The sequence below is a fragment of the Coffea arabica genome, chromosome 11e, assembly GCF_036785885.1.
Source record: "Coffea arabica cultivar ET-39 chromosome 11e, Coffea Arabica ET-39 HiFi, whole genome shotgun sequence".
Classification (NCBI taxonomy): Eukaryota; Viridiplantae; Streptophyta; class Magnoliopsida; order Gentianales; family Rubiaceae; genus Coffea; species Coffea arabica.
Genome location: NC_092331.1, coordinates 28,616,539 through 28,688,627, shown reverse-complemented (window position 1 = coordinate 28,688,627; position 72,089 = coordinate 28,616,539). Strand labels below are relative to the sequence as shown.

General features: G+C 38.6%; 1 protein-coding gene across 1 annotated transcript; it reads left to right on the top strand.

Moving 5' to 3' along the window:
- The first annotated feature begins 19,515 nt into the window (after positions 1–19,515).
- On the top strand, positions 19,516–22,587 carry LOC113719319 (NADP-dependent D-sorbitol-6-phosphate dehydrogenase). Its single transcript, XM_027244530.2, has 6 exons — positions 19,516–19,788; positions 20,197–20,291; positions 20,662–20,779; positions 21,042–21,174; positions 21,630–21,849; positions 22,039–22,587. Exons 1-6 carry the CDS (start codon positions 19,656–19,658, stop codon positions 22,270–22,272), a joined length of 933 nt encoding a protein of 310 aa, XP_027100331.2. The 5' UTR covers positions 19,516–19,655; the 3' UTR covers positions 22,273–22,587.
- Positions 22,588–72,089: the final 49,502 nt, after the last annotated feature.

The following is a 72,089-nucleotide window of genomic DNA, read 5'->3' as shown; positions in this document are numbered from 1 at the left end:
TAATTTTGTATTTGAATAAATGGTGGGGCGAACGACGTTCGACTTGTACGGCTAGGATTGAGATCTGGAATGGTGATTGGCTTCGTGCAAGATGGTGTGATGCAAAGCTGATCATGGACGAGGATCTTTCAATTTCCATTGAAAATTGCTGCATTGCAATTATTCCTGATCTCATAGGATAATGGTGGTTGGCTTCTAGCAAGATGGTGTGATGCAAAGCTGATCATGGACAGAGGATCTTTCAATTTCCATTGAAAATTTCTGCATTGCAATTATTCCTGATCTCATAGGATATGACTGCAAAAAGCTCACAATCTTCAAAGATAAAGATCAAAGAATCTCCTTCACCCAAAGCTCTAAACCTGATTGAGGGCAAAGTATTAATTCGAGAAAAAATCAGCCCAAATTTGAATAGAAGCAGAACAATGGAATAAATTATGAGCTAAGTCCCCAAAAGGTCCTTTGCAAACTGATCAAAGACTTATCAGATCACAAACCACATCTCAAGGGATTATTAATCTGTCTCTTCTATTATTGTAGCTTCGCAGTGTCTGATGTGAACGGCCAGGGAAAAGCACGACACGTGGTTTATCTTTTGCAATCTTTAAAAACTAGCCCGTTGTTCCTTATCTTCACTTTGGAGTTTGGACAATACGAAATTGACATATGAAGCCTGTCTCAGCAAATTATTGTTATGGGCTGCTTAGAAATGATAATAGTTGTCCACGTGGCCTATGAGATGACACTAGCTTTGAGCGTGCTTTCAATACGTATCAAGACTAGTTTCTTGGAGCCGTGGTAAACTTGTAGACTTGTACTTGGATGCATTTCATAAAATTGAAATTTGAAATTTGAAATTTGAATATATTAAATTATTAAATTTTAAATATATTCTGTATTAAATGATAATTAAACAGTTTATTATTTATTTTTTGGAGTAAGTTTTTCTTAAGTAATTTAAAATTATTTAATTAATTATGATGTTTTATTTTTTGATCATCAAACATGTTTAAACATATTAAACTCTGAATTAAGTGATGAATTTAATTATCAAACAGTATCTTGTATCATGATTGGCAATATGTGCCATGACGTTTGCCCTTGTTTTAAACCATCTTTTCCTGTTTGAGGCATTCTGTTAGACTCTGGCTATGAATTTGGGGCAGAGCATGACGCGTTGGCAATCCTGTAGTCGTATGAATATGCACCTTTTAGGAAGAAATAATTATGAATGAAATAGTTTTGTACCGTTTAAGAAAATAACGTACAAATTGGGCACTGAACGTGCCTTACAATTGATGCACAAAATAGATTTCCACCTCTTTGGTTGGCCTTAAAAAATGGATTACAATTGAGTTTTGTTGAGTGTTGTTGACAGGTGTAATTGATATAAGAGTGATCTAGTATACAAAAACAAAATTCAATATTACCACTAGATTTCTTTAAGTTTATACCAAATTTTGTTAAATTACCCCCAAAGAAATTACACCAAAGCTCACAATATTGACAAATTCAATTTGATGTGCCGTGTGTCTCAAGAGGACTAGTTTTCTTCTTCTTCTTCTTCTTTTTTATTTTTTTAACGTGCCTAAGGACACTGATAACAAATTATGTGTCTATTATATACAAAAGAAAATTGTAAAATCATCACTCAGTCCTTTTAAATTTTATTAATTTTTTTTTAGTACGGGTAGAAGTTGTTAAACTCAAAACCTCTCATTTACACTCCCACCCCCGTACCCCTCAACTCACCTCACCCTCCACTCAATTCTTTTAATTGCACATTTTTCTACACAAAAAGATTTAGACGTGTGTGTATGACACTAAACTATCGAAAGATACAGAAAGAGAGAAGGGTGTAATTTGAGGCGAAGCTTTATTTGTTGGTAAGATTGAATGACAAAGGGCGTAATGGTGGCCCTTTTGCGTATTTGAACCGCCAAAAGAAAAAAGAGAAAAAGTGCAAGAAAACAAAGGAAGAAGAAGAAAGATTGTAACAAAATTCTCCTGACAAAGTCACGCAACGCTCGAAACCGCAAGTCCTGAAGAAAAAAAAGGGTCCACAGACAATGTCTACGATTTTCTTAGGGACCTTATCGACTAAAGTGCTTAGTTTCATGTTTACAATTCCCCAGTATTATATTGAAGTCCAAAATTCATCCTGTAAGTTGAAGAAAGTACAATTTCTTCGGATTTCCTCTTGGATTTTAATTCTGATTTCAGTTTTCGAATTGGATCTCACTTTTATAAGTGGTTTTTTCAAATCGGATTTGTTCGTTCCTTTTGTCTTTTTTTCAGTTCTGAGGTCTTTTTTTTTTAATTGGCGAAAATTATTGTGCAATTCGTACAAGTACCACTTTTTGTGGATTAAGTGAATATGGATGCAACAGAGAATTCCGTAGCATTATCTTTTATAAGATTAGGTAATCCACCATTGAGCAATTCATAAACAAATTACAACTTATTCAAATTACAATAAACTAATCACAAGGACAATTTCTCTCTATTTCTTCTTCTCTTTTCAAAAGCCTCCCCTTAAGGAGGGAGATCACACCACAGTCTCCCTCCCATGAATCTCGTTTCATTTTTTTTAATAAAATATCTTCTAATTTTTTTTAGTGAGAGTTTTCTATTTCTTCTGGGGTTTCTTAGTGCGAATTTTCTATTCTCCTAGGAATTCATATGAAAATTTCTGTTTTTTCCTTTTCTTTTTCTTTTTCTTTTGTTGTTAGATTTGAATTTATTTCAAATCTGCTTGTCAGATCTGAAATGTTTTTGGATCTTGGATCTATTTCGATAGATTTCATCATCAATATTGGAGGTTAAAACTATTGATGAATAGATCCGACGATTGCAATTAGAGCTGTTAATCGAGCCGAGTCGAGCCGAGTATTTGGCTACCGAGCTTGACTCGAGTTTAATTCGAGCCGAGCTTGACTCGAGCTCGTTAGGAAAACGAGTTTGAAAATGTGTTCGAACTCGGCTCGTTAAATGTACATGTGGTTCGAGCTCGAGCTCGAGCTCGATTCGTTTATCACAAACGAGTCGAGCTCGTGGAGCTCGTGCAAATTAACCTTAATAAAAACCTATAATTTATAATTTTTATAATTTTGATTTCTAAAATGACAAATATGCCCTTCATTAATGAGCTCTAACGAGCTACTCGAGTATCAAACGAGTCGAGTAAGCTCGGCTCGTTAACTAAACGAGCATGTTTCGAGCTCGAGCTCGACTCGTTAACCAAAATTAACGAGCCGAACTCGAGCCTTAACGAGTCGAGTTCTAACGAGCTTTCGAGCTACTTGATTGACTTAACAGCTCTAATTGCAATAGACACAGGAGGGAGTTGCAGTGATCTATCTGTTAGAGTACAACTTGAAATTTTTTGTACTTTTCAATTATGTTCATAATTTTTCAGATCTATTGTATCTATTAAATTGCAAATCTATAATTTCTAGTGCTTGTTTAATTATCCATTAGAGCAATGATGTACATCAAATTGTGTTAGACGATTTCCAACAATTTGTTAATGAAATTTATTTGTTATCACAAAAAAAAACTAACCACTAGGACAAATACTGACATAAAGTTAGAAAACTTATAAGTTATCACTAGTATTGTTGGGATCCAGATGCGGAATAAACCATTATTGAGATATTAAATACACAACAGTTTAATAATAAAAAGCCACAAGCAAACAACATATAAGATTTAAATTGGTTGGTTCAGTTTCATCATTGAACCTACGTCTATGGGGAGAATCATGTTCTGTATTATGAGAAAAAACCCTCACACAAAAATACAACTTGAATCCCAAGTCCTAATCCTTTATAATCTCTCTCCCAATAACCTTTTCACCCTAAATAAAGGCTACATAATTTCTCTCGTGTATGTCTTTGTAGTATGCTAACTCTTACTTATTTATAAGCAAAATTACTTGACCAACACCCAAGTAATAACAAGAAATAACTTCTAATTTTTAAATTCATTCAAATAGAAAAATTCTAGGTTACTATCTTAAGTAACTAAAACAATTGGGAAACTAATTGGTTCTACATAAAACAAGGAACTTACCTAAACGAAATTGACCAAATTTCCTAACAAATACAACCCATTTTTGCCTTTTATTCTTAAAATACATAAAAAAGAAAGTATTTCATTTTCTCCTAAAGCCCTAGCTCAATTAAGGGAATATTTTTGGTTTAGTTATCAGAAATGTCACAATTGAGGTCTTTAAAGTTGTCTAATTGTCTCAGGACACCTCGTGACAAGCCTCTCAAAATTGTGGACGGCATAGAATTGGCAACCAGGCATTGCCAAATTAAAGAAGGCTGAGAAAGGACAAGCTAATTGATGAAGTCATTTTGATAGAGGACAAATTGTTGATAGAAATTGTTACAATCGATGGTTGGATGCGTGAAAGAACAATATATTATTTTCAATCCAGTCCTCATCAGAAATGTCCCAATTGAGATCTCAAAACATGGCTAATTATCTCAGGACACCTAATGAAATGTCTGCCAAAAGCAGTTAAAGAACGCGGTAGGAATTTGTCAATAGAATATTTCTGCTTTGGTCCTCATCAGAGCCGTCTCAATTGATTTCTCCACACTTGGCTCATCTTAAGACACCTAACGATAGGCCTGTGCCTGTCAAAACAAGTTAATGTTGGAAATGTGAAAGGTAAATAAAATATTTTCGCTTTAGTCCTCCTCAGAAATGTCAATTCAATCCTCTAAACTTGGCTAAATTCAGGACACCTAATGAAAGTTCCTGTCAAAAGAAGTTAACCAGTGTCGTTGAATATGTACAATATCAATATAGTATTTTCGCTTTAGTCTTTATCACAAATGTCCCAATTGATTCCTCGAAACTTGGCTAATCTCAGGACACCTAACCAACTGCCTATCAAAAGAAGTTAACAATTACCGTTGGATATGCAAAAGATCAATTATAATATTTTCGCTTTAGTCCTCATCAGAAATGTCCCAATTCAATTCTCTGAACCTGGCTAGTTCCTGGACACCTAACGAAATACGTGTCAAAATTGATCACAACATATAACGTCCAACCATGTGTTTTCAAGAAAGCCATGAAGAAGCACAAGCAAAGTTGTGAAGTCGGCTTAGTTGCGGGTCAATTATTGGTTCAGAAAGTTCATGGAGGAAGGACATGCTAATTTCTGAAGTCTGTTGAGTCCCCTAAAATTATAAGTTTTGGATTTACATTCCTTTACTCTCCTCTCACTTTTAAGCAGCACCGCTCTTCTATCGGAAATAAATTTTTTTAAAAAAATTGCTGATGTCATTTAGTTGTAGATCAATTATTGGTTTAAAAAATTAATGGCCACGAATACGTAAAAAACTATATGGTTAAACAAAATTACATTGTATACGTAAATGAAAAGAAAAGTGAGCTTATATTGGGTCAATCACAATTTGGCCCCTAAGCGTTGGGGCTAATTATACTCTACCACTCTAAAAGTTGATAATATGTTTGCCCCATGAAAGCTAGTCAAACTTTAAATGTGATGACTTCACACAAGAAATGAGTTATGAGTGTAATGACATTACGCCCATCTACTTTTGTTGGAAAACAAATTTAAGTAGCATTATTATTTAATGTTATACTTTGTCTGAATTACCTATACTCTAAAGTGTTTCAAAAATATTCATACTTATATGTGTTAGTAATAATAACTACTTTAGTATAGGGTAAAAAATTAGCATACTATATGTGGACTGATATTCCTAATTGTGTGAAGATAAGTTCTCTTATTCTTTATTTCTGTGAAGTGTTCTACTTCGACAAACGACATCATGCCCATGACATTTTAATTTAATCAAAACCACGTTATTTTTTTTATTTTCACCATTTTTCCTCTCCCAATCCTCGATTCCTTCCCTAGCCCAAACCTGTAAGCTAGGATTGTACCCTGGTCTATCAGATGGGAGATCAACTCCTTGACCACTAGACTCTACGAGTGGTAGGAAGAACCATGTTGCGTTCGTATCATATTTTATCATCATCTTTTCAAATACTAAATTTATTGATTTTCATACATGGCTCATTTCTTCTTTGAGGTCAAAGATTTTAAGGTCAAACTATAAGTTTAAAAGAAAGTAAGGTGTATGAGGTTAACAATAAAACCTGATAGTTCTATCTCAAACACAAGAATTTAAACAAATAAAAATAGAGAACTTGTTGAAATTAATGTGGAATTATATCAAATATTTTTAAAGAAAGTATATGAGATTTAAGAAAAAATTTAGAATAAATTATATTAGTTTTAGGCATTATGGAATATATTTTAACTTTATCTTCACTTAATATATAGTTAAAATGCAAATTTTTAAGTACAAAAAGAAAAATGGGGTTTTTAGTTTCACCTATAGCCTCTATTCATTACATACTCTTTTAAAGATTAAAAGCATACATTTTGCCGCTAGGGGAATTTTAGTCACAAAAAAATTGACATCGAGTGTCTACGTTAAACAGTATTAACTTTGTTAATTTGGACGAGACAAAGTGCATATATTTGATGCTTAGGTTGGTAAATGTTATTGTGCCAAATGTTTGATCAAAATGAGATTACCCTTATTTTTGTTCTTATTCACATTCTCATGACTTTAAAAAAAAATAATTTCCCAACAGGTGAGCAGTGAAATTTAAAAAGTGAAAACGAAATAGAAGGATTTGAACCTGGAGCCTCTATGTCCTAAGGCCTCATAACTGAATATCCATTTTGGGCAAAATTTATCGTCTGACCGATTGCGCAGATGTTCACATTCTTATCACTAACTGTCCATTGTGTGCAAAATTTATTGTCTGATTGATTGCGTAGATGTTTAGTGGCGCACAAGATCCGAACCATTAGAGCCAGTGAAGTATTGCTTGCAGCAAAGACTATATATGCCTTTCCACGCCCATACTACAATTTTGGTGATTGGCAATATCAGTAAAGAACTCGTCAAGTGAGATGCTAGCATGATTCTGCTGTGCTTAGCCCGCCTAAAAACTATCTAACTTGGCCGACTTAAAATAGATTATGTATAAAAACGAGAGATACAAATTAAAAGATGATGAAATTATGGCAAATCACAGATTGTCCCCTTGAATTTAGGGTAATTACACTTTGTCTTTTTAAACTTTGAAAATATACAGTTTGCACACTCTAGGGATTAGTCAAATTTTAGAAAGGCTAACTCTATTTAAAAAATGGTGTCTATTATTGTGAAGCAAATTGTTCTTTAGGTATTAATTATTTAACATTTTGAACGTAGATAATTGTCTTTCAAGCTGACTATTATCTGTTTCTCCCAATTTTAAGTTTTGCTACTGGATGTTTCTGCAAAAAGGGTGAAGGGCTGAAAATGGACCTGAATGGCCATGTAATATCCTCTTACCGATGAAAAGAAAGAGGAAATATGAATCCAGAATCCTTATCCGCTTTGCAGCATGTGAACCTGGCTGCAATAATAGAGAAATAGGCCTTTTCACTGTAAGAGTGTTGAGCTGGAATTCTTGAGAAAATACAGGCCATCCAGCTGAAATTCTTTCTTGCGTATTTGGTTTAACATGGATTTGGAGGTAGTTTTTTTCTTTTTTTATTTAAATGAACATTGATTTAGGATTTGCCAAAAAGAAAAACTCCACTATGCTTTGGTGATAGTCATTCTTGAATATAGAAATAGCTGTATATATTCTACAATAAAAGGTAAGAAGTAATTTACTTACCAAGTGGTATTGCTAGTTGTTATTAAATATTAAATTCCATAAAAACATATTCACCTTGTTTTTCTTGAACCAAAATTATGAGTCCATCAGTTTATGTTTCATTCATTACCATCTTCCTTTGAAACATAGACGATGTCAAATTTTTTTCATGAACTTTGAATTAGAAAATTTTGTCAATCACAAATTCGTTGATGTCATGCAAGATTCAATTCATTTTCATTCTTTACAGCCTCACAATCAAAGATTAAAAACGAATCTGTTATGAAAAAAATTAACAATAGGAGCTCTAGCTCCATTTTAAGAACATAAACTAGCAAAAAAAAGTTCGAGAATTTTTTTGAATTGCATGAAAGATATGGTACACAATTTTCAAAGAACTATATGATATTGTCAATAATATTTCAGAATACGGTACACTTTGTTGTTCCAACTCTATAACTAGTTTACATGTATTTGTTATGAAATCGTAACTTATTAAAAGCAATAGAAAAAGAACGAGTTGATTACATAACCCAACCATTCTTTGGATATAGGAACATACTATCACAATATGCATGGAGAATGTACCCTTCGTGCCCAAAGATACTTTGGTCACAAAAAAGATGGTGTCATATCTCCCTGTTTAATAGCTCTAACGTGTTACATTGAGGAAGATAAAGTGTTACAGTGTGTTACTTTGAAGGAGATAAAGTGTACCAACTGGGGTTGGGCCAAGTGGTAAGCAGTTTGGTTCCGCTTAAGCAGGTCTCGGGTTCGAAACCTGGCGTATGCAGCTACCCTTGTTGGGAGACTCACCCACCACAGCTAAGTGTGCGATCCGGATCGATCAACGGATTAGTCAGGGCAAAACCCTGAATACCGTGGCAGGCAACAAAAAAAAAAAGGAGATAAAGTGTGTGTATGTGCCCGTGTGTCTTCTGCTATAGCACAAGAACAAGACAAGAGAGACTCTCTCACACGTCGCCCTTTCACCCATCCCTCTGGCCTTTGGTACCCTTCAATTATTAGAGGAATGTCCAGCTAGGTAATTGGAGGGGTGGGTCACCAATAATTCTTCACCACATGCCTGAAGACTAGACGGCCAACAGTTCCAAGTTTTTGAGGGTTATGATTTTGTCGACGATGCAAAATTTTTGAAGTTCTATTATCTTGTTGAATTTGATAATATCAAAAGTTACTGAGAGTGTCGTGAATGAATGAATATTCTGTCACATAAGTAACTTATTATTAAACAGTATTTATTTTGCTTTTTTGAGTTAAATAACACAAAAATTTAAATGTACATTCCGAAACATGTTTCGCAATTTTTGTAACAAAATTATACAAATTAGTTTGACATAAATTTTAACTTGTCCCAAACAACTTGTGGTGCAAATATTCTGCCTTTGTCCTCCGCGGTTCGTGGCAGTTGTTAATTTGGGTTGTCGCAGTATCGTTTTCCAAAAGCAGCACACAGATTAATTGTTTTTATGTGAACTTCAAGCCATTTTGTTTTTATGCTATAATTTAAACCTAAGAGAATAAAAAATCACGGGAGGTTCAACACCTGGCACTCGGTTCTCAATCGGGGTGGGACTGGGACACCATTAATTCTTCTGCACATGTCTGGGGCAGTTGTTTGGACTTTGGAATACAAAATCATGGCATTTATAAATTGCTTTTAGCTCGGTATAAAGCTTTTTGCTTAAAAAAAAAAGAAAGGAAATGTTTATAATTTTTTTCTTTCACAAATAATTGGCTGCAGGCATCAATAAAATCATCTTATCTGTGTGATATAACTCCTTTGCACCTGTGTACTTAAGGGAAAATATTCAAATGATTTTATGATTTTATAGAATTTGGGTGAGATTTAGGTGTCTTCTTAATTCTTTTCTTTGAGTAACTCTTAAATATGGAAAAATTATCACAAGGGTTCATCCTCACAGAAAATGCCAGAAACCTAGATGTCATGGGATTTAAAAGTTTATGAAGTGAAGAACAATATGTCACTTTAATTAGCACCATTTTGGAGAGAATGAATTTTAAAAACCAGAATTTCTATATATATATATATATAATACACACACACTCACACACAATCGAGAGCAAAAATTATCTCGAGTGTCAAGAATTTCCCTGGGTTAGCCCTCCCCAGGACAGATCGACTGGTTTCGTAGTCCCCTCATAAGGGGCAGGTCACTAGTTCGATCCCGGGAAGTTGACGCGCTGTGAACCTTGGGGCGAGGCTCTCACAGTCGCAAGAGATTAGTCGGTCCAATGATTCCGGACATTCCTGTGTCAATAAAAAAATAAAAAAAAAAGTCAAGAATTTCCCTGGCATAACACTCACACACAAGAATTTCCCTGGCATGATTGAAGGTAATTTCTTGGTGGCTCAAAAGTCATGTCAATTTATTGGTACTTTGACGATTCTATTTTTGTGTTGACAAATGGCGACTGGGCAGTGGTCTGCAAATTTTTGTCAAAACAAGAATGATGAAGGACTCATCATGTTGCTTTGAAGTGCGATGTCAAACAAGGCATACTTGGCACTGAGACTAAAGTTCTGCTGATACAATGAATTTGAAGGTAAAGAACACGACAAGAATAGTGAGGTAACGATTACATTTTAGGAAAAGTTTTTTGGTTAAGATGGTCCAAATTCTGAATTCGGAAAAAAAATGTTTAGCTCCAAAAACATCATATTCGTCGTTTTAACCATTATGTACGAGGCCCACGCATCGTAATGATTTTCATTGTTGAATGAATAGTTTAACAACCTGCTCAAAAAAGGCTTAAACTTTGTAATTTACTCAACTTTTGCCTTGTTTGAAGCCAACCAGTTTTTTTGCCAAGTTTATTTGCTACAAGTTTTTTAAAATTTTAACTATAGTAACCTCAAAAAACTTTTCAAAGTTTTTAAACTATACATTTTAAAATATTAAAAAAAACATACTTCAAAAATTCTTTAAAAAACTTTTATAGTAAGTTACAGTAAAGTTTTAGACAAACACCCAAAAAACTCACTTTCCAAATGGGGCCAAAATTTTTCAACTAAAGAATTAGGGAGGAGAATCCTGCAGCATGTTGCTTTGAAATACGAATGTCATGTCGGAAATTAATGAAGGCATACTTGATATTGAGACTAACTTCTGCTCATACAACGAGTTTGAAGGTAAATTACGACAAGAATAGCGTGAACAAAATTAAGGAACATGATTAAATGTTAGAAATGATTACTTTTAATGAATGCCTTACGGTTTAGATGGTCCAAATTTTGAATTTGAAAAAAAAATGTATGGGTTGAGTAGCATCATGTTTATAGTCTTGAATGTTTATGTGTGAACCTCATAAAATAGTATATTCTTTTCCATGGATATTCTTTCGTAAAACCACAAAGCTTTAATTCAATGGGTACTAAAAAGGGATTAAATCCTTCTTTGAACGACAGATCGGGGAGTTCAAACCCCGCTTGTGATGAAAAAAATCTAAAAGAGGTGCTAAAACATCTTTTTGGTCTAATCTTGTTATTATATCTGCTAACACCTTATACATCTTCTTTAGGCTCCCTAATCTCTTATACAGTCTCTTTAGACTCTCTCTCCCTTTAGAGTATGATAGATTATATTATAGGAATGCTATCATTGCAACAACAAAAAAAAAGATATTCTTTCCTACAATATGGATATTCTTTCCTACCTTGGTAATGATTTACAATATGGATATTCTTTTTAACATTATCATTGTATACGCTGATGTATACCTGTTAGTCCCTTATACAACTTCTTTATACTCACCCTTCTTGTAAGTAGGATAAATTAGGTTATGCCCACGCGTGAATGGTCCAGCAGTAGCGCCTCTCACCGGTGACCCTTGAGGTCCTAAGTTCGAGTCTCCGCTCTGCTGGATTCCTCCGCGCACTTATCGTGTTCGGGTCGGGTTGGGGCACCTGACCCGGGCCGCAGGGGATTAGTTGGGCCCCGTAAGGATTGACCCGGACACCCCTGTGTCGAAAAAAAAAAGAATGATAAATTAGGTTATAAGAATGTTATCGTTAAAAAAAAAGGGATATTCTTTCCTACCATGGTAATGATTTACAAGATAGATATTCTTTCCTATATTGTCATTGTATATGTCGATGAATTTGGATGTTTGTCATGTCATTTCAATTTAGATTTAAATATTAACTCATTAGTGTATATATCGCCAATGCATGAAACATTTATTCCTACAATATTGGATAAACTATTTCACAACTTGCTCAAAGTGCCTTAAATTGTTCAACCGTTCTTGCTATTATCCCATGCTTCTGGACATGCGGGATCTCTCGGAATATGCCGGTCTTCTAATTAGATATAAGTTTTAAATCAAGCATAAATTATTATTAACGGTCATAGCTAGACTTTGAATGGACAATAATTTGTTTAGGGATAATTAATGAGATCCTATGAAACCTGATTGCATTAATAATTGTGAACATTATTAGTTGACCTTATGAAATGGAATTTAATTTTCTATAATAACTCGTGTCTTCTTGTAGAAGAAATATAATAAACTTGGGACGGAGGTTATAGCTGGCAATTTGCATGAAATTAAACTATAGTGGCATTTTATAAGGGCGGCGATTAATTTTTTCTTTTCTTTTCTTTTCTTTTTTCCTTTGGTCTCGAGTGAACTGGGTATGGAGAAAGATGAGATAAGCTATTCAAGTTTAAAATTAATAGGACTAAATTAAGATCGAGCATTTAATAACTTTTCTCTTCATACGCATCTGATAGTAAGATAGAGAAATACATGCTTGATAGTTTTGCTCAAAATTGATTCGATATGACGCAGATTAGTGCCCAATTTATCAAATAGAATTACTTACAAGAATGAAAGAGTTTGGATCGCTATTTTTACGAGTTTTTGTAGAAAAATGTACTGTAACGATTTGATATATGTGAAATAAAAAGATAATTAAAAAATATTTTTAAGAAAAATATAATTTTTTTCACAAAAAATCACAATCAAAACAAGCACTATATAAGATTTTAAGTTTGAGAAATGAGGTTCGTTGCATAAAAAAGTGACATTTGGTGGGCTGTTGCTTTTCTAATCTAATCTAATCTAAACTACAGTTCAACCACTAACTCCATTGGCCTCAAATTTGCGTTGCCTTTTTTTTTTTTTTTTGGGTTTTTTCCTCCATCCATGCCCTTTTATTTTTTCGGCCCCAAGTTGTGGCTGGCAGGCAAAAGGAACTCGGGTTGTAAAATTGTGTTTTACGTTATTCTAAGGGGGCAAACGAATCAAATCGAGTTGAGTTTTGGTTTAATCAATTTAAAGCTCAATTTAATTTTACGAAACTTGAATTCAAGCTCAAGTTCTACGAGTTCAAAATTTCAAGCTCGAGATCAAATTTAAAAAATTTAAAAAAATAATTATTTTATTTTTAAAAAATAAATAAAAATAATAATTTTTCTTAACAAATAATAAAATATTAGAGATATATATGTAATTTTACTATTAAAATAATATATGTACATATATATATAATTGAACTGTTTAATATTTTTAAATTCGAGTTTGAGATCGAGTTCGACTTGATCAGTTCGAACTCAACTCGAATTCGATGTTGACCGAGTTTGTACTCGAGCCGCTCGCGATCTAATTCCATCAATGTATTTATTTATGAATACACCTTGTGCACCACATTGTTCCAAAATATCACAACCCAAATAAGGCTTTCTTGACATAAAAGTTAGTGTTTATGAATAAAATATTTTTTTATATTCAAATAAGATGAGCTGGTGTCATTGTACACCAAACGAATGTATCAGACCACATCGTACCTAATACCATTAATGTATTAGACGATATCTAAGTTGGAAAATTACAATAATTTTTTGTTTTTCACCATTTAGAGACTCCTCTCAAGGTATCTAACCAAAACCAAAAGCCAATAATATTAAATGCGATTCGTGTCAAAGTTTGAAGAATTCACTAGACAATAAATACTCCACCATAATTTAGTAATCAGTTTCAATGTTACGTGAATTTATCCCGTGGACAGTACGGCGCAGGATAAATAAATAGTAACACAACTAGCAAATGATACGATCGGAATATACAGAAACTTATTTTAGATGTTCATTATTAGACACATAGTCAATAAGCAAGATGAGAATTATTAAGAGAAAGAAGAAAACTCTTATTACATGAATTTAATTTGAATAATGAAAGCAAATGATAGTTTGTATAGAATATTAGAATTAACTTTCTATACACTTACAGTGCATATGCATTGTCGGATTTACAAGCATGATAACTAAATTTAAATTTAAAACCTAAATTTTGCATGCGTAACGTACATATAATGCGACTAGTGTACTAACCTAAAATGTAATAGGCAATGATTAGACCAAATGATGTGGTTTTTAGTGTTGGTGCATTACTTTTGTCCAAAGTACTGGTTTAATAAAGGGCTCCATATGTTTAATTGAGAGATAATCTCTTCACAATTCATTGCAACTTCAAACAAGAATTGTTGAATATCTCCAGTTGTATGCCTTATGAAGCTTAAACATCATCTGAATGAGATATAAATTGCATTTAACAAGGATTGTCGATACTATCAGAGCAAAACTTAGGATCCAAAGCAAACTTCATATTTTGAACAACTTTACCCTTTCTTAATTGAGTTAATCTTCTATATATTGATCATTTATATACTAATATGGTTGGATATATAATAAATATGTACAATTTGGATATGAAATTGAAATACAAATTAATTATCATGAATCTAGTGCTGATAATTTAGAAAATAAACTAAGATTAATTCTTCTTAATTTACGTTCACTTGTTCAACAACAATCTTCCGGGCCCCACGGGCCACAACAAACGTTTTCAATTTGACCCACAATCAAAGTCACTAACGCAAGCCTCGTTTAAAAAGTTTGACTCCAGGCCAAAAAAGTCTGAACACGTAACTCCAACCCAACAATTCAATAAAGAAATAAATAATCCCCAAACCAGTACTTCAAAGATCAAATCAAAACCACGAACTCAATTGTGGTTCTACAAAACACTTCTGAAGCTACGAATGTACTTCTCCTTTTTCTCAAAATTTTTTTTGGTGTGATTGCAAAGATCATACAGTAATAGGAACAATATAAACAAATCACAACTCTAGCAAATCACGACAACACGAGTTACAATTCAATATCATTACATGGTAACCTTCATAAAATGAAAAAAAAATCACAATCAGTGAGACTCGAACCGATGATCTCTTCTTTTTTTTAAATCTGAAATCAAAGATTATCAAGAAAGAATGAACCACAATGAATCCCAAATGAAACTTGATGTTTATCATTTGTGTATTTCTACATCTTGTTTATTTTGAGACGTGTCATACATGTAACATCTATTCTTTTAAATTGTTGATTGATTTAAAGTAAAAAATGAGGCTTTTAATGTAAAGACAGGATAGGGGGAGGATGGGGCAATTAGTGGTGCCGTGGAGGAAGAAGGAGATATGTTGGCAGAGTGGGCTTGGTTAGGAAGAGAGCCGCAAAGAAAAGTCACAAAGAAGATATAGGAGTGTTGATCTGTCACTAAAATGATTGGAAAATTGGTTTAATTATTTAGATTGAAGGTGGCTATGACAATGGTGGCTAGTAACCTTTCTAATAGCATCATAGCATGGATGATAATTGATACTAATTTAGGATTTTAGGACTGGTGATGAAAGGGCTTGTTGTGGCGCCCATTAGATTTTAACACCATTGTTATACTAAATGAAACATCAATGCGAGATGTCAAAGTGAATTATATTAGCACTGAGATTAATTTCATCCATGAAAGAGAGGGAAAATAAGGGGTGGTTATAAAGCGGGATATCTTTTTTTTTAATCTTTATCACTTAATTCATTTAATCGTAATCGTATTTTACATCTTTTTTCTTCACATTTTAATTGAACAAATAGATGTTATATAAAGAAGGGCAAAGTTTTTGATATACGTAAAATTTGCTCTGGATCTTAGCTTTTGCTGTCACAATATCGCCAATCTTTGACAAGTTCAAAAGAGGAATGAGCGCAAACAGTAATTGTGAGACATGTATGTCTTAATTATCGATAATTAAATTAAAACCTGAAATTTTGACTTCGACACAAACATTAATTATGAGACATTGATTAAAACCTCGGAAAGTTGACATGAATACAAACGCTAATTATTAGACATTGATGTCGTAATGATCAATAATTAAATTAAAACCTGAAATAATTGACGCTATGACCTTAATGTGTAGTGATAGAAAATAACACGGCATGTAATTGTCCATTAGTTGGAGAAAACCTAAGAGATCCACGTAGTAGTGCGTACGTGGTTAGTTTATATGCACACACTCGGAACATGCAAGTGATGTATTTGTAGAATTCCATGATAAAGGAAGACAAAAAAAGACATCTATTAATTGGTAGGGCTTTCACGTTTAACCTGCCTCATTTCCATCATTCCAAAGAAAGAGAGAGAATACATTTCATGTGGGTAAATTTTTATGTGGGTAAATTTTTATGAATTCCAGTACCACACGCGTTATAATTTTAATATATATATATATATATATAATTTTGATATATATATATATATATATATATATATATATATATATATATATATATATATATATAGACACATACACATACACTATCTACTATATATAAACCCTAAGAAAGGTTTTGAGTTAATATTGGGTTAACATTTATTATTACTTTATGAACTTCTTTTTTTACCCTTATAAAAACTACTTTTACTTTAATTACGTATAATTGCCCATGACTTTGTTACTTTTTACTATTTAAATATATGTTTTCAACATAACTACCCCTAAACATTATAACTACCAATATAAAATTATTTTATGAAAAATATTTAAAAGATTAAAGTTTGCTTCAGTAATAAAAATTTTATTTAAAATATATGACCATGAATATTATGTATTTTTTATTACACACACATTAGGTGTGCATTGAGTATTAGTGTATATATATATATAGTCTGAGAAAGGGGTTTGAAGTTAACATTGTGGTTAACATTTATCATCATATTATGAACTTCCTTTTTTGCCTTTAAAAAAACTACTTTTACTTTAACTACCAAAAACTACCCATAACTATTTTTACTTTTAACTATTTAAATATATGTTTTCAACATAACTGCCCCTAAACATTATAACTACTGATATAAAATTATTTTATGAAAAAATTTAAAATATTAAAGTTTGATTCTGTAATAAAAATTTTATTTTAAATATATGCCATAAATTTTATATATTTTTTGATTGCACACACATTTGATGGGCATTTAGCACCAGTATATATAATGTCTTTAACTGTTAGTTGTGTCATTTGGGATGTTGGGTATTGTTAACTACTTGTGAAAGTGTTCAAAATTTAGGGAAAAAATATCTAAAACATAGAAATAAGAAAATATGATAAAAATAGACTCGAGAGTTTTGGTGATTAAGAGTAGTCTGTAATTTTAAAAGTCACCGTGCCTACAATACACTTATTTTTCAATTTTTATTAGGTATCTGTTCGGTATTTTAATTATTCTATTCAAAATTTTTTGTATGCTCTGTAATCTTTTATTGATCTAGGAGAAATAGTTGGATTGATGGGGCCTACCCCTTCATCTGCAAGTATCTTAATTCAAGAAGACATAAACTTACAATAAATATTCCTAGTAAACATTTAGAATATATTAATGTTATCCACATAAAATTCATCTAGAGTTCCAGTACACTCTTTTCTTCTTGTTTTTTTTTAGGCAGGGAATTCCACTCTCTCTCTTTTTGTTTTCTTCTTATTTTTTTTTTAAAATACCATAGGAAGGAGGATTCTCGCGGAGCAAAAAGAATTCAAAATAGGGGACAAGGAAATTCCCAATAGAAAGTTATAGGCAAAAATTTGGGTAAGTTTATTAGTGCACTCATTTGTAGACTAAATGGTGATCTTCTTAAAGGATCATGCATCATTTGACACAAAACTCTTTTTCTATGTCAGGTAACTCTTAATATAATTCACAATTTGGAAGTAAACACATAAATTATGGAGGAGATTCTGATCTATCGGATGAAGTTAAATCTTTAGAATTTAAAGATTTTGGATTCTACTTCTTCCCTCTCCACTTTTTAAATCTCACATCTTCATTAGAAATTTTTTTTTTAAGGTAAGACCATAAACTATATATAGTCCAGTGTTTGTATATATAGTTATACGAAAGATCGAGGAATGTCAAGGTAATTTACGCTTAATTCGTGATTTTGTATTTGTGGTGCTCAATTGGTTGGCATATTAGGATAAATTTTAGCGCACTTGTTAAAGTGACTAAAGAGTTGGATACCCATTGCTAGGAGAAATGCTGCCGCTTTGACACGTCCACGTCACGCTTGATTTTGCACATGGATACGTTGTACATGTGGCTTATTCTGGCAGAAGAGACAGAGGAAATGTCTTTAGTAGAAGCATACACTTGGCAAAAAATTTATTCCAACGAATACAAAGATTTTAGCTGCATTCTTTAATGTCATTATTGATGTTGTATCCATTACAAAAAATTTCTTAACTTCTCTATCAATAATTTATTACTGTGTAGACCAATTATTTGGCAAGCCTAATAATTAGTCTTGATCAATGAAAATTCTTCAAATAAAAATTTGAAATTCATTAATTTCACATTAAATATACTCCAAATGAGATTGTGGCATCTTTATTTGTCTAATTGGCTGTAAATTATTTATCAAAAATTAACTAAAATTTGCCAAGTCATTAGTTTGGACAGTGATAAAATTTTTACTTTTTAATTGGTTAAGATACCATTTTTCTAAATAAAAAAAATCGCCCATAGAATTTCAAGTGGTCTTGCAACGTTTCTGACTGCGAAGCCCATCACAGGTTAGCCGCAACTCTAATACTGATGCCCTCTTACCAGGTAAGTGCGCAAGTATGAACTGGATTAGGGCCACTTATTGGTCTCAGAAGTTCACGCCTGATGAGGATAAACAGTATGTGTACTCATATATTTCCATTCAAAACTTTTAACTTTTATTGTATCCACCAGGGAGGATTTTACGGTCCCTTTTAGGTATTATATATATATATCTTTTTTTCTGACGGAGTGGGTATTCGGGTCAATACTTACGGGGCCCGACTAATCTCACTCCGACCTGGAGAGGAGGCCCCACTCCACTCGAGCACGGTAGCAAGGGGGCTCGAACCCTGGTTGCCTAGGTAAATCCACCGTACCCTAAAGAGAGGGAGCAGACCGCTCGAGCCAATACTTTTTAGGTATTATACACTTAAATTAAATTCTTGTATAATAAAATAAGTGTTTTAGGCCAGTAATTGTAACATTCACAATCATTTAAAATTTGAAATTCTATCATCATTTAAGGATAGAAAAATTAAGGAGTGGTCCGTAATGGACCACGGAATTTGTTTTCAATTTTAGCCGCTCGACGACGGCCTAATCAACTCACTTGCAATTATTTAGTGAATGATATGACAAATTGATAAAAAAGAATTGTTTACCATATCCAAATGAATGATCCCCTTGCACTATGTTTAACAAGGAAACCTCCATATTGCACATGATATGCTGGTTGATGCCTGCCATGTGTGCCGACCTTATATATTACTGTAATTCATGGTGAAAACAAAAAAAGCCAATTGTGGGACCCCAACTCCAGGGAATAATACCATGAAAGTGGTGCTATAAATACCCAAGCACTGCAAGCCTTGTTGCCAAAAAGAATTCTAAGAGCAAGTGAATTGAATAGAGGTTATAAACCTAGTCTTATAAAAAAAAAAGCTTTAATTTTCGTCCTACAGCCAGACTCCTTCTTCCTTTCCCTTTTTAGTTCGTAAAAAGATACTGTAAAAAAAAAAATGGCATTGACTCTGAACAGTGGTTATGAAATGCCAATTCTTGGTCTTGGTTTTTTTCGCATGGAAGGCAAAAATATAAAAGAGATTCTCTTCAATGCAATCAAGATTGGCTACCGTCATTTTGACTGCGCTGGTAAACTCTCTTTCCATCTCTACTTTTCTCTTTACATATAATAACGTGTATTCCTCCTCCTCTCCGTCTCTCTCTTTCTTCCTTTTAGCATGTAAACTTTCATGTATAAAAAGTTCTACATTCTTGTAGTTGCAGTACATCTTATTTTGTATACATACATACACATACATATATGTATATATATACATATATACATATACATATATATTTATTTATTTATTTACATGTGTATATGTATCTTCTTTCCTTTTTTTGCGTGTGAGATTTGAATTTATAATTGAAAAGAAAATGAACCAGTGGAAAATGTTGTAAATCAATCAGCATATTTAAGAAAAATGAAAAAAAAGGAGACCCAAAAATGTTTGTTTAGAATTAAGTACTCATGTTTGTAAGGTTGTCACTATGCAGCTAAATACCAGAATGAGGAAGAACTTGGGGAAGCCCTGGAAGAAGCGTTTCGCATGGGACTCGTTAAGAGGGAGGAGCTTTTCATTACTACCAAGGTTGTTATATATTTATTTATTTTTGTTAATTAGTTTTCACGAATTATTCATATTACTACGAAGGTTAAGTTAACTTAACGCTTTCACATGCTAACACGGTAAAAAAATATTTTGCACAAGTACATCTATATGCATGTTTATAATGCAATTCCCAATAAAAATTGAATTTTCTTGCATCATTGGCACCCATAAATGAAGAACTTCTCATTTAATTACTATATAAATGTGCAATCATTACTAGATAGCAACTCCAAAGCTACAATTGTACTAGTAGTATATATCTGTTGTACCCAATATGTGATTTCCCTACTTTGACGAGGTATATATACATATAATAGCATGAGAACTGTTACCTTGTGTTTTGCTGCAGCTGTGGAATTCAGACCATGACCACGTTCTTGAGGCTTGCAAAGACAGCCTGAAAAAGCTTCGTCTTGATTATCTTGACCTGTATCTCATTCATTTTCCAGTACCCACAAGGCATACAGGTAATCGAACTTCTATGTTTACTCCAAAATTTCTTTTTAGTACTACTTTTTTTCTCGAGCAGAGAAAGAAGGTTGGAGAAGGGCCGTGAATTCAAAAGCACTCTACCCAATCGGAATTCCTAGATTTACTTGGGTCTTTTGTACCCAATTGCAGTTTCTGAATTTGCTCGGGTTATTTGTACCAATAACTTTGTAATTGCACGTACTGCATCGGTTGCGGTACATTTGGTGCATGCGTGCAAAAAAAAAAAAATCTGTGCAGGAATTGGAAAGCCAGCCAGCGTGAAGGGGAAGGATGGTGTCCTGGACATAGACACTAATATCACTTTGGAGACTGTTTGGCGTGGCATGGAAAACTTAGTCTCTCTGGGCTTAGTTCGAAGCATTGGAATCAGGTACCAAGTCTAGATAACAATTTCAGTTCATGTTGTTTACTTACTTTTCATGCTATTCATAATACACAATAAAAAAAACTTCGAGATTTTTACGTCCGTTTTTTTCTTCTTTTGCAAGACAAATTAACCTCCATTGCTTTCAAACAGCATAACAATTTGAGGATAAAATTACGAATTGAAAACAAATTATTCTAAAGTCCAAAAACTTCCGTCTGATACACTAAGGTGACAATCTCAATGAGGTAGGAGTATTATGTAGTGCTAGGTAATTGATGCTTCCTCCACTCTACCACGATTATACTATGTTATTTATATCGACTTATTTACTTTTCTTAAATATAAATAGCTAAAAAAATCTTACACAATTCCCTAAGTTACCAATTCGACAATCATAATCTCTCTTTTTTTTTTCCTTGATTCAAGAGAGACTCTAATCCGTCTGTGAATGTACGCAGCAATTACAGCGTTTTGCTAACTAGAGACTGCCTAGCTTATTCAAAGGTGAAGCCAGCTGTGAATCAACTGGAGTTGCATCCTTATTTCCAGAGGGATTCCCTTGTCAAGTTCTGCCAGAAGCACGGCATCTGTGTCACTGCCCACACCCCACTGGGAGGAGCCCAAGCCAACACCGAAATGTTTGGCTCTGTATCATGCTTGGATGACCCCGTTCTTCTGGTAATCACTTTTTGTTTTTTATCATATAGTTTAATAAATAAAAACTATATGATAAAAATGATAGTGGAAATGGGATTAACAAAAATTGAAGTGCAATTAACATTCCCTTTAGTTAAACTTATATTTAAGTTCATTCATTTTCAATGTCCAAGAATCATGTATGGCTAAAATCTTGCTATTGCTTCTCAGGGTATTGCTGCGAAATATAAAAGGTCTGTGGCCCAGATCGTTCTGCACTGGAGCATTCAGCGAAATGCAGCTGTGATTCCTAAGACATCAAAACTTGAAAGGTTGCAAGAAAATTTTCAGGCCCTTGATTTCGAGCTCAGCGAAGAGGACATGGAACTGATCAAAACTATAGATCGGAAAGCTCGATCCAATGACCCGGCCAAAGGTGGTTGGAACATAGACATATACGAGTAAAGGGATGGCTAAGATTGAAGTACCAGGACTTAGAGGTCCTGAGTTCTAATCTCCCTTTTTTTTATTAGCTTTTTAAATTCCACCCCCCCTATAAAAAAAAAGTCTTTTTAAAACGAAGGGATGGATGTTTGGAACAATTACTAGATACTTATATAGGCTTAGCCACATCTTATAAGTTATGCTGTAACTTATCATGGATGCTATAGTTGGAGTGTTAAATAAACTTGTGTGCTATTTCAATGTATTTATGTGGTAGCTGAAATATATATACATATTTATGTATAAAAGAATAAAGAAAGGTTTTTGTCCTTCCAATTCAAGCATTAATTGGGGGTGTACTGCAATTATTCCGTGGCTGTTGGCAATGGATATGTAATGTGAACTTAGTGGCGGAAATTTGAACCCAGAGAAACAGCCTACATCCATAAAACAATGGGGTTATTTGTCTTGCAAGCCCACAACAAAACTAGCAGACAAAAGAGTAGCCCTGATTACGGCTGCTATTAATTGCTCCAGTGGAGCCTGCAGCTATTGTCTTTCCCTCTTTCTTTCAGCTTGTGTGTTTGTTTCAGATGTCTTGTCTGCACATCTACCGAATGCTGAAAAGGATTGGCCGGGGCCCAGGTGGGATTGATATGTAATTTGAATAATTGTGATTAACGCATGTAATTAGTTCTTTAGGTATATGGGATTAATTATTGCAATTACTGTAAGTTAATATATCATGCATTTCATAAAACAACTTTATTTGAAGGGGGATGATAAACGTTAGTATGTAATATTATTTTGATTTGTGCATTTGTAAGTATTATTACTTCATATATTTAGGAAGTGCTTGGTTGATCTTTTTAGTGTAAAAAAAATATGTAGATATGGCATTAGAAAATTAATGTTAATATAAATCGTTAAAAAAGTTGACTAATTAAATTATGAAACAATTTTGTTACTTTATTTGTTTCTAATTATTGTATCATTTTTTTGTAACTCATATTTTGTTTGTTGTTTGGTTGAAAAGGTTTGTCAATTGAGCAGATTAGCTTTTCCTATAATAGTGTTAAAATATTGAATCTTTGGAATTTAGTTCAAAGATTTTTCAACATTTTGACTTTTATAAACTGATTTCTAGTGCTGTAGGAATTAACTTCTATAAAGGGAGATAAAGAGCAAATAGTAATGTAAAGATGCATTATCAAAATAATTTTCTATAGAGATAGTAGATTCCATATATTTGAAAGTGATACATACCCAAGAAAAGAATTGTATAAGGAAGGTTCAAAAGTCTGATAGATTGAAAAATACGAGATTGCCACATAAGGCTTATGATCTTGAGTACCGCTGTACCAGCGGCTGCATTTTGGGTTTTTGATATTCTAGTACTTATGATGAATTTAGAGCAATGAATGGAATTGCAGTAGTGGCAGGTGGATTAATTCAATTCCTTTCCTTTGCTTACCTTTTAGTTCTTATTTCCTCATCACTTTTTTCTAATCTAGTTTCTCTTTGTAATCTGCAGGTACGCAGTTTAAATCACTCATCCTTTGGTTACTCATTTCTCCACTTCGCTGGCTGAATTATTTTTCTTAAAGCCATGGCTGAAGAATTAGAAAGGTTGTGCCAAAATCTTACGCTGAGAGATGATGAGGAGAAGGTGCTGCTATTGCTTGATGATAGTAACGGAGACTCAACTTTTCCCAGTGATCTTTGCATTCTAGGAAAGCTCTTCAGTCGGAAGCCCTTCAACGTAGAAGCTAAGATGGCTCCTAAGGGCGTCCACCTCGGCCCTCCCTCAGTTTCGCGGCTGGGCGAGGTGGTCTCCGCGAGTCCCGTGCCACCTCGACTTATTGCCTCGCTCCATCTCCCCCAAGGTGACTGCACCTCGATTTGGCCTTCTATCTGACATCTGACGTATCCCTGGGAAAACTGACTTTGACGTGATAGTGACATGGCCAATGCTATGTCCCTTCCATTAGGTCTAAGCTTGACACTGTCAGCCTAAGGCCTATGGGAACTGGAGTTTATCATTTTTCCCACCATATTGTTTCCTACAAATACCCTTCCATCTGTAGGAAAGTTACAGACACTCACTCTCACTTATATAAGTATTAGAGATACCAAGACCCTTGCTTTTAGTCTGCAATTAAGTACCCGAACTGACTTGATCGTCGGAGTGGGATCGAAAGATAAAGCCCAGTGCTGTGTCCGTGCTCTTTGTGCGGATTTGATAGGTGAACCTGTGACGCCCCGAAAAGAATGAGTGTGAGAACCCGAAAATTTTCTAATTTTCTAGTGTTTATTTTATTTAATCGCCCGCCTTTTCTACATTTTCTTTATTAGAAAAATTTCCCAGATAAAGTTTATGAGCAAAGATAGTTTTAAAATGATTTTTCTAGTATCGGTTAGTTTTTGAGAAATTAAGAGCGTATTTTGGACGTGGGACCCGCAAGTGCGGTAAATGCATTATATTTTTGACAACTTGTTGGAATTTTGTATTAAGTGATATTATTTTACAATGTGTTAAGATATTTGTATTGGAGAGACAAAAAAATAAGTTTTGAACCTAAGGGTGACAAGTGTCACCTTCCTATTAAACCTTGATTTTGACCATTATTTCTTACCTTTACTAATACTCAATTTTGACCCAAAAAGCACCCAAATTTCTGCAAGCTTGGCCGACCCTCTCTCTCAAGAAAGAAAGAAAACTCTTCAAGTTTTAGGCTCCAATCTTGCTCAAGTTGAACCATCCAACCATTTGATCTTGCAATTACTCCATAAAACCCCTCCACTTAGTGATTTTGAGGTGATTGGTGAAGTTATTTGGAAAGTTAAGGTGACCACTAGCTCTCTCTCTCTTGTTTCTAAGGTGAGTTGTGAAGAACCACCCTCCTTCTTTAATTGATGCTTAAATCATGCTTAGTGGTAGTATGAGATGCAAGTTTATGGGTTATTTCTTGATTTGTGGTTGAAATGATGAAGTTTTATTATTTTTGGGGATTTTTCTGTTTTAATATAAGCATGATTGTGTGGTCATGTATGATGATTGGAAATGTTATGTAATGAAGCTAGAAGGTGGAAAAAGTGGACAATTGCAAGCAATTTCTGTTTTGAAAGAAATCTAGAAAATTAGGGTTCTTGGCAATTACATTCTGCCCGAATTTATAGCTCCTAGTTAGAGGCCGAATTGGCCTTGGCTTAAAACATGAAAGTTGTAGGTAATGATATTTTAGAGGTGCCTACAAAATTTCAGGTCAATCGGAGTAGCGTAGAATGAGAAAAGTCGAAATTACTATTGCTGTTCTGGTTTTACCCGAATGTAAGAATTGCGCCTGTAATTGGTTGTTTTGGCTGGAATTGCTTCCGAATTGGTTGTTGAGGTCTTCTGATGAAATGTATCCCTGTTTCTTAGCTTTCAGCTGGTTTTGGAATTTCTGGATTTGGACTTCCTCTTGTATAATAGTTGGATCATGGATCAGAGTGGCGCAGTGGAAGCATGGACGCTTCGCTTTTGATATGTAATTATTTATTGGAGAATTTGATGTAATATTTGAGATTTATCTTGTAATTCATTTGAGTTATATTGAGATTTATCTTATATTTGTTTGAGGACTGTAGTGAGCGACTGAGTCCCGGCGAGAGTTGGGCAGGCGGCCCGCCGAACCCTGGGGTACGCCCTAGGGGGAGGTGGGGCCGTCACAGAACCCCTTCGGTTCGGATCAGTCATCCGGGATGTAACAATGCATTAAGTAGGAATGGATAAAAAGAAATCCTCTCTCTACGTAGAGGAAGCTCTCTCTTGGGATAAAAGCCCCACCTCCCCATTGGTGGGAGTTCCAGCAAAGTTCAAACTTTTTCAAAATCTCCACTAACCCGCACTTTTTCACAAGAATTTCCAACCCATCGTCACTACCAATCTTGTCTGTAACAAATGCAAGATTAATGCAGCACAACTATCGAACTTAGCGAACATTAAGGATGTCCACCCAAATGAAGCACAAGGCAACATAAAAACCACACTTTATGGTGAGTTGAAGCCAGGCAAAACTTGATTCCCCTTTTTCTTTTCCTTGCTCTTTTTTCTATGGTAGAATTTGTCCAGTCGTGACTTCCATTTCTTCTACCTGTTACCTTTTTTTTTTTATCTTGTCTAGCCTTAAACCTGACTTTAGTTGAAAAGGCCTAGATTTCTTTAGTTTGGAGAGGGAATACCCTTTAGCATCTCTGGTTTTATCTATGGAGGGAGATCTGACAGAGTTGTTGCAAAAATTTTCACTGGCTGGGAATGAGCTCTCTGGAGCTATGCTGGAACTTGAGGACCTGAACAATGGAGTGAGAGAATGTGAAGGAAGCTTGATAGGAAGAACAATGGGGGAGAAAATAGCTAACTTCATGGGGGTCAAGAATTTTGTGACTGCTGTGAGAACCTGTAACTTTTCCATTTTCTAGGTTTTATTATCTTTCTAGGTTTTCTTATCTTCAATGGTTTGTTTTCTGCACTTTCTGTATCCGGAAAATTTTCTAGATAATTTTATGAGTAAATATAGTTTTTAGATGATTTTTCTAGTATCAAATAGGTTTTGAGAAATTAAGAGCGTATACCAGACGTGGGACCCACTAGTGCGAAAAGTTCGGAAAAATTCGGCCAACTAGGTTAAGTTTTGGATACTGGAATTAATTTACCGGGTGTTAAGAGATAATTAGAGGAGGCTAAGTGGATTGGTATAAGAGAGACAAGTTAGGTAAGTATTTAATAAAAGGTGACAAGTGTCACCATTTGAGTGGTTTACCTTTAAGACCACTATTCATGGTCTTACCATTTGACTTAAATAAACCAAAAATGACCAAAAATCATCAAAAATCCTCCATAAGTGGCCGGCCCTCTCTTTCTCTCTTTCTCTCTCTCTTACTCTAAGCACAAGGAAGAAAACTCTTCAAGCTTGCTCCAAATCATCAAAACCAACCATTGAAACTTGCAATTTCTTCATAAAACCTCTTCAATTAGTGTTTGTGAGTTGTTGTGTGAAGTTATTTGAAAAGTTAAGGTGACCAATTGCTCTCTCTCTCTTGTTTTTAAGGTGAGTTGTGAAGAACCACCCTCCTCCCTTAATTGATGCTTAAATCATGCTTAGTGGTAGTATGAGATGCAATATTATGGATTATTTCTTGATTTGTGGTTGAAGTGATGAAGTTTTATTATTTTTGGGGATTTTTCTGTTTTAATATAAGTATGATTGTGTGGATATCTATGATGATTGGAAATGGTATATAATGACTCTAGGAGGTGGAAAAAGTGATTAATTGCAACCAATTTCTGGTTTGGAAGAAATTTCAGAAAATTAGGGTTCTAGTGGGAGCATTCTGCCCGAATTTTTAGCTCCTAGTTATAGGCCGAATTGGCCTTGATTTAAAACATGAAAGTTGTAGGGAATGACATTTTAGAGGTGCCTACAAAATTTCAGGTCAATTGGAGTAGTGTAGAATGAGAAAAGTCGAAATTACTATTGCTGTTCTGGTTTTACCCGAATGTAAGAATTGCGCCTGTAATTGGTTGTTTTGGCTGGAATTTCTTCCGAATTGGTTGTTGAGGCCTTCTGATGAAATGTAGCCCTGTTTCTTAGCTTTCATCTGGTTTTGGAATTTCTGGATTTGGACTTGGATAGCCTGATTTATGATGTTTCCGCTAGAATACGTTCTGTGAATCTGTTTTTGTAATCCTGGTATAGTATCTCGCATTTTTGACCTGGTTACACTCGAAACTGTGTTGAGTGACCTTCTGTAATATTGTAGCCCTATCTCTTAGCTTCGAAACGGTGGGTCTTGCACCTTCATCCGATAATCGTAGTGCCTTTGGAACCATTACCGCAAAATGAGGACAAAAACTGTTTTTTTCAGGGCTAAAGCTAAATCATTTCCGGATTTTTCTGGTTTCCTCTATTGTTTGTGTATGCTTAGGGAACCCTGTTTTGGTAGTATGTAGAATTGGTTTATGACTTGTAATCGAGTCTTATTGTGTTTATTTGAATAGTTTAGGGCTTGACTTTCATATCCGGTCATTTCCTAGCTAAATGTTGTACTTGAATGCCATTAAGCCTAGTGAAGGGCTTTTGGGAATGAGATTATTTTTGTACGAGATGTTGGGACTGTTTTGAGGAAATAATGAAGCCATGATGGTTGGAAAATAGGTAAACACAAGGGATATGCTGCTGAAATTTTACTTGAAGGCTAGTTGGATTTACTTGTGATTTGAGCGAGGGGCTTTTGGGTTGTTTGAGTCTAGGTCTTCATGTTACCTTTTCGTTTCCAAAAAAAATCATGTTTTGCACCCTTGCTTTAGTAATTATTTGGGCGAGGCATACGACTGGTAGTCGAGCCTCACATGTGCATTCTGTATACTCGATTTTTGAAAGAGGAACCTTCAATTGTTTTCCTTGAATTATTTTAGGGTTTCTTGGTGATTAAAGCTCTCTTTTGGGAGGCATCTGTACTTGAACTGGTGAGTGTACCACTCCCCTTAGTTGTTGATTAACTTGGGGTCTGTATAAGCAATCTGTGATATGATCGAATGTACTATCTGTTTGTTTATTCTGGTTGAGACGAAGGTGTACTTTATCACACTCGTTCTCTTGTCTGTTTATATGCCCAATTTACTATGTAAAATTTGAATCTGTTTTCTGTATCTGTATCTGTTCGGACGTCGTTTGGAGGCTGATAGCCAACGACCTTTCTGTGACCTCTGAGCTCAACACCTGTGGCCAGTTACTCGAGTCGGACCGGCAAGGGCCTGGTCGATTAGATAACGAACCACGGTAGTCTGTTTTGGGATCTTTGGGTATTGAGATCCGTTGATTCCGGTATACTCGAGTATTACCATTTCTGATCTGATTGGATTTCGGGCCCGGTGGGGGTATGTGAGGTGGAAGGAATCGAAGAAAGTGGAGTTTACGGTATTGGTTACTCCTTTAGCGTTGACGGAGTGTCAACTATTATTTCGATCAAGCTTCGATGATGCTAATGGGAATTTGGCTCCTGAGAGCCACCTGTATCCTTCTGATTTGAATCATTGGTTCCTTTACTTTACATCTGGCATGTGTACCTGATTTGTTAAATGTGAAATGCCATGATTTTACTGCTATATGTCTGGTACCTCATTGAGCGCAAGCTCACCCCTTTCTGTTTCTTTTTGTTTCCTTACAGGAAAATAAATACTTTTGGACTGCAATTGATAAATGGTTGCCGAATTGAGCTAGTTGGACATATTTTTTTGTATAGCTCATGTATTGAAACCCTAAATGTACTTTTGGGACCGTTTCCCTTTTGACTTGGCAAACCAGACATGTATCCACTTTTGAATACTTTTGTATGCCACTTTGGCTTGTAAATGCTAAGTTTTAAGATGTGAATGTTTATTTGATATTTGGTTGGGTTCTGACGGGTCGGTTACTATTCATGGCCGACTCCGGATTTCATTTTTTTATTTTGGGTTATTTTGCCATTTTGACTTGTTTACCCGCGTTGGTAAGTTCCGGATTGTATTAGCTTGTTCTATACCGAACCGTTAGTCCTGGCGAGAGTTGGGCAGGCAGTCCGCTAACCCCTTTGGTTCGCCTTAGGGGGAGCTGGGGCTGTCACAACTGCAGCATGCAGCTATCTCAGAAATATGACAGTAATGGAACTGGGGCCGAACTTGTTCCAATTTAATATCCCTAATTTGGAAGATCAAGAAAGAATAGTGAAAGAAGGTCCTTGGATGATAGATAACCAAATGTTGGTATTAAATAGGTGGTCAGAAGGGATTGAAGAGAACTATGGAGCTTTTGTAACTGCACCACTGTGGGTGCAGATATGGAATCTGCTAGTACATTTGCCAACCAAAGAGGTAGGAATAAAGATTGGGGCAGTTTTCAAAGAAGTCAAAGAGGTCATTGTTCCTCAGTCTGGGGGTAAAGAGGGTAGACACTTGAAAATATTAGTCCTAGCAGATTTGTCAACACCCCTTCTCAGAGGAACACTGGTGCAACTGGCAGGGTCGATCAAGTGGTAGCCTTTAAGTATGAAAGATGCCCATATTTTTGTTATAGTTGTGGAATAGTAGGCCATAGTGAACGCACATGCAAAGAACAAAGAACTGCATTAGGGAGTCTCTCAGAGAACCAATATGGCTCTTGGTTGAGAGTAGGAAATAACAGAAGTCCAATTAAGGAAAAAACAGTGAGGGCTAAAATGGAAAATGATAAAAGATACTGGAAGTTTCAGAATGGAGAAATGATTGAGAGGGATAGAAACAAGATTCAACCAGGAGAGAGATTCCTGGAGACCCTTAAGACTACAGGAAAAGGAAGTAGAAGCAATCAGGATCTAACAAAGGAGTGGAGGATAAGAGAGTTGGGGAAGTTCAAAGTGGTCCACCTAATAGGTTGGAAGCTAGTGAAACAGAACAAGTATGCTGTACTGATCCCCAGTACTTGACTAAGGAAAAGCAAGAACTTTCCCTGTTAGTACAAGACAAAGTAGATGAGAACCAAACTCTGGCTGAGGTGGAAGAAATGGAAGAAGACAGAGATATGGAAACACGTTGGCTAGATCAGGAAAACAGAATAAGAGAGAATACTGTAGGGGAAGAAGTGATCCAGGAAGAGCTCCAAAGGAACTTGAAGGTACAGGAGGCTATTAAAAAGCAGGTCAAAAGATCATACAAGAAGTTGAAGTCTCCAATTAAAACAAGAAGGCCTTTGAAGGAGAAAAATGAACAGGAAATTAACCTTGCAGGTAATGGCAAAAGGAAGTTGTTGATTTGCGATGAGGAAATGGAGGAGGTGCACCAGCAAGAGACAATATGCAAAAAGGCCAAACCATTTGTGATAACTGACCTAACAGTAATGCCTGAGGAGGAGATGGGGTCCTTCCCTAATGGGGCCTCCCAAAGGAAATGAGAGTTTTGGTGTGGAACTGCCAATGAGTGGGGAGCCCCTTGACAGTTCCCCATCTGAGAGAGGTGAACAACCTCTTCTCTCCAAATCTGATTTTCTTGAGTGAGACTAAAAATAGAAATCAGGTGGTAGATAGGATTGCTAGAGGACTTAGGTTCGATAATAGTGCTGTAGTAGAAGCTATGAACAAGGCAGGAAGGATGGCTTTATTGTGGAAGGAGGACACTCAAATCTTGGAAGTGAACCAAACAACTTTTACTATTGAGGCCACGATAGAGGATAATGATACTCACTGTGACTGGTGGTTTATAGGGATTTATGCGAGCTGTGATGCTCAGATCAGGAAGGAACAATGGAAAGTTCTGAGTGAAAGAAGAAGGTTGTGGGGAAATAGATTCATGATTGCTGAGGACTTCAATGATATTGTGTCAAATGAAGAAAAATAGGGAGGAATAGTCAGAGAGGAGAGGAGCTTCAAGGACTTTATGGATCAGAATAACTTGATAGACATAGGTTTTGACGATCACCCTTGGACTTGGAGCAATCATTGGGATAATGAAGGAGTGGTAAGGCAGAGATTAGATATATGTTTGGGCAGCTTTGAGTGGTTTCAGACTTTTGAAAAGGCAAGATGCCAGCACATGGATACTTATTCTTCTGATCATAGCATGCTATTATTAGACATAGATCCAGGAAAGGAGAAAAAGAAAAAAAAGGTTTTACTTTGATAAAACATGGCTCCAAAGGGAAGGGGTTAAACAGGTAGTGGAGAGAGCTTGGCAGAAGGAGGAGCATAGTTCACGTATGTTCAAAATCACAAAAAAGGTCAAAAACTGCAGAGTTGAACTACTGAAATGGAGAAATACCTTCCAAGCAAATTCTAAAGAAGGACTATAGAGATAGAAAAGGAACTGGAAGGAGTAAGAGACTCAGATTCTGTTAACAAAAAGAAGAAAACTGCTGAGCTTAAAAACCAGCTAAAAGAAGCCTACAAAGAGAAAGAGAATTTTTGGAGCCAAAAAGCCAGAATTAACTAGCTGAGAGAGGGAGATAAGAACACAAAGTATTTCCATGCCTATGTTAAGGGGAGAAGAACAAATAATAGGATCAGGAAACTGCAAAGGGAGAATGGCTCTTGGACAGAAAATGAGGATGAAATAGTCTCAGAAATTTCAGATTTCTTTAGAGAGTTGTTTACCAGTGGAGAAAGGAGTGATATGTCAAAGATTCTAGAGGGTATCCCCCACTCCATAACTCAGGAAATGAACACCAAGCTAACTAAACCAGTAGAGGAGGATGAAATCAAATCAGCTCTTTTCTCCATGCAGCTTGATAAAGCTCCAGGCCAGGATGGCATATCCCCCTTGTTCTTCCAAAGGTTCTGGAGCATTATCAAGGGTGATGTCATCCCAGCAATTCAATCCTTTTTCAGCTATGGTTTTATGCTTAAATCTATCAATCATACTGCCATCTCTCTCATCCCCAAAATCCTGAACCCAACCTGTTTGAAAAATTTTAGACCTATTAGCCTGTGCAGTGTTATCTACAAAACCATTTCCAAAATTTTGGCCAATAGACTGAAATCTGTTCTGGACAACTGCATAAGCAACACCTAATCTGCTTTCATCCCAGACAGGCAAATCTTAGATAAAGTAATCTTAGCTCATGAATACATGCACTACCTCAAAAATAAAAGACAAGAAAAAGAAGGATACATGGCACTCAAGTTAGACATGGCCAAAGCCTATGATAGGGTGGAGTGGCATTTTTTGCAAGCAATGATGCAGAAGATGGGTTTTTGTACAAAATGGATCAATTGGATCACTAGCTGCATGAAGACTGTCACCTACTCCTTGAATTGCAATGGGGAAACTAAAGGCTTTGTAACACCAGGTAGGGGAATAAGACAGGGAGACCCCCTGTCTCCTTACTTATTCTTAATCTGCTCAGAAGGTTTTTCAAATCTATTGAGGAAAGCTGAAGAGAGGAACGAGATAAAAGGCTTGAGGATCAGCAGGCAAGGACCTATTATCACACACCTTTTCTTTGCAAATGATTCCCTCATTTTTTGTAAAGCTAACATGCAACAGGCCAATGAAATCATGAAGATCCTCGAAACCTATGAAGAGGCTTTAGGGCAACTGATCAACCTTGACAAATCTTCTGTCTTTTTTAGTAAGAACATGCCCCTGGGGCAAAGGAAAGAAGTGTGCAGCTCATTGGGAGGGATGGCAGAGATGAAACAAGGGAATATTTAGGACTTCCAATGATGATTTCTAGGACAAAGGACCAGATTTTTGGTTTCATCAGAAAAAACATAAAACGAAAGCTTCAGGACTGGAGGAACAAGCTACTGAGCACAACAGGCAAAGAAGTAATGCTAAAGGCAGTCTCTATGGCAATGCCTACTTATGTCATGTCTTGCTTTAAACTGCCAAGGAAGCTATGTAAAGATATTAATGCACTGAAGGCCAATTACTGGTGGGGAGAAACAAATGGTAAAAACAAAATGCATTGGCTGTCTTGGAGGAAAATGTCAATGAAGAGAAATGAAGGAGGGCTGGGATTCAAGGACCTAGAAGCTTTCAATAAAGCATTGTTGGGTAAGCAGATTTGGAGGATACTCACCAAACCAAACCTCCTAATCAGCAAAGTGTTGAGAGCAAAATACTTCCCTAATGATTCTATCTTAAAATGCAGAATGCCTCCTGGATATGGCAAGGTCTATTAGGAGCCAGAAGTTTAATTGATAAAGGTTTGATCAGAAGAATTGGCAATGGGAGAAGTACAAACATCTGAGAACATAAATGGATCCCCGGATCAACTTCTGATAAGCCTACTCCCCTTAGAGCTCTAAACAGTGACTTGAAGATGGTGCATGAGTTAATCAGTCATAAAAGATGGAATAGAAACACCATTTTTAAATCCTTCAATCAAAGTGATGCAAAGAAGATTTTGAACATTCCCTTAAGTTTGACAGGGAGGGAGGACAGTTACTATTGACAACACAATGCAGGAGGGGCATACACAGTCAGCTCAGGCTATAAACTTCTAATGGAAAAGAGTACCAGTGCAGAGAAGGAAGAAATAGGTGCAGCTGGTCCAAGTCTCACAGAAGGAAGCCAACAAGTTAGACAGATGTGGAACACTCTATGGAAGCTCAACATCAAACACAAAATCAAGCTCTTCATTTGGAAATGCATAAAAGGTGCACTGCCAGTAAGAGTAGCAATCTACAGCAAGACAGGACTGGGAGATTCAGTGTGCAGAACCTGCGGGGAGGGTTAGGAAACAGTGGAACATTTACTGTTAAACTACTCACACACGTTGGAGATATGGAAGGCGGCCCCAATACAATGGGATGGTGCTGAAGACCAACAAGGAGATTTCAAACGATGGTGGATCAGAGTCTTAGAGGCAAGGAAAAGGCCAGGGGGGATGGAACATATTGGACTGACTGCAAACATTTTGTGGCAAGTGTGGAAAGAAAGAAACAAGAAGGAATTTGAAAACCAAAACAGCTGCTCACCAGCAAGGACAATTGACAAGGCCCTCAAAGAATGGCCGGAACAAGAGAAAATTGAGAATGCTAAAGCCAGACTGAAGAGAAACAATTTCCAATCATGACGAACAACATCAGGGTCAGGAAGCTGAGGGTACCATAATTCTGGATGTGGCTACAACAAGTCAGCAAAGACAGGTCTCACTTGGGATTGGAGTCACAGCTAGGATGCATCCAAACACTAACATTGCGGAATGGGCACTCAAAGAGAGAAGCCTGGGAAATAAAGACTTAAATGAAGCAGTGGCCATCAAACTCGTTTTGTGTAAAGCTCTAGAATAGCAATGGAGTAGGGTTAAGATCTATTCCCAGAACAAGGAACTCCTGAGATAGTTAAAGTACCAGAGCCCCTTAGATAGTAGCATAGCTACTTTGATTGATGACATTTTGATACGAACCCAATCGTGCTTGGCGAACTCGTATTCCAATAACAGGATCTAGACACGTGACTTCAAGGTTTGATTGTGCGGAACCCTAAACCCCCTTAGAATCCCTTAGATGAGAACTAAGACTAATTCTTAACTCTCAAGAAAAGATTAAAGGAACTTATGGTCTTGGTAGAATGGCGCCACAAACAAGTGTGATTCTTTCTTGATAAGCCAAGAAGAACACTTAAAACAAATCTAAGATATTCAAAGGTTAATCGAAGCTAAGAATTCCAAACCAGATCTCTTGGAAGTGATTCGCCATGTTTGGAAACAAGATGTGGGTGGGCCTCCGCTACGCGTATTGTGTTCTAAATTATTGGCAACAAGGAGAGCTATTCAATCATGGAACAAGCAACATTTTGGGAATATTTTTGACGCTGTCCGTTCTTCAGAAATGGCGGTTCAACGAGCTGAGGAGTTGCTAGACCACGATTATTCCGAAGAGTGTCAAATTGAGCTTAATAAGGCACAAGCAGAATTGCGGTATTCAATGTCAATTGAAGAACAGTATTGGAGACAGAAGGCCAGGGTCAAATGGCTTCGTCATGGAGATAGGAATACAAGATATTTTCATGCGGTAGTAAGGCAGAGAAGAGCTCAAGGAATGATACACCGCATCAAAAAGTCCAATGGTGCGTGGGTGGAAAAGGACGATGATATAGCAAGTGAGGCAACGGCATATTTCAATGATCTTTTCACGGGCTCTTTGGAATCATCTACTGATATGCTACATTTAATTCCGCACTTGGTTACGGAAGAGGATAATGGAAAACTGGAAGCATTACCTTCAATTGAGGAGGTATATGGAGTCATAAAGTTAATGGATGGAGAAAGTGCAGCTGGCCCAGACGGTTTTACAGGCAAATTTTTTACATTTGCTTGGGAAGTGATCTCTCAAGATGTTTACAATGCAGTACTGAGCTTCTTCTGTGGGGCGGAGCTACCACGATTCATCACTTCTACTTCAATTATACTAATTCCAAAGACGCCAAATCCTCAGGAATTCTCTCAATTCAGGCCTATCAGTCTATGCAATTTTTTCAATAAAGTGTTATCTCGGATTTTGACAGACAGGATGGCTTGTTTACTGCCAAAAATCATTTCCCCACATCAGACAGGTTTTGTGAAGGGCCGCAATATAACTGAAAATTTTCTACTAGCTCAAGAGATGGTATCAAGCATGGGGAAAAAGAATAGAGGTGGAAATGTTTTAATGAAACTAGACATGTCCAAGGCATATGACCGGATGTCATGGGGTCATATTATTAATATTCTAAGGAGGTTTGGATTCGGGGAAATATTTATTGACCTTATATGGCGGTTACTCTCTAATGTCTGGTTTTCAATCATTATAAATGGTTCCTCCTACGGTTTCTTCAAGTCTTCGAGAGGTCTTCGTCAGGGAGACCCATTATCTCCTGCATTATTCATTATAGGATCTGAGGTTTTATCTAGAGGACTGAATAACCTCACCATGCAATCGAGGTTCCTGGGTTTCAAAGTTCCATATCGGTGTCCGACTATTACTCACTTGGCATTTGCGGATGATGTTCTTATATTCGCAAATGGATCCTCTTCTTCTCTGAAGGCAATCATGCAGGTGTTACAGGCATATCAAAGGTGTTCGGGGCAGCTCATAAATGTGCAAAAAAGCTGTTATTTGGTCCACCCATCGATGCCACCGGCGAGACGAAGGGTGATTGAACGTATCACTAGGTTTGCCTGGCAGTCATTTCCGATACGTTATTTGGGATTCCCTCTTTATTCTGGAAGATGCAAATCTTCATATTTTGGAGAAGTGTGTCAGTCTATTCTAGGGAGGATTTTGTCATGGAAATCAAGGCTGCTTTCCTTTGGAGGCAAAATAGTTCTAATCAAGCACGTGTTGGCTTCTATGCCAATGCATCTAATGTCAGCTGCTGTGATCCCGGCCAAGGTGTTCAAAATTATAGAAAGTTCGTGCTCGAACTTCCTGTGGAGATCATCAACCGACGACTCGAAATTCCACTGGATACGATGGTCTCATTTGTGTTACCCGGTTGAGGAAGGGGGAGTCGGGTTCCGGAGACTACGAGACGTATATCAAGCTTTTTCATGCAAGCTTTGGTGGAATTTCCGAACAGGATCATCCCTGTGGGCATCGTTCATGAAAGCAAAATATTGCGGAAGCCTTCATCCTTGTCAGATCGAACTCAGAACAACGGACTCGGCAATCTGGAGAAGGATGATCAACGTAAGTAGACAAGTGGAGCTCTCAATGTTATGGGATGGAGCTTGTCATTTTTGGTATGACAACTGGTTGGGAAGTGGTGCGTTATTTCTACATGCAAAAGTTATCCCAAATTTGTCATTCCAAAATTTTATCACCAATGGTCACTGGAATATAAATCTCTTACATTCGACGATGCCAAGCGAGAAACTTACTTCCATTTTGGCACACCCGGTACCAGAGGACGGGAGGGAAGTTGAAGTCTTTTGGATGCCCACGACATCTGGTAAGTTCTCTCTCCAATCGGCTTTTGGGGACGTCAGGCAGACCCGACACAAGTCAATGGCTTTTACTTACATTTGGCATCCTCAGATTCCTTGGAAAGTCTCATTCTTCATGTTAAGATTGTTTCTGAGAAGACTACCATTACCAGATAGGTTAGGTAAGCTTGGCTTCCAACTTCCCTCAAAGTGTTTTTGCTGCTCCTCGGCATCTGTGGAGTCTATTGAGCACCTATTTGCCAACGGACATATTGCCTCGGTAGTTTGGAACTGTTTTGGAGGCCTATGTGGATTCAGGTGTCCAGGATCTTTTTTACGTCCTCGCATCGTAGGATGGTGGCTACGTTTACATGACTCTGAGACACGACGACTTATCGACCGCATTCTACCTAGTGTACTTTGCTGGCAGATTTGGAAAGCAAGAAATAAAGCAATGTTTGAGGGTGTCCAGATGCAATCGTCTGCTATTTGTAAGAACATTTTCTCAGAAATACAGTCTATGGTGGGGATTCATTTCAAACAAGAACTTCAATTGCAGTCTTTTCATCATTTGTATGATCGATTGCATGTATCTGTCGGTAGAATTGCATATAAATTGGTTCGCTGGGAAATAAAGGAGACAGGGAGGTTGATACTCAACACGGATGGATGCTCTAAAGGTAATCTAGGAGTGGGTGGAGGTGGTGGAGTTCTCCGAGATTCATTTGGCGTACCAGTGATTGCTTTCTCGGCTTATCTTGGACAAACTACATCTCTCCGTGCAGAGACTTGGGCCTTTCTTATTGGTCTTCAAACATGTAAAAATAGGGGCTTCGAAAATATAAGGGTTCAATCAGATTCATTGCTTTTAGTTGAGATCATTCAGCAGCGTATTCAATGTCCATGGGAGATTCGAAGGGAAATCAGACAGATTTTGAAGCTCTTGGAAGATCCTGCTCATTTATCACACTGTTATCGAGAGGCTAACACAGTTGCTGACGCTTTATCCAATGTCGGAACATCTCATCCCTACCAACAAGTCAAGATTTATGACAGCTTCACTATGCTCCCAAGGGTAGCTCGTGGGGCAATTTTTCTAGACAAGTTGGGTTTGCCCTCAGTTCGGAAAATTAGACGTCTGTAAGGAAAAATATTGTGTATATCTCTTTCATTAATAAAATAAAAAAGTTCAAATAAAAAAAAAATCGAAGCTAAGAGACTTACTCTTAAAACTGAAATTTCTTTATTGATGAATGAATGAATAAAACTCGGACAAGCCTTCTTTTTATATGCTTCATGAACCGAAATCCTAAGTAGCAATGGAAAACGATATTACTCCAACTAATCCTAAACCTAACTTACTAAGAAAACTAACAAACTGAATTTGGAAAGTGGTATTTCGCCCTAAATGGACAAGGGCTGGTCGGCTAAGGCCTATATGGGCTGCCCAACCTTATTCTCAAGCCTACACTAGACACTAAACTCGATAGTGAAGCCCATCATGCAGTCCGTCCTTTCTCTAGTCATCCGGGGCTTCCTCATGAACTTGGAGTAGGCTCACCATCATGTGATTAGACTCTTGAATCCTCCCTATGCATGTATGAACAATTTGTAGAAATGTTTGGAGGTTCTTTCGCATCTTCCTTTCCCTTGCTCGATTTATCGGTCCAAGGCTCACTGATGGTGCACGTAGATCATCCTCACTCGAGCCTCTTGAAGTGACAACTTGAGCTCTTGGTGGTTCCTCATCAGTCCCCTCCTCTTGAGAAGGATTTGTCCTCAAATCGAAGTCATCACCTACATCAAATGGGAGCAAGTCAGCGACGTTAAAAGTAGAGCTAACACCATACTCACCTAGGAGGTCAAGTTGGTAGGCGTTGTCGTTGACTTTGGCAAGGATTTGAAAGGGTCCATCTCTGTGAGGCATCAACTTGCTTCGCCTTTTCTCAAGAAAGCGCTCCTTGTGCATATGTAGCCACACCCAGTCTCCAGGTTCGAATAGTAGTTGTCTGCGCCCTTTGTTGGCATGTCTAGTAAATTGCTTTGTGCGCTTCTCAATGTTTGCTCGTGCCTTCTCATGAAGTTGTCTTACTATTTCGGCCTTTTTTTTTACCATCAAGGCTCACATGTTCACTCAAAGGTAAAGGCATGAGATCTAGTGGTGTTAACGGGTTGAGATTCTTGCAGTAAGAAATGGAATTAAAAAATTGTCCAACATGTAGCTCAAGTGTACAAGTACCATTGGAAATTTTCATTTCGAGAAATGAAATTTCTTGTTTTGCCAAAATCATTTTCTTTTTAGAAATCATAATTCCATACTGCTTAATAATATTATGGAAATCATTAAGCAATTGGAAGTGTGAAAACTGAGTAGTAGAGTGGGTAGAGCGGTTATAAGCAAATTCAATGTGCGGTAAGCATTTTTCCCACGTTCTCAAGTTGTGCTCAATTAAGGCACATAACATGGTAGACACGGTCCTATTAACTACTTTGGTCTAGCTATCGGTTTGAGGGTGACTAGCAGTTGAAAACAACAACTTAGTGCTTAACTTAGACCAAAGTATTTTTCAAAAGTAGCTCAGAAATTTAACATCACAGTCAGAGACAATAGTGCGGGGAATACCATGCAAACAGACTACTTCTTTAAAGAATAGGTCAGCAATATATGGTGTATTATCAGTTTTGTGACAAGCAATGAAGTGTGCCATTTTTTAGAACCTATCTACTATGACAAAGATGGAATCATGTCCCTTTTTTGTTCTAGACAAACCAAGAATAAAATCCATAGAAATGTCAACCCATGGTTCACTAGGTATAGGCAAAGACATGTAGAGACCATGTGGGTTTACCTTGGATTTGGCGCAAAGGCATTGAATGCATCGTGCAATCTCTCTCTCGACATCTCTTCTCATGTTTGACCAGTATAAGTGTTCCTGCAAGATTGAGAGAGTTTTAGCTATCCCAAAGTGCCCCATTAGTCCTCCACTATGAGATTCTTTAACCAGTAATTGACGGATGCATAGTCCTCCCCATTTAGGGATGCATAGTCGGTCCAAGTAGTAAAGAAACCCGTCGGCTATGAAAAACTTCTCCTGGGCCTTTTGCTTGTATGCTTCAAACACTAACTTAAAATCTTCATCAGTTGCATATAAATCTTTGATAAGCTCAAAACCAAGTAGTTTAGCATCTAAAGTAGCAAGAAGAGAGTACCTTTGTGAGAGTGCATCAGCGACTATGTTAGACTTACTAGTTTTGTATTTTATAACATATGGAAAAGTCTCTATGAATGAGATCCATCGCACATGCCTCTTACTCAGCTTGTTTTGAGATTTGAGAAACTTGAGTGACTCGTGGTCGGTGTGGATGACGAACTCCTTGGGTCAGAGGTAGTGTTGCTATACTTGAAGTGCTCGAATCAAAGCGTACAGCTCCTTGTCATAGGTGCTATACTTCAACACTGCACCATTCAGTTTCTCACTAAAGTAAACAACTGGTCATCCTCCTTGAATCAACACTGCTCCTATGCCAATCCCTGATGCATGACATTCAATCTCAAATGTATTAGAAAAGTCAAGAAGAGATAATACAGGTGCGTGTGTGAGTGCGTGTTTAAGAGAGTCAAAGGATTTTTCCTGTTCTTCACCCTAGTGGAACGATACATCCTTTTTAATTATAGATGTCAAAGGTGCTGCTATGGAGCTAAAGTCGCGCACAAAGCGTTGATAGAAGCTTGCAAGTCCGTGAAAGCTCCTTACTTCCCCAACGGTGGTCAGCCTTGGCCATTCTTGGATGGCTTTGATTTTACTCTCACCCACCTTGATGCCCTGTGAACTTACAACAAAGCCTAGGAATGCTAGTTGGTCAGTGCAAAAAGTGCATTTCTTGAGATTAGCATAAAGACATTCCTTTCGAAGAACTTCTAACACAAGTTTAACATGTAGCAAATGTTCTTCTAGACTTGTGCTATAAATGAGAATATCATCAAAATACACTACTACAAATTTGCCTAAGTACTCTCGCAAGACATGATGCATTAATCGCATAAAGGTACTTGGTGCATTAGTATGGCCAAAAGGTATGACTAACCACTCATATAACCTGTACTTAGTCTTAAATGCAATTTTCCATTCGTCCCCCTCTTTAATTCTAATTTGATGATATCCAGATTTCAGATCAATTTTCGTGAATATAATTGCCCCACGTAATTCATCTAACATGTCATCTAGTCGAGGAATGGGATGATGATACTTTACCGTTATGATATTGATAGCTCGGCAATCCATGCACATCCTCCAAGACACGTCCTTCTTTGGCACAAGAATGACTAGAACAGCACAGGGACTTAAGCTCTCTCTTGCCCATCCTTTGTCTAGAAGCTCCTCCACTTGCCTTTAAATCTCCTTGGTCTCCTCAGGGTTGCTCCTATAGGCAGGGGTGCTCCAGGGATGAGGTCTATTTGGTGTTCGATACCCTGTACGGGTGGCAATCCACTTGGCACATCATCTGGAAAAACATCCTCATACTCCTGCAAAAGCTTAGCAAAAGAACTAGGTAATGAAGGGTCAAATGTGTTAGTATCATTCGAAACTTCCTTGGTGTAAAATAAGAGCATGGTTCGGCCTTCAAGTAACCCTCTCCTTACATCCTTGGCTCTTGCACTCAACAATATTTTTCCCTCTTGTTTTACCTCATGACCCGTCCCATTTATTCCCTTTTCTCTCTCATTTTGCACGAATCTTCTCCTCTTTTCTCTTTCATGTTTTTCCACTTTTTATCGCTCATCAATTTTCTCACATTCCTGCTGAATTTTCATTTGGTCCTCATACACTTGCTTAAGTGTGAGTTGTGCAAGCGTGATCTTCTTTCCTTTATGTAGGAAAGTGTACATGTTGATACGACCATCATGGCTAGTACTCCTATCAAATTGCCATGGTCTACCAAGTAAAATATGGCTAGCCTGAATAGGTATCACATCACAAAGTACTTCATCCTCATAAGCACCAATTTTAAAAGAGATGAGTACCTGTTGAGACACTCGGATGTCTCCATAATTGTTTAACCATTGCAGGCGATATGGTCGGAGGTGCTCGCGGGTGGGAAGTCTTAACGCATCGACCATCACTGAGCTTGCTACATTGGTGTAGCTCCCAGGGTCTATCACCAAACTACACACTCTACCATTTACATGGCATCGGATGTAGAAGATGTTCTCCCTTTGGATCTCCTCTTCCTTAACATGTGCGGCTAGTGCGCGCCTTGCAACGAGTCCTAATCCAATAGACTCCTCCAATGGCGGTTGTACGACTGCTTCCATTTCATCTTCCTCATCTAGTGGTGGCATTTCCTTATACTCTTCCTCATCATCGGATATTACCTCTCCGCTTGGAAGCACGATCATTGTCCTTTGATTTGGACATTGGCTAGCAATATGGCCAAGTCCTTGACACTTCCAACACTTGGTGTCGCGACTCCTTGCCCTAGGAGGTTCGTTGGATAGCTTGGAAATGAATTTTCCCTCCTCCTTGTACGGTGTTGCCTTCGGTTTGGTTGGTGTGGCATAGCCTCCCAATGGCTTGGTCTCCTTCCTTGGAGTGCTAGCTCGGTTATACGATGGTGAAGGCGTAGGGAAGTTCTAAGCTGGCCTCTCCTCTTAAGCCTTTGCTCAATCTATAAGGCTTTCTCGAGCATATCCTTTAATTCCACGTAATGGTGCATCTCGACCTCATCCACGATCTCCGCTCGTAGACCACTAAGAAATCTTGCCATGGTAGCTTCCCGGTCCTCCACTATGTCCGCTTGAAGCATGATGATCTCTATCTCTTTATAGTAATTCTCAACACTTTGATTCCCTTGCCTTAAGTTTTGTAACTTGTGGTACAAGTCACGATGGTAATGGCTAGGAACAAAGCACTTGCGCATAAGAACCTTGAATTCGGACCAAGTGGTGATCTCAATATCTCTAATACGCCTTCGACTAGTGGTAATTTGATCCCACCAGATGATGGCATACTCAAAGAATGCCATGACCGCGAGTTTCATTTGTTGCTCCTCCGTGTAGTCATTACAATTAAACATGAGCTCCACTTTCTTTTCCCACTCAAGGTAGACATCCGGGTCGGTCTTACCTTCAAAGGACGGCACTTGCATTTTGATTCCTTTGATCGCCTTTCCTCTTGGTTCTTCTCGTTGTTGGTCCAAGCTCTTCGTCGGAATAATTGGAACTATTCGACTCATGTTGGACTGATTTCCTTTAGTTTCTACTCCCTTGTGATCCGCTTTGGGTAGCTTCGACTTTGTCAAGGCATTCATGGACAATTTCTAGTTTTTGGTCCATGATTCGTCGGACATCTCCCCTTAGAGATTTGACAAAGAGTTTGAAATCAAAGGCCGAGGGACTATCTCCTCCTGCGTTAGACATGCTTGGGTATTCCTGCAATAAAAGGTTAGTTTTGAAAAATAATCTCCTCGCTCACTCCCTTAATGTTTACTCTCGCGCTCGTGTATCACACACTCTCGTCTAGAAGCTCACGAAAATTATATTCTCAAAGCTTGATTTTACCTTTGAAGAGGTTAGATCAGCTCAATAAGTTGTTCAATGGCCTACCAAGGGTAAGTTCACTTGGCACGCGAGATGAGCTTTAGGAACTCGAAACAGATTTTGGAAACTTGACTCAACTAAGACAAGTAATGGATCAGATTATTGGAACTTAACACAAACGAGACAAGTTGTGGACTGATCAGTTATGACAATGGACAAGTAAGAGCTTAGGGAGTGACTCAAACTGACTCAAATAAAAGCAAGGAAATAATGGCTGAAGTATGCGGATCCTAGAAGGACTTACCCGACTTGCACTAGGCTGTTTTGAAGGTATAAGACAATGCTTCTTGGACCCTTTTTGAGTAGGTGTTGCGGCTGATAGGCTGGTTTCCCACGTGGCTTAAGTCGCCAATCAGAAATTGGGATTCCAAGTAGAACTAGGATTTGTTTTTACAAACCCAAGTCAACTAGGTTTCCAAATTCTAATAGGTTTCCTTAAATTGATCCGAATCTGGTTTCTTTTTTGTTCTTTGTTACATTTTTTTTTGTAAAAGTATTGATGCAACCAGATTGCTTCTTTTCTTTCTCCTAATTCGGCACAACTCAAGACAGAATTCAACTATGGCTTTGGACAAGAACAGCCACGACTTCAAGAATCAAGAACTAGGTTAATTGGTTTCAAGAATTTCAAGAAACACCCACGGTTTTCAAGATTTTGTCCAAGAACTTTTCGGCAATTCAAGAATTGAATCAAGACTTTCAAGAACAAGGTAAAACAGCCTTATAGTAGTGCAAGATACAAAAATTCCCAAACCCTCTCGTTCAAGAAACCCGAATTTCCTCAACAAGATTAGCGACCAGATTTCTGTTTTGTTTTTGTTTTTTTTTTGACTCAACAATTGAAGACTCAAAATTACGAACAGTAACGGAAGTAAACAAGAATAGGACTAGCGACACAATTTTTGTTTTTGTTTTTCGTTTTGACACAAGACTGACTTAGAACGACAAAAATATGACTCAAACACAACAAGTAAAGGTAGGATATAACCTGGAAGTTGTCAACTAGCTCTGATACCAGATGATACTAACCCAACCGTGCTTGGCGAACTCGTTTTCCAACAACAGGATCTAGACACATGACTTCAAGGTTTGATTGTGCGGAACCCTAAACCCCCTTAGAATCCCTTAGATGAGAACTAAGACTAATTCTTAACCCTCAAGAAAAGATTAAAGGAACTTATGGTTTTGGTAGAATGGTGCCACAAACAAGTGTGATTCTTGCTTGATAAGCAAAGAAGAACAATTAGAACAAATCTAAGATATTCAAAGGTTAACCGAAACTAGGAGACTTACTCTTAAAACTGAAATTTCTTTATTGATGAATGAATGAATAAAACTCGGCCAAGCTTTCTTTTTATAGGATTCATGAACCGAAATCCTAAGTAGCAATGGAAAACGATATTACTCCAACTAATCCTAAACCTAACTTACTAAGGAAACTAACAAACCGAATTTAAAAGTGCTATTTCGCCCCAAATGGACAAGGGCTGGTCGGCTAAGGCCCACATGGGCTGCCCAACCTTATTCTCAAGCCTACACTAGACACTAAACTCGATAGTGAAGCCCATCATGCAGTCCATCCTCTTTCTAGTCATCCGCGGCTTCTTCATGGACTTGGAGTAGGCTCACCATCGTGTGATTAGACTCTTGAATCCTCCCTATGCGTGTATGAATGATTTGTAGAAATGTTTGGAGATTCTCTCGCATCTTCCTTGCCCTTGCTCAAGTCATTGGTCTAAGGCTCACTGATGGTGCACGTAGATCATCCTCACTGATGGTCTAACATGCAGAAGTTGTTTCACATGTGCTCTTTTTGCTTGGTTAGTGAAAAAAGTATAGACAGTAGTAAAAGATTAAGCTCCTATGCCTTAGGCATTCTTTTGGATGAGGAATAGAATTTTCCTCAGTGGTATTGAGCACTAGATGTACATCTTTTCGAGCCTTTGCTCGCACATGTAAATTCTCTTTACAATGAATGAAATTATCCTAATGTTTCAGAAAAAAAAGATCAGTTATCCGGAATTCATCTTTTCAATTGGCGCTGTTTGTGGGAACTCATTAAGTTTCTCCATATGAAGTCCACGCGCTCCAGAAGTAAGAGACTTCTCCTTGTTGGGGCCGATCCAAGCGCTGTGACCTAGCGGGAGGATAGTCAAGAGCACCAGGAGCCTCAGCAAACTCTCCAACCCATCAACGAAGAAGCCCTCGCTAGGATGGCTGAGTTTGTTGCTGAAAATTCTGGTATCTTTGAAGAATTGGGGAGATTCTTCAAGAGGCAAGGAAAAGAAAATGTCGAGTCTTCTAACCGTAGATCAGTCAAGTCCCTTGATATTTCTTCAAAAGAGGAGTCAGACGATAGGCACGCTTTACAAAGTCCTCCTAATCGTGCCTCCTCCAGGTTCACATCCAAAATTGCCTTCATCTCAAAGGCATTCACACAAGGTCTTCTCGGAAGATGTCCCAGTGAGAAGCCTAGGTGGCCTGAGGGATTTGCCACCGATTATATGAGAGTGCCACCTTTCACCGATGATATCAATGGGGAGGTAGTTCCTCCCAATTTTAAACTCCTCGTTCTATAGTCTATGATGGGTGAGGTCACCCAAAGGATCACCTCCACGCTTTTATTTCAGCCTTCAGGTTATATTGTGTACCCGATCCTATTATCTGTCGAGCATTCCCCGTCTTTTTACAAGAAATTGCCCGAAAATGATTCTGGAATTTGGAACCTAGGAGCATTTCCTCGTTGGGTGAGCTCATAGATAAGTTTATCCACCACTTCATTTCATCTAGGCTGATGACTAAAACCTCGGCCTATCTGATCAACATACAGCAAGCCCCGGGAGAGACTCTGCGTTCATATGTGCAGAGGTTCCATGACAAGAGCATCCAGATACCTGACCCAAATGAACAGGTCACCATTGCTACCTTTACAAACAGATTAGTAGCTGGGGTGTTTAACACCGAAATATATAGGGAGTATTCCCAAACACTTCGGGAGTTATGGCAAAAGATAGACAAGGCATCCAAAGTGAAGATGTTAATCACATGAAAAGGAAAGTCCAGGCAACCCGGATCAGCCAAGATCCTAGGAGAAGAAAGGATCAAAACTGAGGCAAATCTGGATCAGGTGGTGGAGGAGCATAGAGTTTCTCTCGTGACCGCCGAAGCGTCTTCGACCGGATTGCCAAAGAAAAACAACCCATCCCCAACTCTGAATTAACCCCCCCTTAATACAACTCGGTCATACATCCTTGCTGTAATGGAACAACATCACCTCGGGCAAGCCCTGCCTAAGATGATCGAAAAAAGAGAGAAGAGGAATGCTAACCTCTACTGTTCGTACCACAAGGACATCGGACACAAGATCGAGAATTGTAATGACTTGAAGAAAGAGATAGAAAATCTAATCAAGTAGGGACACTTGAGACAATTCTTCCGGGGTGATAGAGGGTTTAACCACCGGGACAACCAACCGTCGGGATCAACAGCGCGAGGACAAGCGAAAACAAAGGAATTATAGTTGAACTCCCCGGGACCCTAGGAAGCTCAAAAGGCCTTCTCGAGATAGATCCCCTGATTACGAGTCCAATATAGTAGGGATCATTAATACTATTGTAGGTGGCCTGACGAGGGTGATAGTCAAAACTCTCGGAAGAGAATATATTGGCAAGTTAATCCAAATCAGACAAAGCCGAGTTCTCGTCTCATGGAGGTTATCACATACGGCTCGAATGATCCCGTCCCAACTGTATCTAATAACCATGAGACCTCAGTGATTGAAATCCTTATTATTAATTACATAAAAAAGAAGGTGTATGTTGATCCAGGAAGTTCGGTAGACATCTTGTACTATCAGACTTTTAAAAATTTAAAATTGGCTGATGGCCAACTTGCTCTTGTACGAATCCCCTTAGTAGGGTTCGGGGGACACGTAGTCTACTCAGAAGGGATGATTACATTGATGATGACTGTCGGACACCACCCGCGCTGTCGAATTGTTCCCGTCAACTTCGCTGTTGTCAAAACTGACTCTCCCTACAACTTGCTGATAGGTCGACTGACCTTGAATGTTTTGCGGGCTATATACTCAATATACCATATGAATTTCAAGTTTCCAACCTCAGTTGGTATTATCGAGGTGACCGGTAATGTGTATGTAGTTCGAGCATGCTATCTCGCTACCTTGTAAGCTGTTGCCTCCTCAAGTGTCGGACCGAAATTCGAGGGAAAGCGATCAAATATTTTGTCAATAGATTCCTTAGATCCTCATCAGGCTAGGAAGCCTGAAAGGCTTGAGACCGGGGATGAGGTTGAGGAAGTTATTTTAGATCCAGAGAAGCCTGACCAGGTTGTCCGCATCGGCACAAGCTTACCCCTTAGTCTTCGAGACGATTTGATCAATCTCTTCAGGGAATACCGAAATGTCTTTGCTTGGAGAGCCAAAGAGGTCATCGATATACTCCATCATCTAATGATACATAAGTTCAATGTTGACCCACGGGCCCGTCTAGTTAAACAAAAGAGGAGATATTTCAATCTTGAGCGCAGCCAGGCCATCTTGGAGGAAGTCGACAAACTCCTCCCTGCACAGATGATAAGAGAACTCCAGCATCTAACCTGACTATCTAACCCGATCATGGTAAAAAATGAAGTCGAGGGATAGAGGATATGTGTAGATTTCACCAATCTTAATAAGGCCTTCCCCAAGGCTTGCTGTCCTTTGCTGAGAATTAATGCGTTGATCGACTCAGCAATAGGGCACGAGATCCTCTGCTTCCTTGATACTTTCAAAGGATACCATCAGATAGGGATGGGTGAAGAGGATCAAGAGAAGACAGCTTTCATCACTGACCGAGACGTTTATTGCTATACCACGCTGCGTTTCGAATTGAAGAATGGCGGAGCCACTTATCAACGCCTATCTTCCAAGAGCAAGATTGGTCACAATGTGGAGGTATTCATCGATGATATACTTCTTAAGAGCAAGACCACTACTGTATTCCTATTTGATATGAGAGAAGTTTTCGGGACTCTCCGAAATACCCAGATAATGCTTAATCCAAAAAAGTGTATTTTCGGAGTTATCTCGGAAAAATTCCTTGGGTATCTCGTATCCCACCGAGATATTGAGACTAATCCAAATAAGATCAAGACAATCCAAGAGATGGCCCCTCCTCACAATATCTGAAAGGTCCAAAATCTGACCGGTCGACTAGCGGCTCTTAACCATTTCTTATGCCGGTCTACCCAGAGAGAGTTGCCCTTTTTCAAAGTTTTGAAGAAGGCAAAAAAGTTCTTCTGGACTGAGGAGTGCCAACAAGCCTTCGAGCAAATGAAAGGTTATCTGCATTGTCTTCCTATCCTCACCTCACCTCGAGTAGGAGAGACTTTAAATATTTACCTCGCCTCGATTGAGGAAGCAATGAGTGCCGTTCTGGTACAAGATGATCGGATCCAACGACCCGTCTACTATGTTAATCGAGCCCTCCGAGAGACTAAAATCCGGTATTCCCAAGTAGAAAAACTAGTTCTGTGTCTAGTTCATTTGCTCAACGACTGAAGCCTTATTTCTTGGCTCATCCTATTTGTGTGAGAACGAACTAACCCATCCAACAAATCTTGTCCCGACCCGAGACCTCGGGATGTCTCACCAAATGGGCAGTAGAACTCGGAGAGTACGACCTTACTTATGAGCCCTGAACAGCTATCAAAGCCCATGCCTTAACTGATTTCTTGGCTAAGCTTACTCTAGTAGTGGGGAAAGACGCCCTCGCGCAAACCTGTCTCTACTCACTGGATATTGAATGTCGATGGCTTCTCCAACAGTGAGGGTAGTAGGGCTGGGTTGCTCTTAGTTGGCCCCCTTGGGAAAGAGTGCTCATACGCTTTTCGCTTTGATTTTTCGGCCTCTAACAATGAAGCTGAATATGAGACTCCAATCACGGGCTTGCAGTTAGCCCGAGAGTTGGGAGCCCGACAAGTTTAAGTCAACAGTGACTCTTAACTCGTGGTTGAATATGAGGCCAAGGAGGAAGTAATACAAAAATACATCTCCAAAGTACAACAGCTCTTCTCTTACTTCGAGTCATTTGCGATCCAAAGAATACCTCAGTCACAAAATAAGCGAGAGTAGACGCCCTATATCGGCTGGCTTCAACCTCGTTTTCAATAAAACTATCCTTGTGAGTTTCGACCAAGTCGGAATACCTGGAAGAAAGGGTATGCCCTGTCCACTTAGAAGATGCATGGATGGATCCTATTGTCAGGTTCTTAAACCAGGGTATCCTTCCTAAAAACCAAGATGAAGCGAGAAAGGTTTAGTGTAAATCTGCTCGTTATGCTTTCCGTGATGGGTCGCTTTATAAAAAATCTTATCTCAGATCGTGGTTACGGTGTATCACCTCGAAAGAAGGGGAACGTGTTTTTCAAGAGATACATGAGGGGCTTTGTGGAGCCCATGTTGGATATAGGATGCTAGTTAAGAAAGCCTTGCTGCTTGGATATTTTTGGTCTACAATTTGGCAAGATGCCTAACTCTTGGTTCATAGTTGTTCCTCCTGTCAGCACCATGTGTCGCGCCCCACTTTTCGAATCGAGTGAATGTGGTGTGTTGTGTGTGTGAAGTGTGGTGTGAACGTGTGCAAAATGAAAAGTAAAAAGGCCATGGGACTTTGGAAAGCGACGATTTGGCCAAATGAAATTTTAAAAAGGGTTTTTTTAAATATGAAAACGGAGTCGCCACTTGGTATAGATTTGGGGTGTACCAAGTCACCCAAAAAGTGTTTTTTAAAGACAAAGTAGTAAAACCCTTTTTAAAACGACTCCTAGTCCACGTAAGCCAAAGAAAAAGGTTCGGGGGTCACGTTTGACAAAAGGGAAGGCAAGGATAGAATCCAAGGCACCCCTTTGACCTAGCCAAGGCTAGTTGCGCGACTTAACCTTACCTTTCCTAATTTTCTACCCAATATATGTTCGCACGTTGGATATGACTATATGAATGCAATACGGAAAGAAAAATGCAATCCTAAATTCTACGATGTCTCTCGTGAGGCTTTTGGTCCCAAACCACATGAATTGTGGCGGCCAACAAAGGAAAACCCCATAGAGGTCGATTAATGCAAATGAGACTCAAATGTGCAAGTGTGGAAGTGTATGAAAGAAATTAAAAATCCAAGTGTTTGTGTGCAAGTGTATGAAAAGGTGCACGTGTGCAATTGTATGAAAATTCCAAGTGTTCGTGTGCAAGTGTATGAAATATAGTGATAAGTGCATATAGGTGTAATTAAATGCAATTTTGTGAAGTAGAAATCAAAATGAACAATAAGGAAAGGAAAATGTGAATTGAAAAGAATGAGTGAGTGATAAATGAGAATGAATGAACCTAAGGGAATGCATCAGGTCGGGTATGGGAATGACTCCTAACTTGTCGACTTCGATTTTCCCTTTGATTAGAAGGCAAAACTAGCGTGCTAAGGCTATCGAGTAGCCACACTCGCTCGTTTCCCTTATCAGAAGGGGACCCTCAAGCAAATGGACCCTACAACTATCATGATATGCAAAAATCCTAAAATGAAGGGAAAGGGGGTTCGAGGAGCATGCCAAGTGATAAAACTAAGAAAAATGCATGATATGTAGTGAACAGGCAAATAATGCATTAATGAAAAAACAAAGGAAAAATCCTATTGGGTCTAGCGTTGGACTAGCCCTTTCTATGAATTCCTAATAAAAAAATGAGCCACAACTAGCATTAGGCTAGTGTGGTGACGTACATTCATCCATTCCATTCCTTCATGGTTATGAAAGCAAGTAGACATGCCAAAACGCTCGTAAACACGTAGCACGTAGCACTTAGCATGCTCGACTAGATGCAAGAGCCTACTAAAGCAATTTAACATGTAACAACAAAAGCAAGTAACCAAGGGGAAGGGGAAATGGACCAGATGCTCTACGAGCCCTATCTATTACAAGCCAAGAGGTGTACACATACCCCATAAAAGCATAAAGGGGAAGGGAAAATGGACCAAATGCTCTTCGAGCCCTATCTATTACAAGCCAAGAGGTGTACACATACCCCATAAAACTTAAATGAAAGTAAAAGTAAGTAAATGCATGCAAGGAGGTAAGGAAAGCGAAGTAGATAGGCATATTCACATAACACGTAGGAGCACATAGGGTCAAATGAAGTGCAAGTGAGGGATAGAGTGTACCTCCCTTGAAATTGGGGCCCAATGAAGTGGAATTACCAATTTACCCTCCAAAATAATAAAAATGTCAAGGTACCAATTTATTTGGGAAAATTAAAGAAGATAGGCAAACACAAGCTCACTTGGTCATAAAGCCCCCAAAGTTGTGAATTAAGTGCGGTTGACAAAGCATGGTAGTTAATTGAAGCAAAGCAAGCAATGAAATTGCAAAAATTAAAACTACGAAGGACCAAATTGATGACGTTATTCAATTAGCTGGGTCCTAGTAGAACAAGGGGAAACTTAGGGGGCCAAAGTGCAATTGTTGGAAAATTTCTCATGCATGCTACGAAGAAGATTTCTGCATTTCAAACCTTTTGCAACTAAAAACAACAAACATTTCTGCAGCCAAAGAAACCATCGCAAATTGCACTCCCGCCAGCAAACTTCAACCTCAATCAATTTGATCAAAACCTTTCGACCAAAACATCCCAAAACTTATCGCAGCAACATGCAACACAAGTTCAACATTCAGCCAAAGCAAAACATAGAAGGAACTCATGCAAAAAGACGCAAAGAAAGCTCATGCATTCTGCAAAAATCTGAAAAGAAAACAAAAGAAAGCTTTGCTGCAACTTTTCTCAAACGAAATCATGATTTCCAGCTAGACAATAAGGCACATGATTCCGCCATCCAAACAAAACAGAAACATAGGAGAAGCTGATACAGAAATTCTGGACAGAAATGTTCATGTGAGCAGCTTGCAGGAAGAAAAAGAAAAACAGCAAAAGTGTGAGGATGAAATGCAGCTTTTGGACAAAATATGCAGCCTGGCTCGAAGATGTTTCAGATAAAATCATAGTTTGAAGCCATACAACAAGACACATCACCTCAATATCCAAACAAACAACAATATAGAGGGGACTGAGGCAAAATTCTGGAAGCATATTCACACAAAAAAAAATGGTTTGGCAACCTGAAATTTATTTTTCCAGCAAAGTGTTTGATCTTAGTTCCAATGTTTTAAGTGACTCAAACATGCAAACTCAATCTAATAAAGCTGTCCATTCCTTCTCTTTAATGCCAGATTGAACATGTCACTTAAGTGTGAAGATTCATTAGACTGCTATGGAAGGGAATACGGTAAAAAAAAATGCAGCAAACTTTCACTTCCTTCACTTCAATTTAGATATGTTCATACCACATAACCCAAGCCACCAAACATAGCAGACATCTAACCAGCCTTCATGACATTCAAATCAGATTTTTCACAGTCATCAACCCAACATCAAATGCGCGAACTTATGACAGGGAAAGGGAAAGAAAAATGCAACTACATGATATGAACATCTACCTTTAACTCAACGTTTTCAAGAAAACATGCAGAGGTTCAACCCATTCAGCAAAAATAGAATCTTTTAACATATTCCCACCCATTCTCCCATCAAACATGCGCACCCAAAGAAACCCAAAGAAACTACAGCCAAAGAAACATTAGAATAGACCTGTCTGCAGTCCTTAAGACATTTTCTACATATGCAAAGACTGAATGTAAACATTAAGCAAAAAAACCCATGAGTTCATCGGGTGGCCACTATAAAAACTCTAAACCCTTGCTATTGATCATACCCGAATCATGACTTAGCAAGTGAACAATATGACAGAATCATAGAAACAGCAAAAACTTGAATCAGTAGTAAACATCAAGAAAATAACCTCCGATGGCTTCATCTTTTGTAAAAACATGTAGAAATCCTCACAAATAAAGGAAAATCTTTACCTGAAAGTGCTGATTGACCTTGAAATCTGCCCAGATACGCTCGAGTACTTTTGCTGCAGAAAAGGCTGATTCGTTGAGTGATCCTTCTCCTTCCGTTCTCAGCTTTGAAGTCTTTCTCCAAATTTTCCAGATTTTCTTTGCTTGCTTTCAGATCATCCTCAGATTTTCTTTGCTTGCTCTCAGATCCTCTTTCTCGCTTAGCTCACTCTAAAAACTTCCTTCCCCTCGCTCAGTTTCCTTACTCTTCAAGCGGCCACTCCCCTCTCTCCTTCCTTTTCCCTTTGCTGGTTTTTGCTTTTCCGTCACTTCCCCAGCTCTCTCTCTCTCCTTTTTCCTTCTGCCGTTCACTCTTTCTCCCCCCTTGTTCACTCTCGGTTTTTCCTTAGCCCAGAAAAGCTTCCTCTCTTTTCCTCAGCTGCTAACTCTCTCCCTTTTTTCTTTTCTTTTGCTTTTGTTTTCCAGAATCTCCCCCCTGTGCGGCTGTAGCTTTTTTTTGCTATTTATACGGAGCCTCTACCCTAAAACCTCAGCAATCTCCTTCTATATTTGCAGCCAAAGGGCTCCTGAGCCCTTACTTGCAAGCTGCGAAAAAAAACGCAGCTTGCCCGCGGCGTATTCCTCTTTTTTTTTCTTTTTTTTTTTTTTTTTTTTTTTTTAACTTTCAACTTAATAAATACAGAAATGATAAGATATAAATAATAATTATAATAACAAATTGACAAAAACCAAGTAATAAGAATAATAATAATAATGAAAATAATTTAAAAAACTAAACAACTAAAAGCAACAAAAATGGCCATTTTTCCATCTTTTTTTTTTGTTTCATTTTTCATATTTTTCATTTTTTCTTTCAAGAAAGCATTGAATTTAAATTACAAACGACTAAATCATATTTTTTGAATGCTTTTTCTTTTTTTTTTTTCAACAAATTCTATGATAAAACTTAAAAAATAAAAATAAAACTGGAAACTAAAAACTAAAAATGAACACGACAAAATAAAAAACTAAAAATGAAATTACACCAAAAATTTGGTGTCTACACCATGCCCCTGAGTATCACCGGCTTACTAATCCTCATGGTCCCTATCACATCCCCATGGCCCCTATCACATCCCTATGGCCCTCTGAGCAGTGGGGAACTAGCTTGTCGGTCCCTTCCCTGGGGCCCCTGGCAACTACATATTCTTAATATTAGTCATTGATTACTTCACAAAATAGGTTAAAGCTGAACCATTGAAATGTATAACTAGCCGAGCTGTCCAAAAATTCTTTTGGAAGTATATTGTTTGCCGTTTCGGAGTACCTCACGTGGTCATTTCGGACAATGGTACGCAATTCATTGATAACCCGTTTAGAGGGTGGCGTGAGGGCCTCGGAATCAAGCAGCACTTCACCTCAGTAGGGCACCTTCAAGCCAACGGTCAGGCAGAGAATTTTAGCCGAACTCTTCTACATGGTCTTAAAACTAGGCTTCACTGAGTTGGAGCCTCTTAGGTAGATGAACTTTCCAGTGTTCTGTGATCTTATCGAACAATCCCGAGATTGGCAACCCAAGAAACTTCATTTTCGTTAACTTATGGATCCAGGGCAGTGGTTCCCGCTGAATTTCTCACCCCAAGTCCTCGGATGGCCGCCTTTGCCACCGAAGCCAATGATAAAGAAAGAAGAATGGATCTCGACTTGCTCGAGGAAAGGAAAGATGCTGCATCAGCCTGAGTGGCTTTATACAAAAATATTCTTACCCACTACTATAACGCTCGGGCTAAGTACCTTCGTTTCAAGCTGGAGACCTTGTCTTACGGAAGAACTCGGTTAACCGATCTGAATCCCAGGGGAAGTTAACTCCCAAGTCGGAAGGATTGTACCGTATTGTTGAGTCTAGTCAGAATGGCTATTGTAAACTGACTTACCGAGATGGCACCTTGGTGCCCAGAACTTGGCATGTCGAAAACTTTAGATTATGTCATCCGTGATATTTCAATGCATCATTTATTTGGGTTTGAAGCATTTCGTTATTTTTTAACAACCATCTTAGAACTTCATTATGATCGTTAAAAAATAAGGGGGATAGGAGGGCACCATAGCCGATGTAATCTAACAGCTCGGTAGATAAAATAAATGAAATTATCATTAAAAATAGCAAAGTTTACAAGACTAGGCATTCTCGAGTATAAGAACTAGGCAGAGATACTTCTAAGTATCTTATGCCTCAGCTGTCTCTTGCTTTTCACCTTCGGGCTCCAGTTTAAACTCGGAGGGCCATTGATTGAACTCTTCTCGCACTTCGATTAGGTTTCTTCCAACTTGAATGCCCTCGGCCATATGGTCACAGAGTTCTTTGGCATCCTCGTTATAGCTGTCCTTACTCTTGAATATGTCCAAATCCTCATGGGACAGCAGTGACCCTATTTCGTTTACGGCCGAGGTATATCCGAACATGAAAGCCTACGGTGTCAACTCACCGAGGTCCTTATTGAAAGCCTCGAACTTCAACAAGGCTTCCACCGCCGAGGTGCCTGCCTCGTTGATTGCCTCCTGGTGGCATTGTTCCTCCTCAAGTCGCCTCTTTTGCTCCTCTTCGAAAGCAGTCTTGAGGGATTTGGCCGTGATCACGCTGATCCCGCTCGGCTACTGCTTGGTTATGCTCTTCACGGAGATGAGTTTTTTCGTGCTCGGCCTCCATCAATTTCTTCTCTAGCAAAGAGAACTTATCTTGAAGCTCGGTAGTTGGCTGATAGGCCTCGAGTAGATAGGCGTAACACCTTAAAGCTGAAGAGGAAGCCCAAGCTATAGTCGCGTGCCGCATCAGCTCGGATAGCGTCAAATTCTTAGTGTACTCCAAGTCCATTGGTAGAATGGAATGCACCAATAACTCTTGGGTCGGATGAGGATCCAAACACCGGTCGTTAACGCTGAGATCCTAGTCCGAGCACCAGTGCTTGCCGGGATGTCTCTTGTCGTCCTCGGCTGATTGTGAGGCTATGTGGTGTCGGTTCCACAAAGAAGACCCCAAGACCGGCAGGGTTGAAGGTGGTAGCGACTTGCCTCGACCATGAGGGATAGTGGCTATCGTAATGCCTTGGGTAGCCACCTCCTTTGGAATGGTTGAGCTCTTAGAGACTCCCCCCTCGACCACAATCACTGGTATAGTGCTTGTAGCCGAGCCACCCGTCTGAGAAGGTATGGTGGTTGATATGTCTTTCTTCTTCTTTGCCGCACCGGATGATTCGGCGGGAGCTTTCTTCTTAGGCTGCCTTTTTGCCACGGTCCCAGCTCCTGAGGTGATCAAGTCGGATATCTTCACCATTGCATATGGAAGATGCATTATTATTTAAGCAAGTTAAAAAGAATTACGAAACTATGAAATGAAAATTACAATATTTCTCAAACCTAGATGAAAAATATGTGGGTTTGTTGGGGTCGATGAGACCTCAACTGATTCCCCCCTCCACCAGTACCGCCTCAAGGAAGAACCAACTGTTAATCTGAAGGCGCGGCCCTATGATTTTTTGAAAGCTCTTTTCTTCCACCTCTCCTAGAGAGAGGTCGACTAGAGCATCGTGTGGCCTTCACCTCTTCGGGACGAAGATGAAATTATTCTTCCACCTTTTAATTGAAGTTGGAGCGTCTTCCACTAATTTAGGAATACTTGTATTCCTGTTGCCGAAGTAAAATAAGTCCTTTTCACTTTCACTATTTTTGATTGTGTAACATTAGCGAAAGAGGTTGACTGTGGGGTCACTCCATATTCTCGGCACAACATCTCGAATCCAATGAGGATTAAGATAAAGTTAGGGACCAACTGGGTGATCCTCACCCCCCATACCTGAGGTTATCTCGAAAAAACCTCATAGGGGGGATTCTCAACTTGGCTTCCAATTGATCTATGTAAACGGCTACCCTAGACTCTAGGGGCACTTTGGCAGACCGGTCCGCTCTGGGGGGATAGATGTTGTAGCCTTGTCGAAAAAAATACTTTCGTATGAGAGCTTCCGCCTCATCTATCCCAACAGTGCTCCTGAAAAGAGGGAGTAGGTCGAAATCTATTCTGGTGAGGTCCGGTGGGCTCTAATACCCCCTCATCTCGGGGTACCTTGGATCTGAGGTTATCATTATATAAGATCTCAGACTCTATCTCCTCAGCTTCTTGAGTAATTTAGACCCTTTTCCTCCTGGGTTGGCTGAGGTACCTTCGACCTCCTTGGAAAGGTCGGGCCTCTCCACTTTTTCGAAGTTCGGTCTCACTGTCTCCTTATGCGTACGAGCTATCCTAGCCATACTTGAAAAAAAATGAACTTACTATTTTCTGAAGAAAGTAGAGGTCGGCTACTGCGCGCTAGCAAAAAATAATCTCGATTGCCTCGGTTAAATTGCTTTAACTTTCTCTCAGTGAAAGTAAATTGTGAAAAGCCCTTTATTTATAGGGGGATGGGGGAAAAAGCCAAACGGGCGGTCATTTTGAATTTCAAAAGACGTGCCCTCTCTTTCCCCATTAATGCGCGATTGTTTATCTGACATTCGTTCAATGCATCCCTCCACGTCCAAGTATTCATTCCCCTCATCGACACTTGGTCTACCATCATCCTAATGTGTCCACATGTCCTGCCGTTACTCTGCAACTTAGCCTCAAGCAGGGAGGCATGCTGGCCTTTCCCTCCTCGAGGCTGGGGGGCTTTATTGAGGGCATCCACCTCAGTCCCCCTCGATTTCGCGACTGGACGAGGTGACCTCCACAAGTCTCGTGCCACCTCGGCTAATTGCCTTGCCCTCCCGGGGCCGGCCTCCGTCTCTCTCGAGGTGACTTCATCTCGACTTGGCCTCCTATCTAACATCTGACATTGATGAGGAACCACCAAGAGCACAAGTTGTCACTTCAAGAGGCTCGAGTGAGGATGATCTACGTGCACCATTCATGAACCTTGGACCGATGACTCGAGCAAGGGCAAGGAAGATGCGAGAGACCCTCCAAACATTCCTACAAATCGTTCATACACGCATAGGGAGGATTCAAGAGCCCAATCACACAATGGCGAGCCTACTCCAAGTCCATGAAGAAGCCACGTGTGACTAAAGAGATCACGGATTGCATGATGGGTTTCATTGTCGAGTTAAGAGACTAGTGTAGGCTTGATAATAAGGTTGGACAGCCCATGTTGGGCCTTAGCCGACCAGCACTTGTCTATTTGGGATGTGTTATCTAGTTCCAATTCGTTTGTTTGTTTCCTTAGTAAGTTAGGTTTAGGATTATTTGGAGTTTATAACGTTTTCCATTGCTAGATAGGATTTTCGGTTCATGAAGCCTATACATAGAGGCCAGCCGAATTGCTCAAGTCATTCAATCATCAATAAAAGTTTTCAAGTTTTACGAGTGCTTTCTCTTAGATTTGGTTATCCTTTGAATATCTTAGATTCGTTCTAAGCGTTCTTCTTGGCTTATCAAGCAAGAATCACACTTGCTCGTGGCGCCATTCTACCAACACCATAAGTTCCTTTAATCTTTTCTTGAGGGTTAAGAATTATTGTTAGTTCTCATCTAAGGGATTCTAGAGAAGTTTAGGGTTCCGCACAATCAAACCTTGGAGTCATGTGTCTAGATCTTGTTTGTTGGAATATGAATTCGCCAAGCACGGTTGGGTTCGTATCATCTGGTAATCAGAGCTAGTTGACAACTTCCAGGTTATATCCTACCTTTCCTTTTGTGTTCAAGTCATATTCTTGTTGTCCAATTCAGGTCTTGTGTCAAACGAAAAAAAAAAAAAATATAATCGCGTCGCTAGGTTTTTTCTTCTTGTCTAATAGTCTTGCTGCCGAATTGTTCCTTGTTGTTTGCTGAATTAAAATTGTTGCTTCTGTCCAGTTTTTATTTTTTGATTGTCGTTTCTTAGAGTCTTCAATTGTTGGGTCAGAAAAACAAAACAAACAACAGATCTGATCGCTAGTTCTTGAAGCGATTAGGGTTTTTTTTTTCTTGAACAAAAGGGTTGGGAAATCGTGTGTCTTGCACTACTATAAGGCTATTTTACCTTGTTCTTGAAAGTCTTGATTCAAATCTGGAATTGCTAAAAGATCTTGGATGAAAATCTTGAACACCTTGGGTGGTTCTTGAATTTCTTGAAATCAACTAACCTAGTTCTTGAACCTTGAAGTCGCGGCTGTTCTTGCTCACAAGACAGCCAAAATCTTGTCTTGGGTTGTGTTCGAATTGGAAGAAGAAAGGAAGCAATCTGGTTTGCATCAATACTACAAAAAAAAAAAAGAAACGCAAGAAAGAAACAAAGAAACCTGATTCGGACCTACATCCATAGGAAACCTATTAGAACTTGGAAACCTAGTTTGACTTGGGTTTGTAAACAAATCCTTGTTATACTTGGATTACCAATTCTGATTGGAACCTTGTGCCACGTAGGAAACTCTCATTTCAGCCGCAAAACCTACCCAAAAAAGGTCCAAGAAGCTGTGTTTTACACCCTCAAAAAAAAAAAGCCAAGCGCAAGATTGGGTAAGTCTATCTAGGATCCACAAACTTCCGCCATTTTGTTTCTTGCTTTGTTGGAGTCGGTTGAGTCTTTTATTGAGTATATTCATCTATTCTCCTAATATTTGTCTATTCGATCAGTCCACGTCAAGTCTTGGTTGTGTTATTTGTCTAGTTGAGTCGAGCTTCCAAATCAGTTTCTCCTTGCTTCCAATTTACGTGCTAAGTGATCTTACCCTTGGTAGGCCATTTTGAACAAACTTTTTGACCTGATCTAACCTCTTCAAAGGTAAATCAAGCTTTGAGAATATTTTGGTGAGTATAAAATGAGAGTTGCGTGATACACGAGCGCTAGAGTAAACACTAAGGGAGTGCGTGAGAAAATTATTTTCGGAACTAACCTTTATTGCAGGATTACCTAAGCATGTCTAACGCAGAAGGAGATAGCCCTTCGGCCTTTGACTTCAAACTCTTTGCCCAGTCTCTAAGGGGTGACATCTGATGAATCATGGACCAAAAATTAGAAATTGTCCATGAACGGCTTGACAAAGTCGAAGCTGTCCAAAGTGGATCACGAGGGAGTAGGAATCGAAGGAAATCAGTCCACCATGAGTCGGATAGCTCCAATTATTCCGATGATGAGCTTGGACCACACAGGAGGAGAACCAATAAGAGCTACAAACCAAGGGGAGAGGCGATCAAAGGAATCAAAATGCAAGTTCCGCCTTTTGAAGGTAAAACCGACCCGGATGCCTACCTCGAGTGGGAAAAGAAAGTTGAGCTCATGTTCAATTGCAACGACTACACGGAGGAGCAACAAATAAAACTAGCAGTCATGGCATTCTCCGAGTATGCCATCATCTGGTGGGATCAAATTACCACTAGTCGAAGGCGTAGTGGTGATACTGAGATCACAACTTGGTCCGAATTGAAGGTTCTTATGCGCAAACGCTTTGTTCCTAGCCATTACCATCGTGACTTGTACCACAAGTTACAAAACTTAAGGCAAGAGAACCAAAGTGTTGAAGATTACTATAAGGAGATGGAGATAATCATGCTCTGAGTTGACATAGTGGAGGACCGAGAAGCTACCATGGCAAGATTCCTTAGTGGTCTACGAACGGAGATTGCGGATGAAGTCGAGATGCACCATTACGTGGAGTTAAAAGATATGCTCGAGAAATCCTTAAAGGTTGAGCAAAGGTTTAAGAGGTGGGGTCAGCTTAGAACCTTCTCTACACCTTCACCATCGTATAATCGAGCTAGCACTCCGAGGAAGGAGACCAAGCCATTGGGGGGATATGCCACTCCAACCAAATCGAAAGCAGTGCCGTTCAAGGAGGAGGGAAAAGCCATTTCTAAGCTATCTAACGAACCTTCTAGAACACGGAGCCGCGACACCAAGTGTTGGAGGTGTCAAGGGCCTGGTCATATTGCGACCCAATGTCCAAACCAAAGGAAAATGATTGTGCTACCAAGCGGAGAGGTAATATATGACGATGAAGAAGAATACAAGGGAATGCCACCATTAGAAGAGGAGGACGACACTGAAGCGGTCATACAACCACCATTGGAGGAGTCCGTTGGACTAGGGCTCGTTGCAAGGAGAGCACTAGCCGCACACGTTAAAGAAGAGGAGATCCAAAGGGAAAACATCTTCTGCACCCGATGCCATGTAAATGGTAGAGTGTGTAGCTTGGTGATAGACCCTGGGAGCTGCACCAATGTAGCAAGCTCAGTGATGGTCGAGGCGTTAGGACTTCCAACCTGTGAGCACCTCCGACCATATCGCCTGCAATGGTTGAACAATTGTGGAGATATCCGAGTGTCTCAATAGGTACTCATTTCCTTTAAAATTGGTGCTTATGAGAATGAAGTGCTTTGTGACGTAGTACCTATAGAGGCTAGCCACATTTTACTTGGTAGACCATGGCAATTTGATAGGAGTACTAGCCTTGATGGTCGTACCAACATGTACACTTTTCTACATAAAGGAAAGAAGATCACACTTGCACCACTCACACCTAAGCAAGTGTATGAGGACCAAATGAAAATTCAGCAGGAATGTGAGAAAATTGATGAGCGAAAAAGAGTTGAAAAACATGAAAGAAAAGAAAGGAAAAGATCCGTGCAAAATGAGAGGGAAAAGGCAATAAAAGGGGCGGATCATGAGGTAAAACAAGAGGGAAAAATATTGTTGAGTGCAAAAGCCAAGAATGTGAGGAGAGGATTTCTTGGAGGCCAAACCATGCTCTTGTTTTACACCAAGGAAGTTTCGAATGACACTAACATCTTTGACACTTTATTCCCTAATTCTTTTACTAAGCTTTTGTAGGAGTATGAGGATGTTTTTCCAGATGATGTGCCAAGTGGATTGCCACCCATAAGGGGTATTGAGCACCAAATAGACCTCATACATGGAGCACCCCTGCCTAATCGACCTGCATATAGAAGTAACCCCGAGGAGACCAAGGAGATTCAAAGGCAAGTGGAGGAGCGTCTAGGCAAAGGGTGGGCACGAGAGAGCTTAAGTCCCTGTGCTGTTCCAGTCATTCTTGTGCCAAAGAAAGACGAGTCTTGAAGGATGTGCACTGACTACGGAACTATAAATACCATCACGGTAAAGTATTGCCATCCCATTCCTCGACTAGATGACATGTTAGATGAATTACATGGGGCGGTTATATTCACGAAAATTGATCTGAAATCTAGGTATCATCAAATTAGGATTAAAGAAGGGGACGAGTGGAAAACTGCATTTAAGACTAAATACGGGTTATATGAGTGGTTAGTCATACCTTTTGGCCTTACTAATGCACCAAGTACCTTTATGCGATTGATGAATCATGTCTTGCGTGAGTACTTAGGCAAATTTGTAGTAGTATATTTTGATGATATTCTCATTTATAGCACAAGTCTAGAAGAACATTTGCAGCATGTTAAGCTTGTGTTAGAAGTACTTCAAAAGGAACGCCTTTATGCTAACCTAAAGAAATGTACTTTTTGCACTGACCAACTAGCATTCCTAGGCTTTGTTGTAAGTTCACAGGGCATCAAGGTGGATGGAAGTAAAATCAAGGCCATCCAAGAATGGCCAAGACCGACCACCATTGGGTTGGTAAGGAGCTTTCATGGACTTGCGAGCTTCTATCGACGCTTTGTACGCGACTTTAGCTCCATAGCAGCACCTTTGACATCCATCATTAAAAAGGATGTATCGTTCCACTGGGGTGAAGAACAGGAAAAATCTTTTGACTCTCTTAAACACGCACTCACACACGCACCCGTATTATCTCTTCCTGACTTTTCTAAGACTTTTGAAATTGAATGTGATGCGTCAGGGCATGGCATAGGAGCAATGTTGATCCAGGCAGGACGACCAATTGCTTACTTTAGTGAGAAATTGAATGGTGCAATGTTGAACTATAGCACCTATGACAAGGAGCTGTATGCCTTGATTCGAGCACTTCAAGTATGGCAACACTACCTCCGACCCAAGGAGTTTGTCATCCACACTGACCACGAGTCGTTCAAGTTTCTCAAATCTCAAAACAAGCTGAGCAAGAGGCATGTGCGATGGATCTCATTCATAGAGACTTTCCCGTATGTTATAAAATACAAGACTGGTAAGTCCAACATAGTCGCTGATGCACTCTCACGAAGGTACTATCTTCTTGCTACTTTAGATGCTAAACTACTTGGTTTTGAGCTTATCAAAGATTTATATGCAACTGGTGAAGATTTTAAGCTAGTGTTTGAAGCATGCAAGCAAAAGGCCCAAGAGAAGTTCTTCATAGCCGACGGGTTCCTTTACTACTTGGACCGACTATACATCCCTAAATGCTCAATTCGCCAATTAATAGTTAAAGAATCTCACAGTGGAGGATTAATGGGGCACTTTGGGGCAGTTAAAACTCTTTCAATCTTGCAGGAACACCTATACTGGCCGAACATGAAGAAAGATGTCGAGAGAGAGGTGGCTAGGTGCATACAATGTCTTCGCGCCAAATCCAAGGTAAACCCACATGGTCTCTACATGCCTTTGCCTATACCTAGTGAGCCATGGGTTGATATTTCTATGGATTTTATTCTCGGCTTGCCTAGAACCAAAAGGGGACACGATTCCATCTTTGTCATGGTAGATAGGTTCTAAAAAATGGCACACTTTATTGCTTGTCACAAGACTGATAATGCACCATATATTACTGACCTATTCTTTAAAAAAGTAGTCCGTTTGCATGGTATTCCCCGTACTATTGTCTCTGACCGTGATGTTAAATTTCTTAGCTACTTTTGGAAAACACTTTGGTCTAAGTTAGGTACTAAGTTGTTGTTTTCAACTACTAGTCACCCTTAAACCGATGGTCAGACCGAAGTAGTTAATAGGACCGTGTCTACCATGTTACGTGCTTTAATTAAACGTAATTTGAGAACGTGGGAAGAATGCTTACCTCACATTGAATTTGCTTATAACCGTTCTACCTACTCTACTACTCAATTTTCTCCTTTTGAGGTGGTGTACGATTTCAACCCGTTAACACCACTAGATCTCATAACTTTACCTTTGAGTGAACATGCTAGCCTTGATGGTAAGAAAAAGGCCGAGGTAGTAAGACAACTTCATGAGAAGGCACGGGCGAACATTGAGAAGCGCACGGAACAATTTGCCAAACATGCAAACAAAGGACGTAGGCAACTACTATTCAAACCTGGAGACTGGGTGTGGCTACACATGCGCAAGGAACGTTTTCCTGAGAAAAGACGAAGCAAGTTGATGCCTTGCGGAGATGGCCCCTTTCAAATCCTTGCCAAAGTCAACGACAACGCCTACCAACTTGACCTTCTAGGTGAGTATGGTGTTAGCTCTACTTTCAATGTCACTGACTTGCTCCCCTTTGATGTAGGTGATGACTTCGATTTGAGGAGAAATCCTTCTCAAGAGGAGGGGACTGATGAGGAACCATCAAGAGCTCAAGTTGTCACTTCAAGAGGCTCGAGTGAGGATGATCTACGTGCACCATTCATGAACCTTGGGCCGATGACTCGAGCAAAGGCAAGGAAGATGCGAGAGACCCTCCAAACACTCCTACAAATCGTTCATACACGCATAGGGAGGATTCAAGAGTCCAATCACACAATGGCGAGCCTACTTCAAGTCCATGAAGAAGCCACGGGTGACTAAAGAGATCACAGATTGCATGATGGGCTTCATTGTTGAGTTAAGAGACTAGTGTAGGCTTGATAATAAGGTTGGATAGCCCATGTTGGGCCTTAGCCGACCAGCCCTTGTCTATTTGGGGCATATTAGCAAGGTCCAATTCATTTGTTAGTTTCCTTAGTAAGTTAGGTTTAGGATAATTTGGAGTTTATAACGTTTTTCATTGCTAAATAGGATTTTCGGTTCATGAAACCTATAAATAGAGGCCAGCCGAATTGCTCAAGTCATTCAATCATCAATAAAAGTTTTCAAGTTTTAAGAGTGCTTTCTCTTAGCTTTGGTTATCCTTTGTGTGACGCCCCGAAAAGAATGAGAGTGAGAACCCGAAAATTTTCTAATTTTCTAGGGTTTATTTTTTTTAATCGCCCGCCTTTTCTACATTTTCTTTATTAGAAAAATTCCCCAAATAAAGTTTATGAGCAAAGATAGTTTTAAAATAAATTTTCTTGTATCGGTTAGTTTTTGAGAAATTAAGAGCGTATTTTGAACGTGGGACCCGCAAGTGCGGTAAATGCATTATATTTTTGACAACTTGTTGGAATTTTGTATTAAGTGATATTATTTTACAAAGTGTTAAGATATTTGTATTGGAGAGACAAAAAGATAAGTTTTAAACCTAAAGGTGACAAGTGTCACCATAAGATTTAATCTTGAGTTTGACTACTATTCATAACTTTACCATTTAATTAAAATTGGCCAAAAATCTCTTCATTTTGCAAGCTTCTTGGCCGAATTCTCTTGCTCAAAAAAGGGAAGAAAAGCTCTCAATTTTCTAGTCTCCAATCTTGCCCAATCTTTCAATTAAACCGATTAATCTTCCAATTACTCCATAAAACCTCTTAGTTTGGTGGAGTTGAGCTTGGTTGTGAAGTTGTTTGGAAAGTTAAGGTGACTAGTTGCTCTATCTCTTGTATTGCTAAGGTGAGTTGTGAAGGACCCCTCTTCTTCCTCTAATGATGTTCAATTCATGATTGGTGGTGGTATAAGATGCACTTTTATGGATTATATCTTGATTTTGGTTGAATTGGTGAAGTTTTATAATTATTGGGGATTTTTCTGTTATCATATGGATATGATTATGTGGTCATGTATGATGATTGGAAATGATATTTAAGGAAGCTAGAAGGTGGAAAAAGTGGTAAATTGCAAACAATTTCTGTTTTGGAAGAAATCTTGGAAAGTTAGGGTTTGATGTTCTTCATTCTGCCCGAATTTGTAGCTCCTATTTAGAGGCCGAATTGGCCTTGGTTTAAAACATTAAAGTTATAGGGAATGACATTTTGGAGGTGCCTACAAAATTTTAGGTCAATCGGAGCAGCGTAGCTTGTGAAAAGTCAAAATTACTATTGCTGTTCTAGTTTTACCCGAATGTAAGAATTGCGCCTGTAATTGGTTGTTGTGGCTGGAATTGCTTCGGAATTGGTTGTTGAGGTCTTCTGATTAAATGTATCCCTGTTTCTTAGCTTTCATCTGGTTTTGGAATTTCTGGATTTGGACTTAGGTAGCCTGATTTATGATGTTTCCGCAGAATGCGTTCTGTGAATCTGTTTTTGCGGTTCTGGTGTAGTATCTTGCATTTTTGACCTGGTTACACTTGAAACTGGGTTGAGTGACCTTCTACAATATTGTAGCCCTATCTCTTAGCTTCTAAACGGTGTATCTTGCACCTTCATCCGACAATCGTAGCGCCTTTGGTGCCATTACCATAAAATTACGTCAAAAACTATTTTTTTCAGGGTTAAAGCCAAATCATTTCCGGATTTTTCCTGGTTTACTCTAGTGCTTATACATTCTTATGGAGCCCTATTTTGGTGGTATTTGGAATGGGTTTATGACTTGTAATCGAGTCTTATTGTGCTTATTGGAATATTTTAGAGTTTGAATTGTACTTGTACTATTGGGAGCCTATTGAACGGCCGTTGTGAAGAATTTATATTTCGTGTGACTTTGGGACTGGCTGAGGAAATAATGAAGCCATGATGGCTGGAAAAGTTAGCAAATTCAGGGGAAGTGTTGTCCGAACTTTGAAGGGATTTGTTTGCATTGAGTTTGTGATCTAAGACTTGGATTTGAGCAAGGCAATGTTATATGCTGAATGATTTCTGAGCCGTGGAGGTGAGTGACCCCAAAGTACTTGTGAAACGTTTCTTGCATTATTTACTTTCGAGCTGTTTCCAAAGTTACTTTTGAACTGTTTCCAAAGTTACTTTTGAACTGTTTTCTTGCATATCATGCGTGCTTATATGAAAGTGTTCCTTGTTTGATATATTTCCTTGACTTATTGGCTTGTTATTATAGATTGATAATGTGTTAAGTGCTTTCAATGATTGTGAAAACGAGTTTTCTGGGCGAGTGTGTACTTTATCGCACTCGACCTAAATAAATGTGAAATTTTCATGCTTAATGATTAAATGCTACTTGCGGATGAATGTAAGCCTTTTGGGCTAAACTGGCCATTGTCCCTTGTTACCGGTCGTCTCGAGCCAGAAGCGGACTCGGTCGGGCGATTAGGGACCTGGGTGAACGTTTGGTATACTCGAGTATTACCTTTGTAGGTTGGTGGAGGTTGGTGGAGCCTGGACGATGTCCGGGAAAGGTTGAATGAGAAAAATGCAATTTCAAATGAAAAAAAAAACAAGGAAATGGCAGGAGAACGAACGTATCCTTTTCATGAATGTTACTATCGCTTTCCATTGTACATGTTTCTTGAATTATTGATACTCCATATTTAATGTTTTGTAAATGTTGTAATTGTTTCTGGACTTATCATTGATTTATGACATCATTGAAATGAACTATTGTTAAACCGATTTGATTACTGATTTTACTGGTTACTCGCTGAGCTTTTAGCTCACCCCAAAAATATTTTATTCCCCTCCATAGGGCTCGTGGCGAAGGAAGGCTTGTTGTGATTTTATTGTTGTGGACTTCCTCTTGTGTAATAATGGGGATCATGGATCAGAGTGGCGCAGTGGAAGCATGGCCGCTTCGCTTTTGATATGTAATTATTTATTGGAGAATTTGATTTAATATTTGAGTTTTATCTTGTAATCGGTTTGAGGAATGTAGTGAACGACTGAGTCCCGGCGAGAGCTGGGCAGGCGGGCCACCGAACCCTCTGGTTCGCCTTAGGGGGAGGTGGGGCTGTCACACTTTGAATATCTTAGATTCGTTCCAAGTGTTCTTTTTGGCTTATCAAGCAAGAATCACACTTGCTTGTGGTGCCGTTCTACCAACACCATAAGTTCCTTTAATCTTTTCTTGAGAGTTAAGAATTATTCTTAGTTCTCATGTAAGGGATTCTAGAGGGGTTTAGGGTTCCGCACAATCAAACTTTGGAGTCACGTGTCTAGATCCTGTTTGTTGGAATACGAGTTCGCCAAACACGGTTGGGTTCGTATCAGACGTACTCCTGGGAAAGCTGACTTGTGCATGACGGAATGACGTGACAGTGACATGGCCACTGCTATGTCCCTTCTATCAGCCATAAGCCTGACACTGTCAGCCTAAGGCCCATAGGAACTGGAGCCTATCATTCTTCCCACCATATTGTTTCCTATAAATACCCTTCCATTCGTAGGAAAGGTACAGACACTCACTCTCACTTATGTAAGTATTAGCGATACCAAACCCTTGCTTTTAGTCTGCAATTAAGTACTCGAACTGACTTGATCGTCGAAATGGGACCGGATAAAGCCTCGTTCTGTGTTTGTGCTCTTTGTGTAGATTTGATAGGTGAATCCCTTCGGTTCGGATCAGTCATCGGGAATTCACTTCTTCAGCTCCCATGAAGAAATCTTGGAATCCATCTATAGGCCTTGAGTATACAGCGGTTGGGGACAATATTTTCCTCTTCAAATTTAATGACATTGTTTGACAAAAAGAAGGTTACGGCAGGATGTCCTTGGGCTTTTGATGGATGTTTGCTGGTGGTAAGTGATTACATTGGTAACATTTAGCCATCAAAAGTGAAGTTATATCACTGTTCTTTCTAGGTTTGAGTATACAATCTTTCTCTGGGATGGATGAATGGAAAAACAGCAGGCTTATGGGTAACAAACTTGGCATATGTGAGGGATTCGATTCAAAGGGTGAGCTCTCTGTTAGTAGATTTTTGTGAATTCGAGTTAAGCTAAATCTCAATAACCCTCTCAAATGGCTATGAAGTATGTGAAGTTCACTTTCATTATGAATGTCTTCCTACACGTTGCTATTTTTGTGGTAGAAATGGGCATGGAGAAAGGGATTGTGAAGCCAAACTAGATGTTATTACAGTAAACAATGGAGATCCTCAATATGATGGATGGCTTCGAGTCAGCAACGACAAAAATTTTTCCGGTCAGCAACATCTATCCTGGATGGTAGCAGCGTCGACGAAATGAAGACACTCTATATCTGTTGAAGATAAGATTCCTAATCCTAAGGAGACAGTTAATTTTGAACATACAAATATCTAGGCCTCTGAATCTCCAACTTTGGTTGGTAATCTTGATCTTACCCATAAACCAAAAGTTCAGAACTGCAACTCATTGGTGAAGAACTAGAGCTTTTCTCTTTCTCTTGACAAGGGAATTGACAAACTTCAAGTAGAGGTAGATTCAGCTATGCTGGCACATCAAATTCAATCTGGCTTCTTAGGATCATGGCTTCACTATATCAGATTGGGCCAAATTCGTATTCTTCAACAACTACGTGGTTCGTTGTCCCATATTTTTAGGCAAGCTAATTTAGTGGCTTATCGATTAGCATCTCTAGATTTTGCAAATAATTGTATTTTCAATTCTTTTGGTCAGTTTCCTTGATGACGGAGCACCAAGGACCACTGGCAATCAAGAGCAAGTCATTCGAGTATCAAGAGGTACGATCACAAGAGCTCGTGCCAAGAAAATGTGCGAATCACTCCAAGCCCTTGTATGCACTATCCAAGAGAGAATTGGAGATGATTTGAAGATCATTGCATGCTTGGAGAGTGAGGAGTCAACAATATATACCTTACTCCAAGTCAAAGAGCCAAGTGAAGACTAGTGATTAGAAGATTGAGGGCAATTTAGTCATTTAATCACTATTTTCGTTATTTATTTTCTTAAATAAAGTCGGCCATCAACAACTTAGTCTTGGCCGACCATTAGCTAATGGATTTGAGTAATGGAATCGGCCCAAGGCCTAGCCTAGCCGAAATTAGGGTTTTCCAAACCACTTTAGGTGTAGTCAAGTGAATCCAATTCACTTTAGGTTGTCAATTGTATGGCTATATATAGCCAAGGCAAGAGATCTTTAAAATCAGTTTTTGCATTAATAAAAATCGTGAGCTTTTTCACTTTCTCTTTCCAAGAGAGCTTCTTTGAATATTTGAGAATCTTTCTCAAGCCATTCAAGTGAACTTATCAATCAAGTAACTCCTTGGTTGTGGCGTTCCTCTACCTATAGTTTGGTTCGCTAATTCGTTAAGCAGTGGGTTGAGATAATATCAATATTGTTTGCTACTTCGGGGATTAGATTGGGTCAAATTTCCACTGCTACACCGTTGGTGATTCGTTGTCTAGATCGTGTCAAGTGAGTGTCACATCAGTTGGTAATCAGAGCTAGTCGACAACCACTAGGTTATCTCTTTCATTTTCGTTTTGTTTCGAGTCATATACGTTTGTTTCAATTTTGTGTGTCAAAACAAAACAAAAAAAGAAAAAATTTAGTCACTAGTTTCCTTTGTTTTGTCGTTTTACCTTGGCTGCCGGCAAATTTCCTATTGCTATCCGCATTGTGTCTTGTATTGTTGCTGTGATTCTTGTCGTTAATTGTGTCATAGTTCCGTGTGTTTGAGTCTTGAAGCAATTGAGTCAAAAAATTTTTTTTTCCAATCGCTAGGGTTCTTGTTTCATCATTGTGTTCTTGTGTTCTTGTGTCCCGTATGCAATCTATCTAGCTTAGTCATTACTTGCCACTGATTTTCGTCTATTCATTGGGGTTGTTGTGTCGCTTTGGTTATGCAAACAACCTCGTGAAAGTGTCAAAAAAAAAACAAAAAGAGAGGAACAACAAATTCTGGTCGCTACCTTTTCTTGAAAACCGAAGTGTTCAACAAGGGTTTTGAACAAAAAGGGTTGGGAATATTGTCTTGTTCTTTACCCAAAAGAGGCTGATTGCATTAGTTCTTGAAGTACTGGACAAAATTACCTTGTTTCTTGG

Excerpts from the sequence above, each read along its gene's own strand:
- LOC113719319 (XM_027244530.2), top strand. The coding sequence starts at position 19,656 with ATGGCATTGACTCTGAACAGTGGTTATGAAATGCCAATTCTTGGTCTT. Across the intron at positions 21,175-21,629 it reads GTTCGAAGCATTGGAATCAG|CAATTACAGCGTTTTGCTAA; the intron begins GTACCAAGTCTA and ends GAATGTACGCAG. Across the intron at positions 21,850-22,038 it reads TGGATGACCCCGTTCTTCTG|GGTATTGCTGCGAAATATAA; the intron begins GTAATCACTTTT and ends ATTGCTTCTCAG.